Source organism: Labeo rohita, chromosome 19, assembly GCF_022985175.1.
Source record: "Labeo rohita strain BAU-BD-2019 chromosome 19, IGBB_LRoh.1.0, whole genome shotgun sequence".
Taxonomy (NCBI): domain Eukaryota; kingdom Metazoa; phylum Chordata; class Actinopteri; order Cypriniformes; family Cyprinidae; genus Labeo; species Labeo rohita.
In genome coordinates, this window is record NC_066887.1 from 4,109,037 (window position 1) to 4,169,984 (window position 60,948).

A 60,948-nucleotide genomic window follows, 5' to 3' on the forward strand; every position below is an offset into this window, starting at 1 on the left:
ACTGAACCTTACTTCCTGTTTATATACCCGCGGAGATTACTTCCGGGACCTCGTGACCTCACGTGACTCGGTGCGTGTGACAGTACCCCCCCCCCTCCAGGGCCGGCACCAGACGGACCCGGGGCGGAGGATACCCGACGACGGTAGTCCTGGATCAGAGCAGGGTCCAGAATGAACCGTCCGGGAACCCATGACCGCTCCTCCGGGCCGTAGCCCTCCCAGTCTACGAGGTACTGGGTGCCCCGGCCACGGGGTCGCGAATCAAGGATTCTCCGAACGGTGTACGCAGGACCACCGTCCACAATCCGGGGTGGAGGGGGAGCGGGGGCCTGGGGAGACAGAGGGGAGAAAAAAACAGGTCTTAGTTGGGATTGGTGAAATACGGGATGGATCCGGAGAGAGGCAGGCAGCTGGAGCCGGAAGGTGACAGGGTTCAGACGATGGGTGATCTTGAAGGGACCGATAAACCGGGGGGTGAGTTTTCTGGAGTCCGTCTTCAGGTTGATATTTCTGGTGGATAGGTAAACCCTGTCACCCACATGGAACAATCGTCCCGGGGGGGTGTCGGCGGCGGTGCTGCACGACGTAGCGTCGGTTGGCCTTTTGGATGGCAGCACGGGCATGGTTCCAAAGCCGCCGACACCGGCGGACCAACTGTTGGGCAGACGGAACTTCAACCTCCGGCTCCTGATGTTCGAATATGGGAGGTTGAAATCCGTAGCATACCTCGAATGGGCTCAGGCCGGTGGCGGTGGAGGTGTGGAGGTTATTGGAAAGTTCGGCCCAGACGAGGTAGCTAGCCCAGGAGCGCTGATGGTCACTAGCAAAGCATCGGAGGAAGCGCTCCAGTTGTTGGTTGGCCCGCTCCGTCTGGCCGTTAGTTTGAGGATGGAACCCTGAGGATAAGCTGGAGGTGGTGCCGACCAGACGGCAGAAGGCCTGCCAGAACTTTGCCGTGAACTGGGGCCCTCTGTCCGAGACGATGTCCTGGGGGAACCCATGCAGGCGGACTACATGTTCAAGGATTAACTCCGCGGTGGTCTTGGCAGAGGGGAGTCCGGAGAGAGCCACCAGGTGCACAGCCTTGGAGAAACGATCCACGATGGTGAGGATGGTGTTCTTTCCTAAGGACTCGGGAAGTCCAGAGACGAAGTCGAGGGAGATGTGGGTCCAGGGGCGTTTGGGGATGGGGAGGGGCTGCAACTCCCGGTGGAGGGCGCGTTGGGGTTTTAGAGCGGGCACAGGTGTTACAGGCCAGAACGTACTCCTGTACGTCCCTCCGCAGCGTCCTCCACCAAAACACTCGACTGATGAAGTTGATGGTTCTCTGAACTCCCTGATGTCCGCCCAACGTGGAGTCGTGTCCCCACTGGAGCACCTCCTGGCGCAGGTGGTTGGGAACGAAGAGGCATCCAGCGGGTGTCTCAGGTGGCGGAGGCTCTTGGCTGTGACTCTGGCGTACTCTCTCTTCTAACCCCCACCGGATAGGAGCCAGAATGATCTGTGACGGCAGGACAGGCGCGGGATCGGAGGTGGTGGTGTCTTTTTTTGACGGGAGAGAGCATCGGCCTTGGTGTTTTTGGATCCCTGGGGTGTGCCCACCGCGCCTGCCTGGGGTTGAGTTGCTTGGTCTGCCTGATGAGAGTGAGGTTCTGGTGATCGGTCCAGACGGTGAATGGTTCACTGCCGCCCTGGAGCCAGTGACGCCATTCCTCCAGAGCCCACTTGATGGCCAACAGCTCCCGGTCCCCTACCCCGTAGCGCTGTTGAGTGGAATTAAATTTTCTGGAGAAGAAGCTACATGGGTGTAACTTCTCGTCTGACCACGTTGCGAGAGAACGGCTCCTACGCCCACATCGGAGGCGTCCACCTCAACAACGAAGGCCTTTGTGGGGTCGGGATGGGTGAGAATGGGAGCGGTAGTGAACTGGTGACAGAGGGTCTTGAAAGCTTGAATGGCCTCGGGGTGAGATGGAATTCTCCGCGTGATGGCTTAGTGAGAGCAGTAAGAGGTGCTGCAGTTGAGCTGAAGCCCCGGATGAATCGCCGATAGAAATTGGCGAACCCCAAAAAACGCTGTAGCTGTTTGAGCGACGTGGGTAGGGGCCACGAACGCACAGCCTCCAGTTTCTGAGGATCCATGGCCACACCCTGAGCAGAGATGATGAAGCCCAGGAACGTGGTGGAGTGCTGGTGGAAAGCACATTTTTCCAGCTTACAGTACAACTGGTGGGCCAGCAACCTCTGCAGGACTGCTCGGACATGCTGGATATGCTCATCTAAGGTCTTGGAATAGATGAGGATGTCGTCCAGGTAGGCGTAGCACCATCTACCCAGCATGTCCCGGAGAACGTCATTGATGAGGTGCTGGAAAGCGGCTGGACTGTTGCAAAGGCCAAAGGGCATGACGAGGGTCTCGTAGTGACCGGTGGGGGTTATGAATGCCGTCTTCCACTCGTCGCCCTCCCTGATGCGTACCAGATTGTAAGCGCTCCGTAGATCCAACTTCGTAAAGAAGTGGGCACCAGAGAGGGCGTCCAGGGCGGTGTTAGTGAGAGGGAGTGGGTGACGGTTCTTGACCGTGATCTGGTTGAGCCCCCGATAGTCGACGCACGGTCGGAGACCCCCGTCCTTCTTTTTCACGAAGAAGAACCCCGCGGCCGCCGGGGAGCTGGAGGGTCGGATGGTCCCTGCGCGAAGACCCTCCGCTACGTACTCTTCCATGGCGAGTTGTTCTTTAACCGACAAAGAGTACAGGTGGCCGCGGGCGGTACCGCGCCCGGCACGAGGTCAATGGCGAGGTCGTAGGGGCGATGAGGAGGCAGCCGAGCCGCGCTACGCCTGCTAAAAACCTCGGCCAGGTCGCGATACTGGACGGGGATAGCTTCGCGGTCGACGTCGAGGGCCTCGGACTCCCCTGAACATGTCCCAGCCCTGGCCCGGAGACAGAGCTCCTGACAGGTCGCACCCCAATGAATGATCCGGCGTGACGTCCAGGAGATGAGGGGGTCGTGAGTGACGAGCCAGGGATGGCCGAGGATGATGGCTGGTGAGGGAATCTTGGTGACGTAGAACTTGATGATCTCGGAGTGATTGTCAATGATGAGGGTGAGCTCTTGAGTGCGGTGAGTGATGGGACTTAGAGTTAGGGGCGACCGTCAATGGCGGTGACTTTCAGGGGCTGGGATAACGCCTCAGTTACAATCCCCATTTGGGCAGCATAAGCCTGATCGATGAAGTTCCCAGCCGCACCCGAATCAACGAATGCGGTGGTCTCGATCCGTTGGTGGCCCAAGAGGATTGATACCTGCAGCAGCAGCCGGGAAGAGACGGGCTCGGGGTAGGTTTTCGCGAGCTTGGGACCAGATGGGGACCTCCCCCTCCTCACCTGGTCTGCCCGTTTCCCGGACGAAGAGGGCAGATAGCTCGATGGTGGTCCGGGAGGCGCAATAGGCACACAGGCCCTCGCGGTAGCGTCTGGCCCTCTCAGCCGCTGACAGGGAGGTGCGCCCTATTTGCATGGGTTCCCCAGCTCCGATTGAGTGGGCCTCTGAGGCGATCGGTGGAGGTGGCGGAGACGCAGCGACAGCCTGGAAGGTGGATGAGTCAGGAGCCCTTTGGTAGCCGGTGGAACCTGAAAATGAACAGAAGACAGTTTTAGTGTTATGCCTCATCCGCTGATCCACCCGGAGGGCCAGCTGTATCATGCCCTCCAGGGTGTCAGGGAGCTCCCGCACAGCCAGTTCGTCTTTAAGACGGGTGGACAGTCCTTCATAGTAGGCTGTGCGGAGAGCGGAGTTGGACCATGTGGTTTGAACGGAAAGGGTGCGGAATTCGGTGGTGTAACGGCTGACGCTGCGACTCCCTTGCTTGAGGTGGTACAGCCGCGAGTCAACCTCCACCTCGCTCTCAGGATGCTGGAAGGCGGTTCTGAGCTCGGAGGTAAAAGCAGGATATGAATGAGCCACATCTCCGTCGGCCTTCAGAACCGCCGTAGCCCACTCGGCTGCCTGCCCGGTGAGGAGTGAGGTGAGTAGGGCAATCCTGCTGCGATCCGAGGGGTAACGGGAAGGCTGAAACTCAAAAATCAAATTAAGGTTGGTGAGAAAAACATCACATTTGCTTCCGGACCCATCCCACTTGTCCGGAAGTGATAGTTTGGGATGACTGACGGGGGGGTTTTGGCGGACCGGTTCAGCGGGAGGAACCGTAGCAGCGGCCAGGTCATCATGATCCGCCTGCAGGGCGGTGAGATCCGAACGGAGTCCCTCGCACTCCGCACGAAGACCCGCGGTCTCGGCGCGCAGCGCGGTCATCTCCGCCCGGAAATGCACCAGCTCCTGCCGCAGATTCATAATCTCCCCAGCCTGCTGCCGGATCACTTCAACCAACTGCCCCAAATCCGCCGGGACCATCTCGGGACCGGACATTCTGTCACGGAGGCAAGACGAGAAGTGGTCGATCGAGGAGTGGTCCCCATGTAGCGTGACAGAGAACTCAAACGCGGATACACACGAGTGAGCAGGTTGGCCACGCAGTTAGTCTGAGAACGCTCCAGCGAAGGAGTAAAGATTTCCACCAGGAAACCCGCGATCTCATTCACACACAGAAAGGTATATAAACGTCCGCAGAGCGGTACTCACGTGAGTTGATTTGGTGAAGTTGAGGCGACCAACAAAGAGACAAACCATGAACTCAATGTCCGGTGCTGACTGAACCTTACTTCCTGTTTATATACCCGCGGAGATTACTTCCGGGACCTCGTGACCTCACGTGACTCGGTGCGTGTGACAGTAGCACATTAAACTGGTCAATCACACTTACAAACAAATGAGTGTAATGGCAGTGATTTCACAGCCTTCCTGGGTGAGTGTCACAGTGTTTGTTGTATCACTTTTTTTAAGGGACAACTACTAAATGAAACAAAGATGACTAAAGTATTACAAGTTTTACAAGAAAATATTATTTCAGTCTGTCTACTTTCTTGTTTAATTCAAAGCTGGTGTAATTATTTGAGAAATTTACTAGCAATTTTGTGTGAAAATGGAATTTTTTAAAAAAAATATATGAAGAGCTAAAAAACCAACTAAAAGCTAAATCCATCTGATGTCTTTTTTAAAAAATGCATTTTTATCAGGCTCAGATGTATAGGTTTCTATGTAAGTACTGGTACTTCTGATTGGGCTGAGGCTGGTATTTTAGCGAGTTTGAAGAAAAAATATGTGATGGATGTATAATATGTGTCAAGAGCATTCACTCAGTATCATTATCTAATTATTGACCAAGATGGCTTTTAGCTGGTTTTGCATCTGAACTCTTCATATATAGATATATATATACATATTTGTTGTTTTTTAAACTTAATCTTTATGCCAATTTTATAAGTTAAAAGTTACAAAGTCCTAACCTACATGAAAGTCTTCTTAAATAGTATTTTGCAGGCCTTGATCTGTCATGGGAATTTCTAGTAAATTATACAGCAAAGCATGTTCAGAGTAAAACTCATTTGCAAGCCATAATGATGTCAGATTTGACTTCCTTATGAGTTTTCAATGTTTTCAATGATTCAATTTAAATCTAATAATCTCATATGCCCAGTAAAGTCATTGAAATTCATTGTCTGTCGAGTGGGAACTCAAAAGAGATACCAGCTTACCATATGATGCAAATACCTTTTTGCTTAGTTTTGAGGTCTGGTGTATAATGTTTAAACTGTGTAATAAGCATCACTGAAATAAAAGCTGAAGTCTGTTCTTTACTAGACTGTCAGTACTATTTCAGTAAAAACATTTAGGAAGATATAATGTACAGTGAATATAATATAGTTTAATTCAAGAAGTTTATTTTAAAATAATACCTTTAAATTATTGTGTTTACAAGGCTATTAAATATTGATTAGAACTGTATTATGTGAGAGGTGATACCAGAAACAAAACAAAACAAAACAAAACAAAAAAGAACACAGTTATATAGGAAATTAGCTGACTGTGGGAAATTCTACTGAAAAGCCACATTTATATATAAATATTAATAACTAATTTAGCCCTTATTCAAATAATTACTGTTAGTTTCAGTCCAGTCCCTGTAGAATTTGCCCCAGTCAGCCAATTTTCTACATAGCTGTGCTAGTTTCTTGTCTCTGGTATCACTGTCATATTCTTACTTACACTCACACACACACACACACGCATACTGTCAGTGAATGGTGTGTACAAGGAGCAGGACTGGAGAATCAGAGAGTGATTCAAACACAAAATACTTTAATAAACAAACTTAGAAACCAGGAGACAGAGAAAACACACCTTAACATAACAGAGATTGGACAACAAGAGACTAAGGGAATACAAACGAGACTAATGACCTAACACATCTGAAACCAATGAGAACAAATGGCAAGCAGGAAACGGAGACAATGAAGCAGGTAACCAAAAGAAAAGCAAACTAAGAGTCTGTAGATATCAAACTAAAAGTTGAAGAACTGTGACAGTTTGCCCCCTCCCGGGAAGGTGCGTCCCGTGCTGTAATAGTTCTATTGGAGAGGGGGGTGGGCACCCTGGAGGCTGGTGCAGGACGGAGACAAGGAAGGCCTCCAGGGTGGATCAGACAGTTCAGGAGGCCATGGCAGAGCAGACAGTCCTAGGAACCATGGCAGAGAGGTGAGCTCTGGAAGCCATGGTGGAGCAGGGAACTCAGGAGGCTATGGCGAAGCTGCTTCTGTAGCCTTGGCCTCGGCCCGGCCACTGTGACTATGGGCATATGCCCCATTTTTTGGGGGGAATTTAGGGGTTTGCGAGGGCACTCTGGAAGCGCTGGCACTGGAGGAGTGGGCACTGAAGGGCTGGACAGGACCAGTGGAGGCATAGGCATAGGTGATTTGTACATTCTTTTTTTACTGAACCAATATTTTAAGGAGACACTGCCCTCATATATATAAGTTATGTATATATACATATATATATATATATATATATATATATATATATACAATATGTAATATGATCGCATATTTTTCCTTTAAGTAGTACACTTGAAATATAGTGGGTTCAAGTGTTGCAATTACCCCCAAGCACTATTACGCATAATTCACCACTGAACATAACTTAAGGTTTGAGTGAATGGATCTGAGTAACTTAAACACCTCTGACTGGCCATTGTGTTCCAGAAATCAGCAGATATGTCTGTGATTGGCTAAACTACTCAACGCTGCAAAAACACGTTGTAAACAGAAACTTTTGAACATATACAGTCATGGCCAAAAATATCGGCACCCTTACATTTCTGTCAGAAAATGCAATCCTTCTCTCAGAAAATTGCAGTTGCAAATGTTTTGGTACTCACATGTTTATTTTTATTTATTTATTTATTTTTTTTGTTTGTTTGCATTGGAACAACACAAAAAACAGAGAAGAAAAGTCAAATCTGATACAATTCCACACAGAACCCAAAAAAATTATTGGCACCCTTAATTTAATATTTGGTAGCACCCCCCTGTAAATAACTGTAATCAGTCGCTTCCTGTAACCATGAATGAGTTTCTTACACCTCTCTACTGGAATTATGGACCACTCTTCTTTTGCAAAGTGCTTCAGGTCATTCAGATTTGAAGGATGCCTTCTTCCAACTGTTGTTTTGAGATCTCTCCACAGGTGTTCTATGGGATTCAGATCTGGACTCATTGCTGGCCATTTGAGAATTCTCCAGCGCTTTGTTTGTAACCATTTCTGAGTGCTTTTTGAAGTGTGTTTCAGGTCATTGTCCTGCTGGAAGACCCATGACCTTAGGTGGAGATGCAGCTTTTCTGACACTTGCCACTACGTTGCGCCCCAAAATTCTTTGGTAATCATTAGATTGCATGATACCGTTCACACAGTCGAGGCATCCAGAAGCAACAAAGCAACCCCAAACCTCCAACATGTTTGACTTTAGGGACTGTGTTCTTTACTTTGAAGGCCTCATTTCTTTTTCTGTAAACAGTGCCATGCTGTCCTTTACCAAAAAGCTCTACTTTTGTCTCATCTGTCCACAGTATGTTCTCCTAGAAGGATTGTGGTTTTGTCACATAAGTTTTGGCAAACTCCAGTTTTGCTTTTTTATGCCTTTGTGTCAGCAGTGGTGTCCTCCTGGGTCTCCTACCATAGTGTCCCTTTTCATTCAGATGCAAGCTGACACTGTTGTACCCTGTGTCTGCAGATCAGCTTGAATTTGTTTGGAAGTTAATCGGGGTTCTTTATCCACCATTCAAACAATCCTTTGTTGTAATTTTTCATTAATTTTGCTCTTCCGTCAACGTTCAGGGAGGTTAGCTACAGTGCCATGGGCTGTAAACCTCTTGATGATATTGCGCACAGTGGACACACAAACATTAAGATCTCTGGAGATGGACTTGTAGCCTTGATTTTGTCCATGTTTTCCCACATTTTTTTCTCTCAAATCTCAAATCTCTCAAAGTCTTTACACTTCTTTCCATTTTAACCGGTTGCAAGTGTGATTACTATATTGCCCACACCTGTTCCTTGCCAGAGGTGTGTCTAAATGCAAATTACAGGAGCATCACATGCTTGAAAAGCAATTATTTCTTACAATTTTGACAAGGTGCCAATAATTTTGTCCAGTCCATTTTTGAGTTCTGTGCGAAATTTGAATTCAGATGAAATCAATAGCACCCTCAGTTAAAGCTGTAATAATGGCCATTCAATGCAGATTTAGCAAACTACCCAGTGTGCGTTATGGTTTTCGCTCAGTTTCAACATTTTTTTGTGTTAAGCAGTGTAGCATTTTTTGTGTTAAGCAGTGTAGCAATCACAGACATATCTGTTGATTTCTTGAATCAGAGGCATTTAAGTTAAAATCCACTCACTTCTCAAATCGCCAGAGTTTTTGTTGAGGTAATGTTATTGTGTTCTGCAGGAATCATCTCATTATAACAAAGTAGACGCAATGTAAATAAGAGAGATTCAAACTTCATTGGGTAGACAGAGCACCCTCACTAATTTAAGAAGCACCCTCAGTGATTTTGACTGATCACTCCCACCTCCCCCTGCTCCCCTGAATGCTATTTCAGTGGAGTGGGCCCCATACCAGATTGGGATAGTTTTGAATAGCAGTTGGGATGGTTTTATTTCACAGACCTGGCAACACTGCAATGCAGTAAAGCAAATACAAATACCAGACAGGCAAGTAAATAACATTAAAAACTTGATTTTCTTCACAGGTGGTCTTTAATTATACAATTATTTCTGCTGCATGTATTCCAAAAGATGGCAGGTTAAATGAGGTCATCTTTGAGTTTGTAATAGAAACATTGAATATATTAGAGATGACCCCAATTCTCCTGTACACAGTCACGACTCACGACTTTTTTAGCACATCTTATCAGTGAAAGTTTTCAGAAGCTATGGCAACCATATGGTTTGTTGGTTTTTCATGTTGTGTCTGCAGCAGTGCAGTGGATGTTTCCTGCGGTGCCTTTGTGTAGTAAAGATCTGGCTCTTTTGTGTCCTAAAATGTGTTTCCTCTTCTGTTTAGCAGGCATTAATAAGCTAGTGCTCAGGCACCTCATGAAATCTCAGTATTAATGCTGCTCTGCAGTGGCACAACCCCGCAAACATCAGGACACACGTAACTCCACTGCCGACTCTTTGAAGCAGCGATAAGTGTCGCCATGGGCAACGAGACCATGTGTGGCGGCTCTGCACACTGCCTCTCTCTTAAGGGCTACAGACTTCTGAAAATCAACCTTTCTAAACATGTCACTAATTTTTATTTCAGACAGAGCGTCCATTTGTTACACAGTGAGCCTTCGACAATAACCAACCTTCCATTTAGAACTTGTTTTTCCCCCTTCCTTTCTATTTAACACTGGTGTACAGCATGTCTAGTAAATGACAGCTGACTGGATTCATTTTAGTCCTTTGTGCATTAGATTCTTGGAACAACCATTTATTCTTTTCATTTCTCCTGTCTACGGTGTCTTATAAGCTTTCAGTGTGCAAACCACTTCTTGAGTTTAGTTTCTTAGCTTTGTAGGAGACTAGTGCAACTTAGGCTCATTGGAAATATGTGCCTCTATATACTTTTCTGCAAACCTGAAAAAATGTACCTATATGTACGAATCACTGCAGTTTTCAGGTGAAATGAACACTAGAGGCAGTACAACTTTTATTCCTTTTCACACATCACTTTTGCACTTTATTCACAAAATATCACTTTTGCATTTGTTAACACTATTGTTTAGGTTTAGGTTTGGGTTTGGTGTAGGGGATATTTCTAATACGATAGAGCATTAACGTTTAGCGGCATGCCCCAGATTTTTGAATTCTGAACAGCTGCAATACGTATCTCAAGCAGCATAATAAAAAAGCAGCAATACGTGGCTGTACCAACGTAATAAAAATGTGCCATGGTCAAGTATTGAACGTGTGTTTTGGTACCACTCTCTGGACATTTCACTTTGAAACTGCAGTGAAATGTGTAGTAAGGTACGTAATTACGGTGTTGCAGAAATGTATGTAGAGGCATGTATTTCCAATGAGCCTGGGTTGGATTAGTGAATGTTAGAGTCATGGTTTTTCTTTTTCTTTCATTTTTTATTGCAGAAGACTGAGAAAGAAGTGTATTTCAAATATGCACTTCATTCCATACAAAAATCCTAAAGTGGACAGTTTCTGCAAGACCCTAAATGGTCAAAAAGCTCATAAAAGTACACTAAAATTGTCAATATGTGCACTATATTTCAGGTCTTTTGAAGCCAGACAGTTTTTGTGAGGAGATGAGAGTGTGGAAATTGCTAAATCAGTTTGAATACAACCAGTTAGATTATGAAGGGTTGGTAGAAGGATAGTTATGCCATAGTGCATTGCATTATAGGTTTCTTTTGATTGCATACTGGAATATCACTTTTGCAAACCCTTGTGAAAAAAGTGCTTTTGTAGTGTACTTCAAATCTTAAAAGTACGGTTTAAAAAAACTCTACTTGCAGAAAAAATCTAACATTAATGAAATAAAAAAAAGAGAGGGTTCACTTTCATGGCTGTTTCTTAACACACTGAAATGCACTTTTAAAAATAGCATGGGTAACACTTTACAATAAGGTTCATTAGTTAATATTAGCTGACAACATTAGTTAACATGAACTAAGAATGAACAATACTTCTACTGCATTTATTAATTTTAGTTAATGTTAATTTAAGCATTTACTAATGCATTATTCAGATCACAAGTTGTGTTTGTTAACACTGTGAACTAACATGAACCCACAATGAACGGCTATTTTTATTAACCAACATTAACAAAGATTAACACTGTATTAAATGTTTAGCTCATTGTTTGTACATATTGGTTAATACATTAACTAATGTTAACAAATGACACCTTATTGTAAAGTGTTACCAGTACATGTTAATTCCAAATTCTAAAATGAAATAATGTAAAAAATTTAAGTCCATTTTAAAGGGGTCATCAGATGCCCATTTTCCACAAGTTGATATGATTCTTTAGGGTCTTAATGAAAAATCTGTAATATACTTTGGTTAAAAATTCTCAATGGTTGTGTAAAACAACATCCTTTTTACCTTGTCAAAATCAGCTCTGCAAAAATCATCTCATTCTGGTTGAGGTTGCTTTAAATGCAAATAAGCTCTGCTCGCCCCGCCCCTCTCTTCTCTCTGTGGAAAGACGAGATGAAGTTTAGCCGCATTTAGCCGCTAAACTTGCTAACTAGCACTTTATTAGGAAAGGCGATCGCAAAGATTCATAAAAAAATAATTATACTCACTTCTGCTGTAAGTGAAGCTGGATCATGAATGATTTGCACGAATATATGTAGATCGGGAGGCACATTCCCTTCACAAACAAACGTAATCTACTATATCTTCAGCGGCTCAGATGTCGGGAGTAAATGACGACCACTATGTTCATTATTACATCCAGCAACACAACACCTTAATCGCTCAATTTGAGATATTCTTATCTAACTTACATCCCTGCCCCAGCATCAAAACATGGAGGTTGGACTGTTACAGCTGATCTGAAGTAAGACGCTCATGTCAATCAACTATCGTGGGAGCGGCCTCTGTGGGTGTGATGCAACAACGACAGGCATCTGAGAATGGCTCGATTTAAAAAAGGGGATATTATTTTTACAGATTAATTAAAAACCACTGCATGGATTTTTATCATTATAGGGTAGATTTGTACTGCAAACACACATTAATGTTCAAACAACATGTAAAAGTGAACTTAGCATCCGATGACCCCTTTAAATCCAGCTTTACTAATCTTTTGCTGTGCATTTTAACTGTAGTATATAGTTTGATATTACATTTGAGGTTATTTTATTTTTAAATGTGCTAAAATGCAACTTCTTTACAAATGTGTAGTTACAAAGTGTTAATATGTTTTAGTTTATCATAAATTCTTGTCAGTACATTCAGCACTTTAACCATATGTCAGAGACAATATAAGTAAATATGAAAATGTACATAAAGATGGACTTAATCTCTACTTAGGTAGGTAAAATAATCACTGTACAAGTTTAGGTAATTGCATTCTGTATAAATTTAGACTATAAAACATTTTAATTTAATTGCGTTTTTTTTCATTATGCTAAATTGTACTTTCTTTTTCACAAGGGGGATCTATGCTTTTTCATCTTTGTCCTACTGTAAAGACATCCTCATTACAAATCAATGCATTCTTTCATGCAGCATAAACTGTGTAGGTGCTCCAAAGTGTTTTTGCTGACGGATGTGTTACTAGACTCAATTATATAGGCTGAGCTCATGTTTCTTGTTGACAGAGATACAGTGTGACTCACTGTTTCTAGAACATGTTTCTAGACCTATTATTTTTTTCCACAGTAGGCTGGTACATTTTATGAAATGTAGACTAATTCTTAAAACTTTGAAACATTTTTATACTGTTCACAGTTATACATAACACATGCTCTTTGAGAGGTAATGAAGTTCAAAATTGTAACGCCAAGCCAGCAGAGGGAGCCCTCACCCCAGGACTGCCTGCACGCTCCCTCTGCTGCTTCTACTGCTACTTCCTGTTTGGCAGTATTTAAGGACTCACCATGTGCTCACACAGTTGCGAAGTATTGCCAGTTAACCTGCCTTACCAGGCGTTGTATATTACTCTGTTGGATTACCTGTTGCTGTTTTGCTTTGTCTCTGGATTACTGAGTTTACGGATCACCCTTGTTTGGATTGTTTGCCTGTGTGGACTGCTTACAAGGTTTGACCTATTTCTGCCTCTGACCATCGCTCTCTGGATTACCCCCATTGTTACGTTTGATATACTGGACTGTTCTCTCGTTATCTGACCCACTGCCTGCTGGAACTCACTGCTGCTTGGATTACGATTGTGTGTTGTATGCTATTGGACTGCCTTCTGGTTATTGACCCTCTGCCTGTTTATTTGTACGCTGCTTCTGTTAATAAACTTCCGCATATGGTTTCAACTTCCACCTCAGCGTCCTCGTTACAGAATACTTCGCCTCCCCTGAATCCAGCGGAAGTTACAGCATACACAACCAAAATCATGAACCCAGCAGTATCTCGTCTCATCTGCCTTCGTCAAGGCGACAGGGCCATAGAGGAGTATGTTGAGGATTTTTGTGGACTGTGTCATCTAGTAGGTTTTAATGATGTGGCACTAAAAGACCTTTTTCGTTTTGGGTTAAACGAGCCCATTAGTTCAAGTCTGCCAGGGGGGAAAATTTGTTGGTCACTGGAGGAATATATCGATCATGCCTTGCTCTTAAGCGGATCACCATACACTGTTGGGATTGCAGACGAGGGACCCCGCAATCCCGCAGTAACCACCACACCACAGCCTGTTCAAGCCACATCCACCAAGCCAAAGCCTGTTCACGTCATGCCTGTCCAGCCAAAGCCTGCTCACGCCACGCCTGCCGCTCCAGGGCCTGCTCGCCTGCTCACGCCACGCCTGCCGCTCCAGGGCCTGCTCGCCTGCTCACGCCACGCCTGCCGCTCCAGGGCCTGCTCACGCCATGCCTGCCGCTCCAGGGCCTGCTCACGCCACGCCTGCCGCTCCAGGGCCTGCTCACGCCACGCCTGCCGCCCGTCCAGAGTCTGCACCCGTCATGGCCGCCAACCCCAAACCTGTTCACAAGATGGCCGCCAACCCCAAACCTGTTCACAAGATGGCCGCCATTCCAGAGCCAGTCCACAAGATGGCCGCCATCCCCAAACCTGTTCACAAGATGGCTGCCATACCAGAGCCAGTCCACAAGATGGCCGCCGACCCCAAACCTGTTCACAAGATGGCCGCCATCTCAGAGCCACTCCACAAAATAATCGCTGTTTCCAAGCCACGCCTCATGATGGCCCATGTACTGGACTCACCCCTAATGGCTGTATGGGCAGCTAAAATGGCAGCTACCCCTGATCCAGGTCAAGTTGCAGCTGTATCAAGTCAAGTCTCGGCTGTGTTTCCTGAGTCAAGTAAGGTCACAGCTGCCACCCCCGAGCCAAGTAAGATTACAGCTACTGTTCCTGTACCAAGTCAAGCTGCAGAACCAAGTCCAGCTGCAGAACCAAGTCAAGCTACAGTTGCCGCTCCAAGGTCAAAAGCTTCCAAGTCTAGTCGAGTTTCAGGGTCAAGTCAAGTTTCCAAGTTCTATCAGGCTTCCAAGTCAAGTCCAGTTCCAGAGTCCGGCCAAGCAACGGAGTCAAGTCAAGCAACGGAGTCAAGTCAAGCCAAAGCTGCTGTTCTCTGTGAGTCAAGCAAGGACACAGTTGTTCCCCATGAATCAAGCCAAGTCACAGCTGTGTTCCACGAGCCAAGCCAAGATACAGCTGTTATTCCCCATGAGTCAAGCCAAGATACAGCTGTTCTCTACGAGCCATGCCAAGTCACAGCTGTTCCCCACGAGTCAAGCCAAGTCACAGCTGTTCCCCACGAGTTAAGCCAAGTCACAGCTGTGCCCCACGAGTCAAGCCAAGTCACAGCTGTTCCCCACGAGTCAAGCCATGTTGTTCCTGAGTCAAGCCATGTTGTTCCTGAGTCAAGCCATGTTGTTCCTGAGTCAAGTCACGTTACAGTTGACCTTCACAAGCCAAGTCAAGTCACAGCTGGACTGCACAAGCCAGGTCAAGTCACCACCGTTCTTCCCGACTCAAGTCCGGCCACGGCAGGCCTCCCTGAGTCAAGTCCGGCCACGGCAGGCCTCCCTGAGTCAAGTCCGGCCACGGCAGGCCTCCCTGAGTCAAGTCCGGCCACGGCAGGCCTCCCTGAGTCAAGTCCGGCCACGGCAGGCCTCCCTGAGTCAAGGCAAGAGCTATTGTCCTACCAAAACCTCACCAGGTCCCTTTTAACCTTCTCAATCCACCTCACGTATCTACTGACCCAAGCCACGCAGAGCCCACGCTCCCAAGCCACGCAGAGCCCACGCTCCCAAGCCACGCAGCCCAGCTCCCAAGCCACGCAGAGCCTCGCTCCTCCCAAGCCACGCAGAGCCCACGCTCCCAAGCCACGCAGAGCCCACGCTCCCAAGCCACGCAGAGCCCATAACATCCACACCCTCCAGGTCACCAGACATCCCACTATCTACCGTGCTGCTTGTAATGGCCATAGCCATTTTCAGTGTGTGGGCTGCACACTATGTTCCAGAGGCCTCGTCTGTCTACGAAACCGCTCCAGAAGTTTCGTCTGTCCACGAGTCTGCTCCAGGAGCTTCGTCTGCCCACGAGTCTACTCCCGAAGCTTCATCTGTCCACGAGTCTGCTCCAGAAACTTCGTCTGTCCACGAGTCTGCTCCCAAGGCCTCGTCTATCCACGAGTCTATACCAGAAGCCTCTCTTGTCCAAGAGTTTGCGCCAATACCTCCTGAGGTGGCAGCATGCGCTGTAGAACCTCCTAAGGAGGTGGCGTCCAATAATGAACTCACTGCCTCGTCTGTCCACAAGTTTACGACAGAGGCCTCCTCTGTCTATGAGTCTGCGCCAATGCCCCCAGAAGTGGCAGCTCCGGCTGCAGAATCTCCTCAAGGGGCGGCGTTTCCCCACAGACTCTCTGCCTGTCCTGTCACGGCCATGAAGGCCATTTATAATTGCCCTGCCACACCTGCCCAAGCATCTGCACCCATGCCCCCAGAGGTGTCAGCGCAAGCTGTAGATCCTCCTATGGGGGCGGCGTCCTATCATGAACTCTCTGCCCGTCATGTCACAGTCACAAAGGCCTACGATGAACTCTCTGCCTGTCATGTTATAGCCAAGAAGGCCTATTATGAACTCTCTGCCCGCCATGTCGCAATCAAGAAGGCCAAAGAAATCATTCATGTACACACCGCTCTCCCTGTTACGCCTGCTCTGCCTGCTCTACCTGCCTCGCCATAGCTCCTTGCTCTGCCTGCCTCGCCACGGCTCCCTGCTCTGCCTGCTCTGCCTGCCTCGCTATGGCCCCCTGTTCTGTCTGCTCTGCCTGCGTCGCCATGGCTCCCAGCCCTACCTGCTCTGCCTGCCCCACCATGGTTCCCTACTCTGCCATTGCTCCACGGCCCTGGCCCTCCAGTACTTCACGGTCTGCTACTGCTCCACGGCCCAGGACCTCCAGTGTTCCACTGTCCGTCATTGCTCCGCGGCCTAAGCACGTCAGTGTTTCACGGTCTGCTGTCGCTCCACGGCCCAGGCCCTACAGGTTTCCACTGTCTGCCACAGCACCACGGCCCAGGACCTCCAGGGTTCCACTGTCTGCCACAGCTCCATGGCCCAGGTCCTCCAGTGCTTCACTGTCTGCCACTGCTCCATGGTCCAGGTCCTCCAGTGCTTCACTGTCTGTCCCTGCTCCACGATCCAGGCCCACCTGCTTTACATGGACCTGGCCCTCCGTCCCACCCCCTGTTTTGCCTCTGTTCCCCCACCCACCTGGACTGTTGTTGTTTTGAGCGCCAGGAGTCGCTCCTGGGGGGGGGATTCTGTAACGCCAAGCCAGCAGAGGGAGCCCTCACCCCAGGACTGCCTGCACGCTCCCTCTGCTGCTTCTACTGCTACTTCCTGTTTGGCAGTATTTAAGGACTCACCATGTGCTCACACAGTTGCGAAGTATTGCCAGTTAACCTGCCTTACCGAGCGTTGTATATTACTCTGTTGGATTACCTGTTGCTGTTTTGCTTTGTCTCTGGATTACTGAGTTTACGGATCACCCTTGTTTGGATTGTTTGCCTGTGTGGACTGCTTACAAGGTTTGACCTATTTCTGCCTCTGACCATCGCTCTCTGGATTACCCCCATTGTTACGTTTGATATACTGGACTGTTCTCTCGTTATCTGACCCACTGCCTGCTGGAACTCACTGCTGCTTGGATTACGATTGTGTGTTGTATGCTATTGGACTGCCTTCTGGTTATTGACCCTCTGCCTGTTTATTTGTACGCTGCTTCTGTTAATAAACTTCCGCATATGGTTTCAACTTCCGCCTCAGCGTCCTCGTTACAAAAATATGTATAATCTGCTTTAATACCTAACATTAGAGTACAAAAAAGGAGATGAAAAAAAGTAATTGTACAAAGTTTGAAGTAGAAAATGCACTGAAACATGTTGGTCTCCCTTATGTTTCTCTTGAAAATTGTGTAATAAAAAGGTAATTAAACAGTTCTACTGCTTTAAGATGACAACTATACAGCACAGAGTTTTCCTGTAAATGACATGAAAAGATTTTCTGTACATAACATGAATTTTGGTCTGTTCTTTCTCACACAAAGCTATCGTATGGCTTCAGACAATATGGAATAGAGTATAAATGGAGATATATGGAGCACTTTTCTTATGCTTTTTGGAGCTTGTATGGAAAAGAGCAGCATGAGCATTCTGCTAAACATCTCTTTTTGGTTTTCACTGAAGAAATACAAACATATGTGTTTGAAACAACATAAGGGTGAATAAATGATTTCACTTTTCAAATGTATTATTCCAAATTATTTTCAGTTTCTGGTGAACCAGTGATGTGACAATTTATTATAGTTATAAAATGTTAATGATATTATTACAGTATATACTGTACCAATTTTATATTAAATTCACAGGTTCATTGCCATTTAACTTGTCAAGTCTCATATTTTCATTTTCCTAAATTTCTCATTTGTACACTCTAAAAAATGCTGGGTTAAAAACAGCCCAACTTGGGTTACTTGGCAACCCAGCACTGGGTAAATATTGGACAGAACACATGCTGGGTTATTTTGACCCAGCTGGTTTGGTTAAATGTTTTTACCAAACATGCTGGGTTGTTTTATTTAAGTCAACTATTGTTTAAAAATTATTATATTGCTGACTTAAAATGGACTGGAACACACACAATTACTAGAGGCAACAGCAATAATCAAAGATGACCATTTATTTTTAAGCAAGAACACATGGACAAAATACAAGACAAATTGAATTTATTTGGGTGAATACAGCATAGTTTACAGTATTGCATACATTTAAACTAATTTAACAAGCATTTTAGACATAAAATGTAACATTTAAAAATAGCATTTAATTTTAGTGTATTTAACTGTTCTCTGTAATTGCTTATAGCAATGAAATTATCGCTGAAATCTGAACCAGTGAAGGGCTGCTGTTTGCTGTTTGCTGTAAACTTCAGACCGCGGCCACGCATTTCACTCATAGCTGAAAGATGCCGTGACTGACTCCAAAACCTGCCCATAAACAAACAATAGTGTATAAAATCCATGTATTTTATGCAAGGCAAAAGGCATTTCCATCATGCGAAGTTACCGCTGCTGACATCTCGTCCTTGTATATTGTGTTGCATAAAATAATATAATTTACAGCACCGTGGAGACATTATATATGAAAAAAAAATATACACAAACCTTTATTTTGCTAAAGAACTGCACCAAATTGGCGGCACCAAGAACCGCTCTCTCCTGTAGAGGTCTCAAAAGCCAGAGCTCTGACTGTAACTCAGCAGCTGGGTTATTTCGTTAGAGACAGGCTCGACTCAGCATTTAAAAAATAACTTAGTGTTAAAAATGACCCAGCAACTTAGTCACAGAAAAACTCCAATAAAACTCCAATAAAACAATCCAATAAAATGACCCAACGGGCTCAACCCAGCATTTGGGTTAAAAAATAACTCAGAATTTTTTTTAGAGTGTAATAACATTTAGGAGTATCAATGGTTTATCCCATCCGGCAAAAATGTTCTTCTTTAGCGTTATAAAAGATGCTTACAAGGCTATCTTATTGCTGCTATGTTTTCTAACTTCTTGTTGTTTATGTACACTACCAGTCACTTTTCAAGTTTTTGAAAAGTACGTTTTTTAATGTTTTTAAAGTGTTTCTCTCTTCTGCTCACCAAGCCTGTATTTATTTGATCCAAAGTACAGCAAAAACAGTAAAAATGTGAAATATTTTTACTATTTAAAATAACTGTTTTCTATTTGAATATATTTTAAAATGTAAATTATTCCTGTGATTTCAAAGTTGAATTTTAGAATCATTACTCCAGTCACATGATCCTTCAAAAATAATTCTAATGTTCTGATTTGCTGCTCAAAAAAAAAAAAAAAATATTATTATTATTATTAAGTTGCAAACAGCTGAGTAGATTTTTTTCAGGTTTCTTTGATGAGTAGAAAGTTCAGAAGAACAGCATTTATTTGAAATAGAAATCTTTTGTAAATGCTGATCTTTGGATCTTTCCATTTCACAAAGAATCCTGAAAAAAATGTACTCAGCTGTTTTAAATATTGATAATAATTTCTGATTTCTGAAGGATTATGTGACACTGAAGACAGGACTAATGATGCTAAAAATTCAGCTTTGATTACAGGAAAATTTTAAATAGCAAAAATATTTCACAATATTATTGCTTTTGCTGTATTTTGGATCAAACAAATGCAGGCTTGGTGAGCAGAAGAGTATTCTTTAAAAAACTTAAAAAAATACTAGACTGGTAGTATATTTTGTGTCTTATAGTGTTTGCTGTGTAGTGTATTTTATCTTTGGTTCTTGATATATGCTGTTATATTTTTGTATGTTAATTTAACTCTCTTTTTATTTTCATAAATATATTTTAGATGAAGGTTTTACATAAACCCTTGGATTATCTGCCTCTCCCTGCATTGCTTAAGGATTGCATCTTTGTTTTTTATTGTACATATTTTGTGCAAATAAAATGAAATATAGGCTATAGGCCACTGTACATTTATGAATATTTAATGCTTATTGCATACATTTTAGAGTTCATACATTAAATATTAAATGCACATTAATTGTTATTTATGCAGATATATATATATATATATATATATATATATGTATCTTACCTTGCAAATATGGACATATGGACAATGGAACATTGTTACATTAACCACTGGTGGTTTACACATACATTTCTGCGTTATTAGCTCTAGCTAGGATTCTTCCCACACAAATGATCTTGACATTACTTGTGGCGATGTGTGATGAAGGGTCACATGCTTCAGGCTGTTATCATCGCTTCATATTGAAGGTCACAGCAAAGCTTTCAAATAGTGCTTTGTGTACCTCATGCCCTGAAGCAGGAGCGACGTGCAAAAATGATGATGGCTTGACCGTGGTAAGAAACATCAAAGGAAGAGTCCGCAGGGAAAGAACACTCACAGAGACGGCTGCTGCTGCTGCAAATGAAAGGGGAATGTTTACTCTTTTTATTACGTTGACATAACTCACATGATGTCTTCTCCGGAGAACGTTCATCGGAAGCCCAGACACAGAGCGAAGCAGCGTTTCTAGGAAATGTAATCACCTTCTTATTATGGATCATGCTTTATCTGTAGAAGAAGCTGAAAAGTGTATTTAGTAGAGGACATGACTTCACTGTGATAGACATTGGTGTAGTCATGCTCAGCAGGGACCTCAGAAAGAAAGACATATTGACTGCAATACACAATTTCATTAGAGCTTTAAATGAGATTCTGCTCTATTAAGAGAAGCAGCTGCAATTTCATCAAGTTTACCAGAGCGTTGAATTCTCCAAAGTTGAGTTTGAAGGGAAAAACCAATAGAAGAGTTTCAGAACCAGAACATCGAATGGTTGTAATTGGTTTGAAATAAAAAATCCTGACTGCAACGACATCGACGCAATCCAGTGAGTGTCAAATTCCTCCGGCTCCACTCTACACTGCCTCTTTTATCATGAAAGGCTCTTTCTTCTATTATCATGTCATCTCCGAAATGGAAAATGATTATTTAATTCATTTCATGGCTTTATTACTCTACCAGCGGGAGTCTGTGAACCTCATAATGGAATAACCAAGAACGACCTTTCTGTATAATATAAACCGTAGTGTTTTTACAAGTAATGGACAGAGCTAATAATACAGATCTATCTTATTATAATGATGTGAATATGTTCTAGCAAAATCATATTCATGCACTGAACATACAGTATGATATGACTGGTCAAGCTCTGACCCCATTAAGATAATAATTCTCACTTTTAACTAGTTGCTCATTAGCATGCATTATTAGTAGTTATAAAGCACATAATGCCTTATTCTGCATGACCATACTTTAGATTGTTAGTCCTATCCCGTATCTAAACTTAACAACTGCTTTACTAGCAAATTAGAAGTTTTTTGATTAAACCATAGATGTCTATTTAAAAAGCAAAGCATTCACAGATGCTTGAATATGACAAAAGTGTTTGATTTAAAAAGACAGACTAATGTGTTTTTACACACTCCTTTCATGGTTTACAGTGATTTATATCAGCTGATGCTTCATGGACAAGAAGAACATAGATCTTAAATGATTAATGATGTAAGCTGATCTCGAAGGATATATCTAAAGATGAAACTCTAGATGGCGCAGTCCGATAGGTCTAACTCAGTCTGGCATAATGACATCATCATCACATGGCACAGCTGATTGGTTCTTTTTATATCACCAGCCTATGATCTCAACATTCAAATACTTGGCTAGTGCTTGCTGTAGCAGTTGCAGTGCACTTCAGAAATCCTCCACTTTCCCCAGCTCCACCTGTATAGATCTGCTACAGGGTGATTTCATGTATGCTATATATGGGGTTATTTCATAAATGTTATATGTGCAGCAGCAGCAGCATTTTGTGAATGTATTGGCAGTAGCAAGTCTCAGTACTTGCTCTGCTGCAGAAGCAGCAGCATAGCAGATCTATTCTACCAAGACCAAACACATTAAAAGAAAAACTCCACTTCCAGAACCACAATTTACAAATAATGTACTCACCCCTTTGTCATCTAAGATGTTCATGTCTTTCTGTCTTCAGTTGTATAGAAATTATGGTTTTTGAGGAAAGCATTTCAGGATTTTTATCCATATAATGGACTTCATTGCCCTGATTTTGAACTTCCAAAATGTAGTTTAAATGCAGCTACATATGACTCTAAACAATCCCAGCTGAGGAAGAAGGGTCTTATCTAGTGAAACGATCGGTCATTTAAAAAAAAATAAATAAAAATGTGTATACTTTTTAAGCACAAAAGCTTGTGTAGCACAGGCTCTGGGATGCGCGTCCACAATATTATGAATTAGTGATGGGTCATTCTTGAATGATTCTTTCATTTTGAACAAATCTTCAATGTGACTCGGGAAGGTCCCGAGACTCAAAGCTCAGAGTCAGTAAAATTATCCGAACTTCTCATTACTACAACGAATCACGTGTAAGTTCATCGTCTGTGTACTGAATATGGCAAAAAATTCCATCTTATTTTCTCCTACAACTTGAGAGGAGGACATCGCTGTACCTTTTTGTTTGTAAACAGCGTTTACAAACTTACTTGCACTTTCTTAGTCTTTGCGCGTTCACTTTGTAAACACTGGGTCTGTAGTTCCGCCTACATTCTGCATGACCTTTCGACATGATTCAATAGTACGTAGCGTTGTGAACGCGCATCCCAGAACCTGTGCTACACAAGCTTTTGTGCTTAAAAAGTTTTAAAAATGTATTTTTCCGAAAACAATGACCGATTGTTTCGCTAGATAAGACCCTTTTGTTTAGAGCCCTTTGAAGCTGCATTTAAACTACATTTTTGAAGTTCAAAATCAGGGCACCATATCAGTCCATTATATGGAGAAAAATCCTGAAATGCTTCCCTCAAAAAACATAATTTCTTCACGACTGAAGACAGAAAGACATGAACATCTTGGATGACAAAGGGGTGAGTACATTATTTGTGAATTGTTGTTCTGGAAGTGGACTTCTCCTTTAACACTGTCATGTACAATATCATGCTAAACCCTTAGAGAGGTGTCATGATAGAAATATATTTCAAGTCACTAATTTCAGTGATATGTATCAGGTAGAAGTCTATCGGAATTCTATGCATGGCATTTAAAGGGACAGTTTAGTCAAAAATGAAAATTCTGTCATCATTTACTCACCCTCATGAGTTTCTTTATTTTTTCTTCTGTTCAGAGTACTAAATAAACAAATAATGCTGGTAACCAAATAGTTGCCAGTAGTATTTTTTTTTCATACTACAGAAGTTAATGGCAACCTTCAACTGTTTGGTTACCAACATTTTTCAAAATATCTCCTTTTGTGTTTGCAGAAAAAAAAATTCAAACATGTTTGGAACAACATAAGGGTGAGTAAATCGAATACAATAGAATTTGTTAAAGGGAACCCTTAGACTTTTATGGCTTAATATAACATAAATGATGTCTCTTACTGAAATATGTAGTAGAAAACCCATGAAAGATTTACGTTATTTAAAAAAATCCACATTATGTCATTATGGGCTACTGGCTGTACCTCTTGTTATTTTTACAGCAACTCAGTTTGTAAAATAAAATACTGATACAATGACCACAGCCACTGAAAGAGCTTATAGCTGGTAATGGATATAAGCGTAGGCTTAAACCAAATGCCATTTTATTGTTTTTTTTTTTTTCTCCACAAGGAGTCTAAACGCCCCAAATATAGAATGAAATCAAAGGCATCAGGACTAAAGTGGAAAGAACAAAGACTTATTGCTAGGAAAGCAGTGAGGATTTACATTGCTTCTCTTGTTGCCCTTCTACTGAAAAAAAAATTACAACCAAAAGCCATTGACATTGTATCATTATATTTTATTTTCCGAGTTGTGTTGCGGTAAAATTAGCAACAGGTAGCACCAGTAGCTCCCATTTGCAACCATTTGACGTCATCGAAATAATGGCACCCCTATAGTCCAAAATATGTATTAAAACAATGTGGATTTTTAAAATACCATAAATCTTCCATGGGTTTTCTACTACATATTTCAGCAAAAGACATCATTTAAGTTATATTAAGCCATACAAGTCTCAATACCCAGGGTTCCCTTTAAAGAACTATACCTTTAATGTTAAAGGCAAGGGATGTAAATACAGGATATTAATGTCTGAACAAAAATGTCCAATTTCATAATTTACAAAATATCAGTGTGGTCAATCAGTCCTAAAAAAATGAGATAAAGGCTATTTTATTATATCATGATACATGAAAACTTTTGCTTTTAGTAGCAAAACAGAATTACTTTTACTTTTTTAGTATAATATGTATTTATGTATTTATGTATTATTATAAAACATATCCATTTTGTAAACTGATGCATAAAAAGGTTACTTCCATGTAACAATGAAAAAATGACACAAGAAATAGCTTCATTCTAATAGTTTAATTATACATGCAACCAATTACATGAAAATAAGATATTACACAGCATAACACAGAGCATTTATCACAGTGTGAGGAGCAATACTGCTGTTCACTCAGATCAAGATGACTTACCAGCTGTTTCACCCAATACAAAAATGAAAAACGTATTTTTGAAACATTAATGTCTGTATTGAGTGACACTTTGGATGTTTGGGTTTTTATTTATTTATTTATTTATTTTAATTATAGCATTATTTGTCTAATCATTGTCTGTGTATGTGAAACCACTCCAGAGCAAATTATTTTGTGTGGAATGGGATTCAAGCTGTTTTCAGTGAAACAGCAAGGGGTTTAGAGATAGATTGTCATTGATTCTTCATGGAGAGCCAGCAGACCTGAGCAGTTAATGTACCACAGCAAGACCGGGTGGACAGATCAGACAACCTCCAGGTCATTTTTGAAACACAGTGAAGGCACATTCGATGATTACCATCATGAGCCCGTTTAAGGAGGGATGTCATTTCACTTGAGAGACTTGACTGAAATGATCTAAACCACTTAGAGCCAAAGCGAAGAGGGAAAAATCAAGCCGACGAACAGCCAAACTGAGCATATTTAGACAGTTCAAGCAATAGAGACGAAATACTTACACTTTTAAACTCTGACTTCATTAGAAGTGAATACAAGACAAGAATCAACCAGAATACTACAGGAATCCAACTGTAAGTTATATATATATATATATATATATATATAAAATATTTCATAGAATTTACATAGCATAACCAGCCTCGCATATGACATCTAATGTACATTTTGTAGGCTGTTGGATAATAGTTTCTAGAGGAAGACAGGGCTAGTTGTCACAACAGTTATATCTTATTTACTTTAAGTCAAAAGCCGATTAAACTGTTTTCTTTAAACCTCTATAACATTTAGTTTAAAACATTCATACAGTAAATGTCATAATCATAATTTTATCCTCCAAACAAAAATGATGATATTTCTGCTATATCTGTTGGATAAATGAAGTTGTCAAATTTTGTTAAAGGTGACTTTGGATGCAAAATTCACTTTTACATGGTGTTTGCATCCACCCTGCATTAATGATTAAAATCTATTCACTCTCCAAAAAACCTAAACGGTCTCAGTTATCATGTCGTTTTGATTTTCTGAGCAATATGATGACATATTTATCAAGCCCCGCCCACAGCTCCTGACAGACTGTCCTGTATTTGCATATTTCCACCCTCCAGTTGTACATGCCACCAAATACAGAAGATAGGGGCGGGGTGAGCAGAGCTCATTATCATGTAAAGAGACATGCACCAAAACTGGTCGCTGTGAACAGAGCTGTTTTTGACATGGTAAAAAGGGTGATGTTTAACACGACCATTGAGGAATTTTAGCCAAATTTCGTTGCAGACATTTCACAAAGACCCTAAATAATCATACCAACTTGTTCATGTTTCTAATATACTATAATATACACTCTAAGGGAAGAAAGGTACAAAAGCTGTTAGTGACACAGTACCTTTTACCCCTAAAGCATGCATATTAGCAGGTACAGCCCCAGTGACAGCTTATGTACCTTTTTTCAGGCAGAGTATGTAGGAATTTATTATTACATATACCCCCCTGAGAAATATTTACTGTGGAAATTAGTGTGACAACTAGCCCTTGTCTTCTATATATATTAATATAATTGCATTTGGTCAACCAGGTTAAAAAAACAGGTGCATGTAGTCTAGGTTAACGTGGTTTGTAGTCATTACACATTGATTAATCAATGGAAACCTGCATGTAATTTAGTCCTCGTTTTATATCTGGTTATTTGCTAGTCTTCACTGTTAGTGACTGATTGAACACAGCAAAAACAACCAACAAAACACTTGCTTTTACCTCCTATCTGTACATATTTACTTATTCAGTGGCTGTAGACGGTAAGCAGCATAATGACAAACAACAAAAACACAGATTTTCACCCTGAAACTTCATAGCAAAAACATTTTTTTAAAAGCCATAGAAATTAATGTCATTTGAAGGGTCAGTGGTAAATACATCGAATGAGAATAACTGCAGACCCCCATCTTCAAGTACACATTCGTGCTTACTATAATAGTATATAAATTGCCAGCATATCCACAAATGCTTTAATTGTGATGACAAGTCAGCAATACTAATGATATTTTGCTTTTTATTTCAGTAGTTGCACAGTATAATAAGGCAGAGCTTATTTTCTCTGGTATGCTTTTTTTGTATCAATATATAAGTCTGTTTTTTATTTTGTTGCTGCAGCTACATAAATACACGGACATTATTATACAGGCATATGTGGAACATTTCGATTTCATCTATTACAAAACTCCTGATGCCTTTACAGACGGTAGAAAAATTGGTATTGACATGATAGGCCTTGAAACCTTAAGCAGAATTTTTTAATAGCATGACAGTAAACCCATTTTTGCCACAGTTAGTCTGCCTCCATTTTCTTATATAAGTGTACTTCATGTTCTGTCTTGCAATATCTGTATATAAACTGAAGACTGCCGGCATTGAATTTCATCTTGGGACTCAATAGAGTGGTTCACACTTTCTCACTTTCAATGCCAACCACAGAGCGCGTTCAGCAATGTAAATTGCATGCATTATTACAGTATCATCTTACCTATACAATATGACAACAGGCTGTTTTGCATTGTTAATTTGACAAATGATTGCACTTGTTTTTTTCCCACAGGCTTTGATCGACGGCTCCTGCGTATCCCTGGAGACTGTGATGTTAAATCACGTCGTCTGTTGAGGATTAAATTGTTCCATAGTTCTAAGGCCTCCTTAATTCTCCAGCAATATCTACATATATTATCAACGACTGTTTCATTAGGCATTCTGTTGTGCATTGAAGAGTTCTTGATTAATCAGCTTTTTTCAAGTTTCTTGAAAGAGTTTGTATGATAGAAGATAAAAAGCGAGTAGATGGTGTCATCACACAAATCTGATTTTCCTTCTAGATCAAAACAGGGTTGGGACCTTCTTCTCAGACTTCTTAAATTCTTGTGAAATGATAATCCATCTCTCATTTGTTGGGTTTTTAAACTACCTGGACATTCCAAAGACGTTCCTCAGGCTGTAGCAGCAGATGATTTCCTTAAGTGTTTTCCGCATCTCCTGACTCCTGAAAGCGTAAATGAGTGGGTCGATGACTGAGTTGCACATAATGAGGATGAGGTACATGTTGAAATGCGACATGAAGCACATGCAGTAGAGGTTTCTGGGACAGGAGATCATAAGGATGAGGTGGAGAAAGAATGGAGCCCAGCAGACGATGAAGATCCCCAGAAGAATGGTCAGGGTGACGGCTGCCTTCATGCTGGCTCTTTGGTGGATGGAGTTGTAGCCTGGCAGGGCGGCGATGCGTTTGACGTGAGAACGCGCTAGCATGAACATGTGGCTGTAGAGGGAGGCCATGAGCGCGAGCATGATGAAGAACATGGAGACCAAGCACACAATGACAGATGTGTTGTCGGAATAGATAATGAAGACAATTCCACAGCCGGTGCAGAAGGTCCAAATCCCGCCGATGATTAGCGCTGCCCTGCGCACCGTCATGATATTATGATATCGTAAAGCGTAAAAAATCGTGACGTAGCGATCAACGGCTATAGCTAGAAGACTACACATGGATGCCACCACAGAGATGCAGATCATAGAGTCAAAAACATTGTCCATCTGTCTGATGAAATGGTCCTCCACCACCAGCTGGCGGTTGGTGAGTAAGTAGATGACGATGGTCTCCCAAGCATTGGAGACGCTCACCAGCATGTCGGCCACGGCCAGGCTGCAGACGAAGAAGTACATTGGCGAGTGTAGGTTTTTGTTTTTCACTATGGCGCAGATGACCAGGATGTTCTCTAGCAGACTGACGATGCCGAGGATGAGGAACACCTCGGTGGCAATGTTGAGCTGCTCGCATGCTTTGGGCTTGGCGTGGGATGGGGTCTCAGTGGCGTTGAGGAGGTACGAGATGGGACTGGAGTTGACATGGATGGCCCAAAGGGACAGGGTGGCCTCTGAAGCGTTCATCGTGGATGAGGGATTCAGTGGGAATGTTGAAGGCTTTTCTTGGAGTCACTGGGTTGGTGGGTAGGGCATCTTTAACCTGAGTGAAATGAAACAGATAATGTTTAATCTAGGAAGAGTATCATCAAAGGGTATCAAAGGGTTACTCCACTCCAAAATGAAAATGTTGTCATTAATCACTTACCCCCATGTCGTTCCAAACCCGTAAAAGCTTTGTTCATCTTCGGAACACAATTTGAGATATTTTGGATGAAAACCGGGAGGTTTGTGACTGTCCCATTGACTACCAAGTAAATACCACTGTCAAGACCCAGAATATTATGAAAGACATCGTCAAAATAGTCCATCTGCCATCAGTGGTTCAATCTGAATTTTATGGAGCGACGAGAATACTTTTTGTACACAAAATAAGGATTTTATTCAACAATTCGTCTCTATTTTGGGCAGGAATCTGCTGGACACAAACTGCATACGCCGTTCTGTGTCAGCTGCACCACACAGATACGTTTTCTATGTGTATTTATGCTTTGATTTGAATGAAAACAGCATATCCGTGTAATGCAGCTGACACAGAGCGGTGTACGCAATTTGCGTCCAGTGGATACTCTCCAAAATGGCGCTACGCTGACGTAGAGGAGACGAATTGTTGTATGAAATCCTCATTTTTTTTCTTTGGGTACAAAAAGTATTCTTGTTGCTTCATAAAATTCAGATCGAACCACTGATGGCAGATGGACTATTTTGTCGATGTCTTTCATACTTGTCTGGGCCTTGACAGTGGTATTTACTTGGCAGTCAATGGGACAGTCAATGGGATCTTAAAGTCACAAACCTCAAAGCTTTTATGGGTTTTCATCCAAAATAATGACACAATTTTCATTTTGGGGTGGAGTAACCCCTTAAAAATGAAGGTTCTTTATTGGCATTGATGGTTCCATGAAGAATTTTTAACAAATATTTCTAATGCACAAAAGGTTCAGATGATTCAAATGTTCAAATGTTCAAAAAGATTCTTTGGGGAACCAAAAACGGTTTCTCTATGAAATCACAGACCCATGGCAAAAGGCAACACCGATATTAGTCCGGCCCCTCCAATGACTAATTAACACTTAAGAATACAGATCCGTCATTAGTGAATAACTACACAGGAACAAATGACTAATGCACTATTAACATTCTAATAACTACTATTAACTAGTAAGAAACTCTGATTAACGAATCAGTAAGTAATAGTGCTATTAGCTAATCAGTAACTACTATTTTTTCATATCTCCCAGAGAACTACTAAGAACTACTATATACATGCTCATAATTAATGTAAATGATGCAAAATGTATAATTAATTCTAAAGTAAAGATCAATGGTAACCCACTAGTAATGACTCAGGTAATACCAAATACTTCAGAAGGAATTACTAATTATTTAGATCCATATTCTAAAGTGAAGATTAAGATAACTCCTTAGTAATGATTAAAGTAAATGCCACTGTACTAGAATGTTAATAGTGCATTAGTCATTTGTTCCTGTGTAGTTATTCACTAATGACGGATCTGTATTCTAAAGTGTTACCCGTGACATTTACAAACATCAAAAACCTGTGAATGGAAGACCCCATGATAGGTGCTGTTTTTGTTGTGTGTCGCGGGTTTCGTGATAACGGAGATGGGATGTTCACACAATTCACGCAACTGAAAGAGTATGAAAATCTGAATAAATCTCCTATGAGAACTTGTAGTGTTACATATCATCGAGGCTGAGAAAAAAACACAACGCTGCAGACAATAGGTCAAGTTTTTGCTGTTTTCAGTGTTTGTGGAGTAAATATTTTCACATGACTATTTAAATATGCAGCGCACACTTACGTCACTGGTAGTTCCTATAGTACTGTTTTAGACCTTACTCTGCACTAGGAGCTAATTAATGGCTCGTTTCCATCGAGTAGTACGGTTCAGTATGGTTCAGTACAGTACAGTACGGTATGCAATTATTACCATTTCCATTGTTAGAAGTTGTGAATAGTACCTAGCACAGCAAAATGTACCAAAAGAGTGGAGCTAAACTCTCTTCAGAACATTGTCACTTGTGTATGCTACAAGGGGATAAAGTGTCTCCTTCACTCGTTCCGCTATGCTGTTCATGCATGCTAGGCTTATTCACATCTTTGTGCAAACACAAAAAAATAACAGTGTATTTTATGGTTTTGTTTTAACACATACAATAGCCATTTCTCAATATGCGTTCTTGTCTGTTCTTGTGGACTTGTGAAATGTCATTGCCCAAAAACCTGCATAATATCCAAAATATTACTGTTATTGCACCATGAAATATAGTTTACATTATGTATTTATTTTGAACTTTACCGTAGTACAGTGCTGACTTTGTAGTATACGTTTGACTGAATTGTTTGCTTTTGTGTTTATTTCCTCTTATATAAGCCTCTTTTACTTTGTACTTGTACTTTTATAATGGCTATTATTGTTCATTAAAGCTGACATTTAACAAAAAGAGGCAGAGTTGTGCTTTATGTCAAGAAACGGCTATTGTCGCACTTTATCGTCGATCGCTACTTTACCACACCTATCATGTAAGGGCAAGATGGATCAGGGTGTACAGTCCTGAATCGTACCATTCTGTACTGACTCTTACCGCTCAGGGGAAACAAGCCATTAGTTCCTTCAAACTAAGCTCCTAGAACTAAATACATTCCTAGTTCCTGCGGAGCGAACTTCCGACAATAGTTATAGGAACTATGAAAGGCTCCTACTGTGCGAAAGCCTATTATTATATACTTTACTGTACATTTCATGGCAGTTTCAAAGTGCACTAGTGAATGGCACTAAAATGTGCTTTAAATATGTGACCATGTTTTTATTACGTTGGTACAGGCACATATTGCAGCGTTTTTTCTTTATATTTTTATTGCAGCATTATTTTAAGTTGGTTCAGTATTCCTGCGATTCACAAATCCAATGTCTTGGGAGTGTCTCTAAATGGTTAATTCTCTATTGTGTTGTAAAATAAGAAACCTGCTAAACTAAACCCAACATTAAACTTACCCAATAGTGTAATAGTGTAATGTGCAAAAGTGCAAAAGTGTTCTCTGATGCAACCGTGTTATTTTAACTTCCTTATGCATGTGTTTCAGCTGTTTTGTCGAATCATAGTTTCACAGGATTTGTACCAGAGCTCTTCACCTCACAAGCAACGCCATGTTGGGTGAGCCACAGAGCAAAGTTATTGTGTTAAAAAACACAAACAGATTAAGCTGTAGGGGAGATTGGGGTAAGATGAGTCATTTTTTACTTGAGGCAAAAGTACAATGAATGTATCTAAAGTAATTTCAGGATGTTTCCTATCATTTTTAAATTACCAAAATGTATCTGTGACAAAAGAGTAGAAACATGGCTTCTTATAAAAAAGGTGTTTCCATGACTCAGTTTGGTTAAGAGCAAGTTGTTCCAAGTCAGTAGGTAACAAGCACCATCTGACTGAATAATCAAATTTTCTTTTGGAAAAAGTCATAAAATCAACCAACATAAAATCAGCCAAATGAAGTTTAAATTTCAGTCTTTGAACCAACAGTCTTTGAAACAATATGTTGAATACCAAAGTTGAATACTTAAAAACAGACTAAGCAAAGAGTTTGCTGAGAAAAATAAAATAAAAACTGAATTAGATTGAAAGCGTAAATGTCACTGAAGCTAATAAACTTTTTAGTCTATTCTTGGCATGGTAGCATTCTGCAATGTCAAACAGGCCATTGGGGACTACAGGTGGAAATAAATATATGATTAAAATGTGATGAAAAGCATCTTCAGAGATATGCCACTTTGGAAAGAAATTAGCTTACCAATTCAGGCTAATATTTAGCTAAATGATTTTTCTCCTTTTCACAGTCTGGCAGACATGGCTCCAAAATACAAGGTCGCATGGCAGTTAAAGTGCACAGCTGCCAAGATTGGTCAACTTACCCCACTGGCTCAACTTACCCCACTACATGTGATGCTAACATTCAAAAGTATCAGATTTCAAATATTGCAGCAAATTGTTATTTTGAAGTCATAACATAGGCTTTTCTTAGTCAAAACTCAGGCTATGTAAATCATACTTTGTGTGAAAAAGTATAAAAGTTGTTGTTGTTTTACTGCCTGTAGTGTTCATTTCAGTTGGAAAATGCAGGGATACATATACTGTAGGTACATTTTAAAGTGGTCTCTGTGTAAACCCTTTGGAATGTTTATTTTTAAGTGTATATTGGAAAATCTAAGTGGTGCTCACTTATGCAAAGCTTGCATCTTGAATGGTAGGATGTTGTGGTTAACAGGGCATCGCTGTTTGGTTGCTAGGATGTTCTGAGCAGTTACTAGGTGATTGCTTACTTGTTCAAATGAAAAGTATCCACCCTCTGATATAGTAGATATGTCTTGAAATCTTTCATCACTGAAAGCCCATAGGAATTTTATCCTGTTGAACCATCTATCAGGGAAAAACGGTAATCTGATCACAAAATTAATAGCTCACTTTTCCTCAAAAAGCCTCATGATTCGAGGAATCATTTACGTGCGAGGCAAAAAAGGCTACAGATGGAGTTGGAACAGAAACTTCCTATGAATCAGAAGGCTATCAGTGGTATTTTGCTTCTGATGCTTTTATTGTTTAAGATGTGCATTTCAAACGTCTTAATTATCCATCATAATTCATAGGGCACAGAGGAATCATTCACTGTGAAATCTCACTGTTATAATAAAATCCCTTCAATTAAATATGCACAAGTATGATTAACAGAATATATAATTAATATAATTCATCCATCCACCTACGGACAATTATTGTCTCCAATTCAGACAGAGGGAAAACATGCAAAGTCCACACAGAAAGGCCTCAGGCTCAGCTGGGACCTAAACCAGAGACCTTCTGGCTGTGAGGGAAAGGCCACCACAACCACCCACATTCAGATATGTCTCTTTGGCTGGGATTCATCTATTTGATTTGTTTATATTATTATTTTATTTCATTTTATCTTATTATTTTATTTAATTAAATTGTCAAAATGCATACATTTACATAGAGCATTTGAGGTATACGGAAAATTTCACACTAATGACACTAGTTTGGGGTCGTTTTTGAAGTCTCTCATGCTGCAAGTCTAGTTGATCAAACACAGTAATATTGTAAAAAATTATTCTAATTTAAAATGACAGTTTTTTTTGTAATATATTTTAAAATGCAATTTATTCCTGTAATCAAAGCTGAATTTTTAGCATAATTACTCCAGTGTTCAGTCTAACATGATCTTTCGGAAATAATTCTAATATGCTGATTTGCTGCTCAAGAAACAATGATTATCAATGTTAAAAACAGCTGCTTCATTTTTTTTTTTTTTAATGTTTTTTTTTTTTTTTTATTCTTTGCAGAATAGGTAGTCCAAAAGAACGGATTAAAAATGTCTTCAATCACTTTTGATTAATTAATTTAATGCTGCCTAATATATTGATGCCTAATTTTACTGCACATGCTAAATGCATCTAACATACGCATGTACATGTTAGCATTAATGTCCTATAAAGTGTCTTTTTTCTTCCTTTTTCAAATCCTCTCAATTTAATTCACAGAAGTAGTGAAGCTCACCTTAGTATACCTCACTAAAAGAGCATAACGATCACAGAGAATTCAGGATGAAAACCAAATTGCTAACAGAAGCTCCACTGTATGGCGTTTTGAAAAAAAAAAAAAAAAAAAAAAAAGGTGTTATTCTCTAGCTTTCCTGGATGTCGCCCACATCCGGAGGACAAACCTTTGATCACACACAGAGCCAGACTTTACCTAATTACACTTATGAATTCTTCTCCTGCACTAATTCATCGTCTCCCTCTCACTTTAATCTTTGAGATAGCACTTTAAAAGGCTGATAAAAACACGATCACGCCCCAAGGTTCTCCAGCCACCGCACGACATGCAATCTAAGCACTACGCACATCCTCAAAAGCATATGATCATCTGTATCGTGACAGATGGCCAGTGTGGTTTTGAAACAAACCCATTGTTCAGAAAATCATCCCTGCAAGTATGTTACCAGTGAATTACTTTTCCCGTGAAAAAGGAGATTTATTGTGCCTACTGGTGAGCATTGCTCAGGTCTCTGGATAAAGGATCCTCTATTTGAATGTGTGCGTCAGAAGGTTTTTTCTCAATAGTGTTCATCTACTATCTGCTGATAACGCTACAGTAAATGAGTCACTGCAAGGCAGAACAGAGAAACAAGACAGTAAGAAGTACACAGATTCACAGCCAAATCAAAGGACTGTATTGACAGGCTGATGGTGGGAGAGCAGTAAATAATGAGGGCGGGGAGTTGAACGAGTCTAACAGAAACAGAGAAATGACGAAATCTGTTGTGTTACAGTCTTTCCATCCTACTAATGACTTCCTACAGCACCTGAACATTTCAGAATAGTTCAGATTATGAGTGAATGAGCCTTGCATACTGTTCAGGGTTGCCAGGTCTATTGCAACAAAACCTGCCCAATTGCTACTCAAAACTAGCCCAAAATGAGCCCATTCTCATTTTGAGGGGGTCCCCCAGTAAAAATCGGGGGTAAATATCACATTATTGGAGACACTTAAACCCGCGGACATGAAAAACAAACCGTGCCAACAATGTTAAAGAAACCTAATTCCGCGGGTAAAAACGGACTTGGCAACTCTGAATCTGCTAATACTAAATTAACACACCAATTTTTTCGGTATTAACTTAATCTAATTTAAATGTTATTTTAAATTTGTAATTTTTAATTTAAAAAAAAAAAAAAAAAAACAATATGTGACTCTGGACCACAAATCCAGTCATAAGTAGCATGGGTTTATTTGTAGCAATAGCCAACAATAAATTGTATGGGTCAAAAAAAAAAAAAAAAAAGACTTTTCTTTTATGTCAAAAATTATTAAGATTTCATTAAGTAAAGATCATGTTCCATGAGGATATTTTGCAAATTTCCTACCGTAAATATATCAAAACTATTAGTAATATGCATTGCTACACTGACCAAAATTATAAATGGCCTATAAATGGCCAACAGGCCTATTTTTCTTGACAAATTTGACAAATCTGTCTAAATATGTGTTAGTGAGCACTTCTCCTTTGTCGAGATAATCCATCCACCTCACAGATGTGGTATATCAAGATGCTGATTAGACAGCATGATTATTGCACAGGTGTGCCTTAGGCTGGCCACAATAAAAGGCCACTCTAAAATGTGCAGTTTTATCAGACAGCACAATGCCACAGATGTCGCAAGTTTTGAGGGAGCGAGCAGTTGGCATGCTGACTGCAGGAATGTCCACCAGAGCTGTTGCCCATGAATTGAATGTTCATTTCTCTACCATAAGCCGTCTCCAAAGGCGTTTCAGAGAATTTGGCAGTACATCCAACCGGCCTCACAACCGCAGACCACGTGTAACCACACCAGCCAAGGACCTCCAAATCCAACATCTTCACCTCCAAGATCGTCTGAGACCAGCCACCCGGACAGCTGCTGCAACAATCGGTTTGCATAACCAAAGAATTTCTGCACAAACTGTCAGAAACCATCTCAGAGAAGCTCATCTGCATGCTCGTCATCCTCATCGAGGTCTCAACTTTGGAGAGGTGATCTCTTCACAGATGAATCCCAGTTTTCACTGTACAGGGCAGATGGCAGACAGCGTGTATGGAGTCGTGTGGGTGAGCGGTTTGCTGATGTCAACGTTGTGGCCCATCGAGTGGCCCATGGTGGCGGTGAGGTTATGGTATGGTATGCATTTTATTGATGCCATTTTGAATGCACAGAGATACTGTGACGAGATCGTGAGGCCCACTGTTGTGCCATTCATTCACAACCATCACCTCATGTTGCAGCATGATAATGCACAGCCCCATGTTGAAAGGATCTGTACACAATTCCTGAAAACATCCCAGTTCTTGCATGGCCAGCATACTCACCAGACATGTCACCCATTGAGCATGTTTGGGATGCTCTGGATTGGCGTATACAACAGCGTGTTCCAGTTCCTGCCAATATCCAGCAACTTCACACAGCCATTGAGGAGGAGTGGATCAACATTCTACAGGCCACAATCAACAATCTGATCAACTCTATGCAAAGGAGATGTGTTACACTGCGTGAGGCAAATGGTGGTCACACCAGATACTGACTGGTTTTCGGACTCCCCCAATACAGTAAAACGGCACATTTTAGAGTGGTCTTTTATTGTGGCCAGCCTAAGGGACACCTATGCATTAATCATGCTTTCTAATCAGCATCTTGATATGCCACACCTGTGAGGTGGATGTATTATCTTAGCAAAGGAGAAGTGCTCACTAACAGATTTAGACAGATTTGAGAACAATATTTGAGAGAAACAGGCCTTTTGTGTACATAGAAAAAGTCTTAGATCTTTGAGTTCAGCTCATGAAAAATGGGGGCAAAAACAAAAGTAATGCATTTATAATTTTAGTCAGTGTAAGAATTTCATTTGGACAACTTTAAAGGCAATTTTCTCAGTATTTTGATTTTTTTGCACCCTCAGATTCCAGATTTTTAAATCGTTGTATCTCAGTCAAATAGTGTCCTATCCCAACAAACCATACATCAATATTTATTCAGCTTCCAGACGATGTACAAATCTCAGTTTCCAAAAATTGGACATTATGACTGGTTTTGTGGTCCAGGGTCACACATTCCTTTACTTTTTAATGAAAAAGTATTATACAATTAAATATGGTTGAAGTTACTGCTGAATGTCTTTTCCATTGAAACGTGTATGTCATGTATTTAAATATATATGTAGATTATTAAAACAGATATAATTAAAATAAAAGATTATTAAGACAATAATAAAATGTATTTTAAAGCAAAACTTTGACATCATTATAATGTGCACTTTTTAAAAGTGTATTTCAATGTAAGAAGCTGTCAGGAAAGTGTTCCTTGTTAGTGACCTTTTATTTCATTAGTTTTATATGCAAGTACCCTAGTAAAAAATAAAGGCACTAAAATATATTTATTTCATGCTAAGTACAAATACATTTGCATATTATGTACTTAATAAAATTGCAATTGTACTTTTAGTATATTAAACTGGTATATTTGAAGTATGCTACATTGGAACAGCTAATTTTGTACTTTAATTGTGCAGAAGTAGTGCTGAAGTCCAACTAAAGATATACTTAAGTATATTTGATTGTGCTAAAGTGGAACTATTGCAAGTATATCTTAGGTACACTTTAAATAAATATTGCAAAATATGATTTTTGCCATAAAAGAAAAATCAATAATTTTGACCCATACTGTATATTTTTGGCTGTTGCTACAAATAAACCCCAGCGACTTAAGACTTATGTGCTGTAGGCATGAATAATACTTAAAGTCATGTAGCTTGTTAAAAAAAACACTGAAAACTTGTTTACACTGAAAACTGTATGAGGATGCAAACAAAGTAGAGACTGTGGTTAGAGAACAGACTATCAATGTGCAGAACAACGCAATAAATTAAGGAATATGGCGTTATATAACAGTGTCATATTATAACTGTCGAAATATCCTTTAAGTATAAGGTCATTTGCGAAATACACTGCAGTGGTGACTCACACTTGCAGCATCAATAAACTACAGTGAAGTGTGAGAGAGCAGTCTGTTTCATTTTAACGGGTGAGACTATAGCAAACACTTAAATGCACGTTTAACATAATGACTGTGATTTGAACAGGCAAGGCCTGTTCTTGTCAGTTTATCCATTAAGTACACTTGCAGTCTGAGGGAAATTATATTGGTCCTAGAACATGACGTACTTGATGACAGAATACTTAAAAGGTTATCCATTCTCTCAGAAAAAAAGGTACAAAAGCTGTCACTGGGATAATATCTTTTCAAAAAGTACACATTTGTACCTTATTTACCCCTGACGGGTGCACATAAACACATTAAAGGTACATATTAGTACCTAAGTAGTACATCATTGTACCTTTTGACAGTGACAGCTTTTGTATTTTTTTCTGAGGGCGTATGATGCAAATGACATATTTTGAGTTTATTCTATAGTTTGATGGACAACTGATATATTTTCAAAGGAGGCAGAGGTGTGTATAATGATAAGTGGCCAACAACATTACACAAAGAACTGTAAATATATGTCTCTGTGGGAATATTTTCACTGCAAACTTGAACAACAACGTCAGGTAAAATAAATTAAATAAATAAATCCTCACAGGTTCCAGGTGGCAGAAGAGAAAATCTGTGATAGATTCTAGCCTAGTGCTAACACCTTAATATCGAGATTTGACATTTCAAAGGATTTCATGTTTTTTTTCCCCCCTTCCCCAGAAATGTGTCATCAGTAGATAAAAGCAAAGCCTACCCACTTCCATTGGGACTTACTCATACATCCAGTGCTCAAAAATTCATTTTGGTTGGATTTAGTCAAATAAGAAATAAAAATTTAATGTATCATAATTTAATTTAGTGGCTTTCTTAGTCTTTGATGTAAGTGATCTGATATTCTAGAGCTTCAGATAACAGTCATGTTCATAAATTTTACTTTATACTCAAATTTAGCAGAGGGAAAAAATGCAGTTTGTTCAAATTACACCAAAGCCATAGTTGAACATTCTGTCACTACTTCATTTTTGTTACATTCAATTCACTTAAAGGAGAAGTCCACTTCCAAAACAAAGATTCACATATAATGTACTCACCCCCTTGTCATCCAAGATGTTCATGTCTTTCTTTCCTCAGTCGTAAAGAAATGTTTTTTGAGGAAAACATTTAACCATTTTTCTCCATATAATGGACTGATATGGTGCCTCAATTTTGAACTTCCAAAATACAGTTTAAATGCAGCTTCAAACGATCCCAAATGCAGTTGTAAACGATTCCAGCTGAGAAAGAAGGGTCTTATCTAGTGAAACAATCAGTTATTTTCAAAAAAATAATACAATTCATATACTCTTTAATGTCAAACGCTCGTTTTGTCTTACTCTGTTCTATTTCTGTTCCGGTTCATGTCAGTTAGTGTATGTCAAAAAACTCCCATCTCATGTTCTCCCTCAACTTCAAAATCGTCCTGCATCGCTGTTTTACCTTTTTTGTTAAGGGTGTTTGATCTTCTTTGCATGTTCACTTTGCAAAGACTGTGTCGGTACTTCTGCAGTGATGTAGGATGATTTTGAAATGATTTTTTAAGTTAAGGGAGAAAATACGATTGGAGTTTTTCGACATACCCTAACTGTCTTGAGTCAGAATACAAAGAGTTCAGGCAGAGCAAGACAAGACGAGCGTTTGAGATTAAAAAGTATTTAAATTGTATTTTTTTAATGAAAACACTGATTGTTTCGCTAGATCAGACCCTTCTTCCTCAGCTGGGATCATTTACAACCGCATTTGGGATCATTTGAAGCTGCATTTAAACTGCATTTTGGAAGTTCAAACTCGGGGCACCATATCAGTCCATTATATGGAGAAAAATGTTTTCCTCAAAAAACATAATTTCTTTACGACTGAAGAAAGAAAGACATGAACATTTTGGATGACAAGGTAGTGAGTACATTATATGTGAAACTTTGTGGACTTCTCCTTTAAATGAAAGTTAACTTAATTTTGTGTTGTGACTGCATAAATAATTTTTACATAACTACCTGCAGTGGATCTTAAGCATACTTTGCATTGTGTTGAAATTAAGTGTAACTTTTTTGGTTTTCAGTATTAATTTACTTACCCTCATGTCATCCAAGAGAACATGTCTTTCTTTTTTCAGTTACAAAGAAATTAAGGTTTTTGAGGAGAACATTACAGGATTTTTCTCCATAAAGTGGACTTCAGTGGGAATTAATGGGTTGAAGATCCAAATTGCAGTTTCAGTGCAGCTTTAAAGGGTTCTAAACAATCCCAGCTGAGGAATAAGGGTCTAATCTAGCAAAACAATCTGACATTTTCTAAAAAATAAAATAAAATAAAATAAAATTGATGTACTTCTTAACCACAAATGCTCATCTTGCACTAGCTCAGCCTCACGCATTATGTAATCATGTTGGAAAGGTCACACGTGACGTAGGTGGAAGTACCGACCCAGTGTTTACAAAGCAAACGTGCAAAGAAAGTCAAATGCCCTTTCCAAAAAATGTAAAACAGCAGTATCAGATGATTTTGAAGTTGGAGGAGAAAATGAGGTGGAGACAAAAACCCAAACGTTGTTGTTGCGTTGAAGACACGCATCCACATAGATCTAGTAGAAGACGAGAATTTGTCATTTTTTTTTAGAAAATGACAGTTTCGCTGGATAAGACCCTTAGTCCTCAGCTGGGATCATGTAAGGCCATTTGAAGCTGCAGTTTGGACCTTCAACCCTTTGGGCCCCTTTGAAGTCCACTATATGGAGAAAAATCCTTCGATGTTTTTTGCAAAAACCTTAATTTCCTTCAACTGAAGAAAGAAAGACATGGACATCTTGGATGACATAGGGGTGAGTAAATTATCAGGAATGTTTTATTTTGGAAGTGAACTATAATCAATTAATTGTTTTTAACATGCTACAGACCAATTATAGGTTTGTAAACATTTGGGATGCGCATGCATCATAGTTGCAGAAAACCCGGGAGAGACAGCCTTTAGGCTAGAGAATGACACAGATACGGTACAAAATAGTTAGATTTAAAAGCATTATAGATTATATTGATTACATGTCATTTTCAAAATGTTCTTTACATTACAAGAGCTTTTCACTCAGCGATAAGCACTGTTATTCAATGAAAACATCTTGTCATTCTCTCAGAATTAACAAAATCACTAGTTTTGAGGTAAATCAAGTTATAAAGTACGAGTTAGAAGATATAAACTTGCATTTGCGAGAAAAAAAAGCCAGAATTGTAAAATAAAATAAATAAATGCTATGTAAAATGTTAACAGCAAGAGGTTTAAATAATATTTCATGCTGTAACTGTAGGGCTAATCCTGTTTATAATCCTATAAACAGCTTTGATGACAGTATTCTATAAAAATTATTTGCATTCCGATTTTGACATCAAAAGGCACAGTTTTTTTTTTTCATTCCATGGATTTTACCCATTTACCTCCACTTGTTACCAGTGTTTTTCTGTAACCACTAATGCACACGCATGCTGCAAGTGACGTCACTGTGACGTCTACTCCAAATTGGTCTAAAGATGTTTTAGTTTGTTGTATAGACTTTAGCTAATTGAGTGGAAATGTTTTCTTAATTTACGTTCATTGAGAACTATTTTGATTGTGTGTGTCTAATGCCTATGCCATTACATGCTTTTAAGAGTCCTCTAAAACAGATACTGTCAGAGTACATGAATAATTATGAGTGTCAGTGTGGGCAGATGGTGTAGTTACAGCAGCTACAAAGGGGAATAACACAGCCATGCTGACCAACAAAACCCTGACCCCGTAAAAAGAAGAAGCCTAGCACCGCTGGGACATGCTACTATGTTAATAAACTACATCTGATTCAACATATTTGTTGAGTATATTATATGCTCTAACTTAAGTCATTAACGTCAAACTCATACAGCGATTATGGGCAATATTAGCACACATGCCCACTTCAAATGTCCACTGGAAATAGCACCTACCAGTTTTGTGATTTTGGTCTGACTTTTTCTAGTTTTCAAAGAAAATGCTGGGTTTGAAAAAAACATATTTTGCTAGATAACACTATTTTAGTGCTAGAAATAGCTGTCAGGCTGCATTTTTGTACACTTAGAGGGCAACTGCATCTTTTTCACTTTTAAAATAAACGGCTTTCCCTTCTTTTATATATTGATATGTTTTTTTGTTGTTGTTGTTTTAACCCACTGGACAGCTTTGCTCCCACTTGTGGAAAAACAAACTCTAAATTCTTAGATCAATTTACTGATAATAAATATGATTTGTGTTTGTTCAAAAATAGTTTGCTCTTGGGTTTATCTGACGTAGCTCTAAATACAGAGCAGAAATATGTGTCCTTAAGGAGCATTTGCTTCTTTATGTAAAGCCTGTTCGTTTTTTTTACTTCACACTTTATTATGTGTTATTTATTTATTTAAGTGATTAACAATAAGTGTCTGAGAACATTAACTTTGTTTTCCATAATGAAGTTCTTTCTGGCACGTACACGTAAGGTTCTCTGTGTAATTGTTTGTACATTCAGCCAGTTGTTATTGCAAAATAAAGGGGTTTATTTTGTGATGTGAATTTAAATCAGTCTTTAAAAGAGGACATCTTAGAACAATAGGAGGAATTGCCTAATCAACTACACTGTAAAAACAATTTGTTGAGTCAACTTAAAATAATTTGGAACCTGGCTGCCTTAAAATTTTAAGTTCAGTCAACTCAAAAAAAGTTTATTCAACTTCAAATGTTAAATTATACTAAGTGACAACTTAGATATTTGAGTTGAATCAACTTAAAAATTTAAGGCAGCTGGGTTACTTACCCATCTGTTAAGTTTAGCAAACACAAATATCTTCCTTAGTACAACTTAACATTTTATGTTAACCAAACTTATTTTAGTTGACTGAACTTAAATTAAATTGAACTTAATTTTAAGGCAGCAGGGTAACAAATTATTTTAAGCTGACTCAACAAATTGTGTTTTTTTTTTATTTTTTACAGTGTATGTATATCAAACCCAAAATTTAAAACTGTAAAAGAAGTGATCAAGTGTTTCAGGAAAGAAAGAACAAAAGCCACAACGATCCCCATTGAAATGAAATGTTTCCAATATAAATAAAACACTGGCTCGTTGTATCCAATTTGGTCTGTGCACTACATGAAGGTAAAGCATTGAAAAATAAATAAATAAATAAATATTTTCCAGTTTGAGAACCAATTTTAAAAATTTGTAACAAAATAAAAACAATACAAAAATGTGTTGACAGCAAAAGCTTTGTGGTAAAAAATAAAATAGAAAATAAAAACACCACAGAAAAAAAAAACTAAACAGCATCTAATGCGTTTATTTAACGATGGCTTTAAATAAAACATTTCTGCCCTAAATTTTGCTCTGAATCCTCGTGAGAACATAAATATCGCAGACGGTTTCAGGCTCCTCATTAGAAAGTTGTGTTTTGACAGCAGACATACTTTCTATTCACCCCGATGTTCACTCTTTCTCCCCTTGCATGATTCTGACCTATAGTTTGTACTTTACCTGAATTCAGACTCTTCCCACATTAATTCAGCTCCTCAAAAGTTCGGAACAGATTTCATACATTGACACACATACATTCTTCAGCAAGGATCTAATTGGTCCGTTCTGCTCTGTGTAGTGCATGTGAATCACGGAGCCCTCTGGGAGCCCACACAAAGACTGCGATTGATCTGCCAGCATCATGCATTTCTCATTGCAATGAATCAAATTCAGATACAGAATCCTTTTATGATCTCATGGCCTGTTCTCAGGGGTGAGACGTTTCTGGAAATTGTGTTATTTAAGAAAGCTTATAACACACGTTTCCACTATTCATCAACAGCAGCAAACGCATGCTGTCTGCGGTGCGCTGGAGGATGAATCACTGACCTCCACAACACACTAATGCTGATGAAGAAAGATTGTTTTTTTACAAGCCAAACTGTTATGATGTGTGGTTGGACGCAGACTGTGGGTCATTCCTGTTATGGTTGGGATTTGAACTCAGCGTTATTCATTATAACTTTATTAGAATTTGAATGCTTTTTTTGATGTTTTCATATTATCTTTCCTTGGGGAGAAATGTAGTGTTCTTAACTGTAGTTTGCTTCATACCTTAAATGTATATGTATATATGTATATATGTATATGTTATATGTTTGAAAACATTTTTTGTTATGCTGGTTGAAAGTCTGTTCACATCCCAATAGCAGTCACTAAGTTAAGTGGTCTAAATATATTTATATCATCTGTGGAAGGCATAGGACCATAACATGTTCGTCCAATCATATTCCTCAGTCCGAGGGCAAAGATAGGCTGTCCTGTAATTACAAATATATTCAAATATAGGACATACATGTATGATTAAAAATTACATTAAAATCATTTCGGTTTGCTACAAATCCTTGTCAGTATATTCAACAGTACACACTGTAAAAAACTATTTGTTGAGTCAACTTAAAATAATTTGTTACCCGGCTGCCTTAAAATTTTAAGTTCAGTCATCTTGAAATGTTAAGTCTGTCACACCCCTGTGGACTGTTTCTTTGGTTTTTCCCTTTGTGTGCCCTTATTTGGTCTTTCCTGTTCCGTTTTCAATTATTACGTCATTGTTTAATCTTTCACACCTGTCCTCGTCTGATTAGCCTGTGTATTTAAGTTTGGTTCAGTTCCTCGTCTGTTTGTCGGGTCTTAAAGTGTTCTGCGTTATGTTTGCGTGTGGATTCCCTGCGGTTCCTGTTCATTCCTATTCCTAGTGTGGATTATTTAAATAAAAAGTCTATGTTCCTGATCTCCTCGTCCCTACTCCTCATTCCCGCACACGACGCCTGTGACAAAGTCGTACTAAGTGACAACTTAGATATTTGAGTTGATTCAACTTATAATTTTAAGGCAGCTGGGTAGCAAGCCCAGCTTTTAAGTTTTACAAACCAATTTTTTTTTGTTTAGTCAACTCAAATATCTAAGTTGTCTCTTAGTACAACTTAACGTTTCCAGTTGACTAAACTTATTTGAGTTGACTGTACTTAAAACAAGTTAGAACTTAAAATGAAGGCAGCAGGATAATTATTTTACGTTGACTCAACAAATTTAGTTTTTATGTTTTTTACAGTGCACTTATTCACCATATTTCAAAGACAATAGAATGATAAAATTACATATAAAGATGTACTTAAGTCCCATTTAAATGCTATAATTAAGTATGTATATTAAGTCAATAAAACACGCTGTATGTAAACTATAATAAATGTGTAATACTTTTTAACGGGTTACCAACTTCTGTCTTTTTGTCAGAAATGCTTTATAGTGACAATTCATCAAAACCGTAGCTACTGATGTTTGTGCTGTTGTTTTTCCCTCCAAAAAGGTGTCACTTCCTGGAGTGCAAAATGTGAAACTGTTTTTTGTTTTGTTTTGTTTTGTTTTGCTTTGGTTTGGATTGGTTTTTGTTGTTGTTGTTGTTTTGTTTGTTTGTTTAAAATGATGAAAATCCAAAAAATGCTACAATTTGATCACCAAAACAACATCTGTTTTAAATAATTGATTATAAAAATGGGGGGTGGATTTTTTTTTTTCTTTTTTTTATTGTATTATTATAAAGTACTTCTGAATTCTGAACTACTATAAACTAATTTAGAGTATTTTGAAAAACTCCAATCGTATTTTCTCCCTCAACTTCAAAAATCATTTTAAAATCATCCTACATCGCAAAGAAGATCGAACACCCTTAACAAAAAAGGTAAAACAGTGATATAGGATGTTGAGGGAGAACATGAGATGGGAGTTTTTCAACATACCCTAACTGTCATGAACTGGAAAAAAACAGAGTTCAGACAAAGTAAGACAAGACGAGCGTTTGGCATTGAGAAGTATATAAATTGTATTATTTTTATGAAAATAACCGATCGTTTCGCTAGATAAGACCCTTCTTCTTCTGCTGGGATCATTCACAACCGCATTTGGGATTGTTTGAAGCCACATTTAAACTGCATTTTGGAAGTTCAAATTATATCAGTCCATTATATGGAGAAAAATCCTGAAATGTTTTCCTCAAAAAACATAATTTCTTTACACCTGAAGAAAGAAAGACATGAACATCTTGGATGACTAGGGGGTGAGTACATTATCTATACATTTTTGTTCTGGAAGTGGACTTGTCCTTTAAAAAATCAATAACTGATTAATAACTTTGCATTGCCATTAAAGTGAAATTACTGAATCTCTTACTTAAAATCTCTTAAAAATCTTAGTCAGACTTAGAGGTTTTTGTATCTCAAAGTCTTCAAATGTAATATTAATAAATGTAACATTTAATGAATGCTGGTGTCTTTTTTGTATTGCTTTTTCCTATTGTTTTATAAAGCATAAACCACTTGAGGTTTACATTTAAACAATTCTACTAAGGTAAGGGGTTTTCTTAGAGAAAACTAATATGTGTTGCATTTTCTAAAATAATGTTTAAGGGTAAATCCATGCAAATGTCAACCATGAAAAAAATAAAGTTTTTAGCAAAGGGTTTTACTTGACTGATAGCACAGTCAACATTTGGTGGTGAGGTCTCTTTTTTTTAGTGCATGATTTTCCATAGTCTGGTAAGTGCTATTTTCAGGCTTGTCACATACATGCATACTCCTCATAAATAGACAACTCAAAATGAAAATAAAGTAACAATTATATGTTCTGTGAAGAGCCATCGCTTCTCTATTTGTTGGGTATTATTTGTGCATTTTAATTTGTAGAAATCCTACAAAGTATGTAGCCTCTCAAAAACTGTCCTTTTTTGTCACATCCATAATGCATGATTATTTCCCTTTTTAACAAAAAAATTGTGCATAGACTGATATTTTTCTGACGTTCAGACTCTTTCAACAAGGGTTTATTCAAATATAAACAGATGGTTCGGTATATTGGTAACACATACGTTCTCTAAGCATTTATATGTCACATCCATAATGCTGGATTTGCCCTTGGCAGAAACATTTTATGTAATATATTAAGCTGTAGACAGACTGGTAGCATGAATATGTGCTGTAGGAATGATCCACCTTATAATTACATGTAATTCACAAGCACAAAGACGTAAATGAATGTGTGGGAATGATTTTAGCTCGTTGTCACCTTAAATTAACCTTGATGCACATGAGCACACACACCCAATGTGTCATATGAGAAGTTATAATAACCGGTCTGTGCGTCATCTGTTTCAGATCATCGTGGTCACAGAGTTATGAAAGAGCTGAGGTCTCCTCACATTTAGCGGCTCATTTTTGTTGTGTGCTGCTGCCACAAACACTAAGCTCTTTTACAGATCAATGAGGGGACTTTTCGGATGATGCCTCGGAATATTTCACAGTGAATGTATTTATTGTCTGTTGTGTCTTGTTGTTGATAAACATACGCAGAACAGCTTGCTTTCTAAAGAGAGCTTCAAAATGTCCTGGTGTGACACTTCATGAATAAAGCATGTCGGGAACACCTTGTGCTCCACCAGCCTAATGACACTGAGACCTTGCTTCTGAGTGCTGGGATAATGAACTGTCTTGTTTACTCTTCACAATCCTTAACCTCTCAGCTTATGCTCTTCAATTCACATAGAAAATAAAGGCAGATGTATAGAATGGATGAATCGCAGACTCGCACCATGGGGAATCTTTACAACAAGCTTGAAAAATGGTAATCAGGGTACATTTCTATTCAGTGCGATCATTTTAAGGTGTGCTTATGAGTTTTTGATGGAAACTGCAACGAATACACCTCGCACTTGAATTTCAAATAACCTTGCAGGATGAATTTGCATATAGCTGTTTCAATCTATTGTCTAACTAGCTGCGTTTTGCTGGCAAGAGCAAAACATTCAAATGAGCAAGAAACTGTTTTCACTACACTGTTTTCTGAAAACCTCATTTCAAAGTCTACAGATGTGACTGAAGTATGGAAGTAAAGCCATTTTTAATGCAATATTCAATTCAATCAACAAACATTACTGACAATACACTGCTAGCATGCGCTATTAAATAATATATCTTTTTTTAATGAACTAAAAATACATTTTACCTTGTATCACCCTTTTGAAAAAGAACACATTAGCATACTTTTAAAGAGTAATTATTATGGAAAATATATACTTTAAAATAAATGATATACTTGAAAGAATATATACTTAAAGGGGTGATCGGATGCCTATTTTCCACAAGTTGATATGATTCTTTAGGGTCTTAATGAAAAGTACATAACATACTTTGGTTAAAAATTCTCAATGGTTGTGTAAAACGACACCCTTTTTACCTTGTCAAAATCAGCTCTGCAAAAATCATTCCATTCTGAGGGATTGTTCCTTTAAATGCAAATGAGCTCTGCTAACTAGCACGTTATTAGGAAAGGTGATTGCAGAGATTCATAAAAAAAAAACCTTATACTCACTTCTGCTGTAGGTGAAGCTGAATCACGAATGATTTGCGTGAACATAGACGCATTTATGTAGATCAGGAGACGCATTCCCTTCACAAACAAACCTAATCCACTGCATCTTCAGCGGCTCAGATGTCGGGAGTAAATGACGACCACTATGTTTATTATTACATCCAGCAACACCTCAATCAGAGATATTCTTGTCTAACTTACATCCCTGCTCCGGCATCGCAACAATGGAGGCCGGACTGTTACAGCTGATCTGTGGTAAGACGCTCATGTCAATCAACTATCATGGGAGTGACCAGACTGCCAACACACATAATATTTAATTGACTTTTTTTATGTAATGTTGATGAAAGCATACATAGTATTGTTATGATTTTAAACTGCATATTTATTTGTTGTTGTTTTTTTAATCTATTTTTGATTATTTCTTAGGGACACAAAAGGGATAGATTTTGTGGAATGACCCAGTCATAGGTAGATTTGGTTTGCAGTAATTGCAATGAGTTCATACATCTTGACACAATTTTAACAACAACACAGACAGAGGACAGCAAAATAAATCTGATAAAAGTGTTCCAAATTCCCATCACCACTTGCAATATCTGTGACTTGTTCAACTGAGCAACAGCTGCCGGAACAAAGCTGTTTTTATATCTCTCTGTTCTGCACTGTGAGACTACAAAGCTTCGTCCAGAATGAAAAAGAAACTGGAATTCACTGCACAAAGGAGTCGTCCTTTAAGATCGAGCCATTCATCTACTGTAACTGTCTGATATACAGAGACGCTGGACTAAGCTACGACTCCCCAGTCAGCCTACTAAATGATCTAACAAAATATTTTTCTTCTTTAAAGATAGATTTACAAACTGAGACACTAAAGAAAAAGATAAAAATCGATTAAATAATAACACACATGGATAAAGTCATCATGGCTTTGTCAATGTGAAAATGGGAAAGTGCCCATTTTTAGCTTCAGTTTAAGATATTCAAGATATTTAGATATTTACAGGATTTCACACATTCTATGTGTGAAGAAACTGTTGTTGTCAAAAGATTTTACAGTAAATGCATGTGATGCACATTTTGGCCATTTTTCTTACATAACACTGAACAGTGAGTCTTCACATGGCATTTATCAGTGTTGTGATGCAGATCTGTGTTGATTCCCCAAGGCTCATTAAAGCAGGAAGCGTCTGAATCAGACCCATGGATTTAAACCCCACTCCAAATAAATAGCCTTTATCTAGGGCTACATGGATGTTTATTGCTTTTTCTTAAATAAGCTCAGAGGACCTTCTTGACCTTCAGTCAAGCCTAACGTTCCTGCTGTGGTTTATGTCTATGCACCACTGCAGCAGACACACACAGAGAGAGAGAGAGAAAGATGTGGTATGATCTGCACACACACCCACGCAGCTCTGACTCAATCCCACGAACACGCTCTGCAATGCCTGATGCTGGATGCGTCTCAAACCCAGTGATCCACCTACCAGCATTTTGCCATCAGAGGTGCTTACCAAGTCAGTAGATCTCACATTCTCAACATCTATTTATGCCGCCCTTACAAAGACAATACAAAAAGCACATAATACAAATAGACAGACAGACAAACACACACACAAACACAGCTGACTCTCATCGCATCTACTGTATAATGGTTGAGAGTATTCTGTCTATTAGCACTGAAATGACAAATTAGAGATAATTTGGACCATTTGCTTCAATTAATCAATTTTTAAAAAGCCAGTTTAGATGAGGCATTGCTCAATAGCTTTCCCAAATGTCCCTCTGCAGTGTTTCATGTCACTTTTGTACTGAAATCAATATTTAATAAGGAATATTTTTGCATTGGATGTTGCATGTCAGCATTCTTACAGTAGATCAATTTCCAAGCACTTCACAAATTGATTGCACTAAATCATTATCACTGATCAGTATTTTTCCCAGAAGTCCTTAAGTTGCATTATTTTCATAGTGACAAATATAATTGTTTTTAATTGTTACATAGATTTTGTCAAATGTTGTCACTGTGCTGCATCTAACATGTTACTGTCCATCAGTTATTGTCTTGTGAAGTGAAAAGCTGCTTGTTTGTAAGAAACAAATCTATCATTAAGGCGTTTTAACTTCAAATAATCCAACACTTCCTCCAATGAAAACATCCATGTCTTGTTGTCCTCTCACATTAAAATCCACCAACATATTTATTTAGAACTGTTTTAGACTGTTTTTACTTGTAAACAGTGCTTGATCTGTGCAGATTTCTTTCCTAATTCAAACAAGATGACTTTTCACTGGAGAAAACATTATTACAGATTAGAGGACTTGAAGCAACGGTTTGAAGTTTTGTTACAAACATGCAGCTTTTTTGATTAAGATACGCAGATTGCATACAGTTTTGTCACTGTGCTGCATCTGGCATGTCATTATTTCATAAAAACAACCTGAAATAGCATTTATATTTGTTGCTGTTAAGATATTTTAGATTGGATCATATTCTGCACTATTTATGGCTCAAACATGTGACATCACTGTTTTTCTCCCAAACAAGGAATCGATTCTCGATTCGACTCGGTCATTCACTCGCTCATCTCTTTATTCGCTAATTTTGCTAACTGCACGGAGTAGAAAGGTCTGCAAGTGATTAACTCTTATTTAAATGAGTGTACACAACTCACAATATAACCTAGGGGAGAGCGGGGTAAGTTGAGCCAGTGGGTAAATTGACCCACCCCCTGTATCTTGGCAACTGCACACTTTTACTGTCATGTGACCTTGTATTTTTGAATCACACATAATTTCTGCCAGACTGCGAAAAGGAGAAACACATGGGAGGAGTGGAAGGCACCCATTTACTTTAGTTTTTGGCTTGTCAAAGTACAATTTTAGCATAACAGATGTAATGGCTCAAAGCAAATTTATCCAGGTCTAAAAATATTTATGATGCATACAGGTTATTTAGCAACATATAAAACCATGCAAATCATTTAGCTAAAATATTAGACTGAATTGGTAAGCTAGCTAGCTTTTTTTTTTTTTTCCCCAAAATGCCAGCTATGGGGCAAAGTGAGCCAAATGATGTGGGGTAAGTTGAGCCAGCTCTTTAACTTACCCCACCATAAAGCACTGAAGTTAAGTTAAATCTCTGAAGTATAAACTGGAATTTAAAGTGATATTACACAACTGGTTTAGTTTATTTGATATGGACAGTGTACAAGTGCACCAAATCCTTCTCTGAAAACCAAAAGATGCTTTTCACCACATTATAATCATATATATCTTTCCACCAAGAATCTTTTGACTCTGACATTTATTTCTTAATTCTAATTCAGTGTTTGTTTATTTATTTATTTATTTTAATTTTACTTAACAAACTCTCTGTTTAGTCTGTTTTTGGGAAGGCTAAACTTTCGTGTTCAACATACTGTTTCAGAAATGCAAAAAATTAAAGACAAAAAATGAAACTTCTGATTGGTTTTATTTTGTTTAAGTTAGCTTTAAGAAAAGAACTATACCTATTTGTAAAATTATATTTGATTATTAAATTGATTTTTAAAAGAGATAAATCATCTCTAAAATGTCACATTTTGAATCAGGTTCAGTCAGATAGTGAGTTTAAACCTAGATGGTGCATATTACCCACTGTCTCAGGTCAACTTACCCTTGGGGCAAATTGAGCCACAGGAACACTTTATTTATAAGAAGCCATATTTTGAGAAACCTTCGTCCTCGATACATTCAGTTAATTTAAATTGATAGGAAACATCCTGAAATTACTTTAGATGCATTCATTTTCCCTTATCTTGAGGACCACATAAATAAAAGGTGGCTCATCTTACCCCACTCTCCCCTACTGTATAGACTATATTACGACAACACTATGGTTTTACTATAGTAAAAGTGCATGTTTTTGCCGTATTGAGCCTACCATTTGTATAGCCACAGTTGTACTACAAATACCATGATTAAACTATGGTTAGTACAGCAAAACCAGTTTGTGGTTACCATGGTTTAACAATTGTAACCTTGGTTCTTCGTATGTTTTAGTCCAGTATTGACAATTAAGGTCCTTTAATGTTTCAGTCCTTTTTTACATATTATCCATATTATGTACTTAAGTTAGGAAGAAGCAGGGCTAAGTAAGCATGAACTCTGTGAACATCACTCAGGGCGTACACTGTACTGAACAAAAGTGAAGAAAAGCAGAGGAGTGTTGCATATCCTCTCACTCCACTCCCACATTACCACTTCAGCCATATTTTTAAGTGTCAGAAATAGTAAGAGTGCTACTCCGAATTCAGCCACTGAAACAGATCCAGCGATTCACCGTCTCCTCAATCGATAAGACTGAGTCATTTGCGCATGGGACTTTGCTGCTAAGTAGCAGCTTGTTAGGTTTTGAGACATATCCACAATCAACACCCTCAATTTTTAACAACAGTATAACAACAAAAACTGAATTCAGTCTTTGAAAACAGCTTTCAATCTCTGAACATACCGAGTTCAAGAAAACAATCTATTAGCGCCAAAGGATGAGTCACGAACCAAAATATCCGGTTTATAGCTTTACACAACATTATTGCACAAGCAGCAGACACCCATAAAATATGAAAGTTATTTAGTTCAAATATAGCATAAATTTGTCAGATTTTATTTTATCTACATACTAAGTTACCTGTCGGAGAGCAATGCTGGGATGATTGGTTAACTACATAAACTGCACTCAACATAACGTACAGAACCGGCGGTTCCTTTTTATGGGATACATGTAACAATGTATTTTCGGGTCTTCCAGGTTTGAAAAAGTTAGAAATAGCATTTCATGCCGTTAAATGACAGGAAAGTATACCCGTGGTAGATTGAATCTTGATGAATGGACGTTGAATGAGATTTCAGCACTAGTTAGCGGACAGCGCCGAATCAATGAGAGATCTGCATCATTGTCACTTATTCAGTAGATGAATGAATGGACAAAATACAGTCTGATGTGGTAAAGCCGACATGCAGAGTCCACATGGTTAACAAGCTTACTAAACACAGCCATTCAGCATTTCCCAGTGCTCTATTCATGCAAACGATTTGGTGATGCTTTTGCCTTTGACATGGTTGAAACAACGAATGAACAAATAAATATTCTTCATCACGGTGCAAAAAACGAAAACATATATCTGCCAGAATAATGTTGCATAAGTTTCGGTGGGACGTAGCGCACCTCAGACACATTTAGGCACGGCAGAAATGACAAAGCGAAAGTTTAGTAATTGACTCACTTGAATGGAGCAGGAGTGCTGAATCTGTTCACCGCTGAAAATCTCAAAGACCGAGAGTTTATTTCAGTCCAGAGGCGTTTATTCGCGCTGGAGGAGGATGTTTGAAGATCTCCATGAAGAACGGGGCTCCGCTGCATCAGATGCATATATAGGATCGGGAACAGCGACAGCTCCACCTCCAAAGCTTCTGAAGCTTTCAGAGCTTCCTCACACTATACAGGAACCAGGCTGTATTAAACACTGGAATCTGAATCAAGTGTGTTTTCCATATTGTAAAATCAAAATGCTAACGACTTTCCAGAAAAGAGCTGGGTGAAATATTTCTTATTAATTTTCTTTTGAGTCAGATATAATTATATTTTTCTTATTTAAAAATTCATTTTTTTGTCTACGTTTAATATAATAAACTTGTTTTTCTTTCTATACCATTTGTGGCACCAAATGGAAATGCAATAATGACAAGTGAATGATATCAAAATGCGCAATTTTTGCCCAAAATAATAATAATGAAAAGTTTTAATAATAAAATGAGTTTCTTAATTGCATGTTGAATGGTAGAAGACTAAAGAAGATGCAAGCAATTCAGTCATTCAGAGATAAATGTGGATTCAACAAAGAAAAATAATTGAGCTGACATGATAGCTGGCAGAACTTAAAGGGGTCCTCAGATACAAAGTTTACATGTAGTTTGAACATTAATGTGTGTTGGCAGTGTATGTACACATCTATCCTATAATGAAAAAAATCCATGCAGTGGTGTTGCTGGATGTAATAATGAACATAGTGGTCGTCATTTACTCCTGACATCTGAGCTGCTGAAGATGCAGTGGATTACGTTTGTTTGTGAAGGGAATGCACCTCATGAGCTACATATATCCATCTATGTTCACGCGAATCATTTGTGATCCAGCTTCACTTACAGCAGAAGTGAGTATAAGTTTTTTTTTTTTAATAAATCTTTGCATTCGCCTTTACTAATAACGTGCTAGTTAGCAAGTTTAGTGGCTAAACGTGGCTAAATGCGGATAAAGTAAACAGGCTCGTCACTCCACAGAGAGAAGAGAGGTGCAGGGCGAACAGAGCTCATTAACATTTAAAGCAACCTCAACAAGAGCAGGATGATTTTTGCAGAGCTGATTTTGGCAAGGTAAAAAGGGTGTTGTTTTACACAACCATTGAGAATTTACCTGAAAATATACCTGAAAATACCTGAAATACCTGAAAAAAACATCACAATAATCTACTCCAGTAGCAATTAACACTTTGTAAGGCAAAAAGCTGTGTGTTACTAAGAAACAAATCCATTAAGATGTTTTAATTTAAGTTCATAATTCAGAATAATGCTTCTTCCAGTGAAAAAAGTCACTTTTCCTGTTTTCTTCTTACATCAAAATCCACCCACATATTTGTTTACAAATAAAAAAAAAACTGTTGTTTTAGACTGTTTTGGCTTGTAAGGTGGTGGTTAGAGGTGTTTGATCTGTGCATATTTTTCTCCTGATTCATACAAGACGACTTTATTTACAAAATTCCTAAATGAGGAATTTGTTTCTTAGAAACACAGCTTTTTCACTTCTCTAGACATTAATTGCTGGACTGGAGTAATGTGGATTACTTGTGGATTATTGTGATGTTTTTATCAGCTCAGCTATTTGGACTCTCATTCTGTCGGCACCCATTCACTGCAAAGGATCCATTGTTGAGCAAGTGATGTAAAGCTATATTTCTCCAAATTTAGGCTTCATTACTCCCCACAGAAATACATGGGTAACAGTGATTTGTGATTTGAGACGTAGTGTATACAGTCTACAAATATGGCTTATTTATTAGTCTGTCTTATTAATCTCACATCAAACTATGTTATTAGAAAATATTTATATCACCCACATTTCTGATAACATGAGAAAGATAGACACGGGTGATGCTAGTGTCTATTATGAGAATTTATTTTTCCCTGCATTAATTCTTGAAGTTTATTTTAGGATAGGACTATCTGAGGTCATCCAGATGCATCTGATGAGTGACAGCTCAGGATCAACATGTGAGAAAAATGCTTACACTGAACTCATGACTGTTTTTTTTATAAAAGGCGCATTGAGAAGGCAGTATCAGTATCAGTATCAGTATCATCTCTGTTACCACTGCCTGAACAAATTCCAATAAATCCCACATTAACTGTGAAAGACAATTACTGATTACAGAAGCTAAAAAAAAACAAGGGCTGTCTCTTCGATTTAAAAAACACTTACATGCATAACACCAAATGTAAATTGTGATTATGGTTCCCCACAGGCTGTCAGCTAATGAGAAACTTGTGATGGCAGTCACAAGTTCTTTTTAAGTTTTTGTGATGCATAACTCCTTTTAAAGTTAGATTCCTTGTAAAAACATTCCCAAATTAACCACTGTGCCTGTGAAGTAATTCCAAAAATGATTATTCAGAATTTTTGTTAAGGAATAAATGTTTACATAACAAAAATAATAAGATTGCGTTAAATAAGTTTTTATCTGTGACAAATGAGCTATTGGCCGTATATGGATAGGAATGTGTAGATTGCACTCTTTGTATGTTTCAGTATGCAGAAATGTTTTTGATGTTGCCTTTTGATGTTGTCATTATGCTTTTTTCTCCAGCTTTATGGCTCTGTGTTTTTATATGCTGTTACACAGAACATTTTCCCTTCAAATGGCATACTATAAGTCTTTTTTATTATATCTGAAAATAAAGAGGCAAAGTTTATGTCAGTAGCATAGTTCCAAGCTCTTTTGATGCTTTCTAAGGCACTGGTGAAGTTATTTTTAGTGTTCCCTAGGGCGGACAGACAATTTCCTTCATCAATAACCTCCATTTCCTTTGGATTTGATTAATCCCTTCATGTCCAAGAGGAACACAATGTTACACACTACACAAACTACCGCATATGCTCTTCAGATGAGATTACATAGTATATTAATGTATGGTTGAACTTAAAATATAGATTCTGTCGATTCTGTTCTTTTTTCTTTACATGAGTTTTAATAAGTGTAAAAGCAGATTACTGGAAAAAAGGATCAGCTGCCAAGCTATACATGCATACACACACATTAACAATGTAGTAATATTTTATTTATTAAAGCCGAATATGAATCTCATCAAGTTGGTGTTTTTAAGCTTTGTACATTTATCCCAAAATAAAAAGGCAGTAACAATTCAAACAATATATGTTATTTGTGAAATTTTGTTCAGATATTCTTTTTAATAGTTAACTTTTAACTATTTTTGAATTTTTCATCATCAAAGCTTGGTAAATATTGGTCACAGATGCAGATATTTGCTTTAAAACAGAAAAAAACAGATGTTTTCAGGCCATTTTATATCTTATTTTGATGTAAAAAAAAAAAAAAAGTGGTTATATTTAAGTGTATGAGTTTTTTTTTTTTTTTTAATTAGTCTTATAAAATTATATTGTTCATTCAGACTGACTCGCGAACACAGGACATGCACAAACACAAGAGGTGGGATTAATCACATGAACCAATCACAGCCGAACATTACCAGCCATATCCAATAATATCACAACCTTTCACATGACTTATCCTCCATTCATTCTCAATTACCCACCAGTAAACCCACTGCACGCTTTAGGGCTGGGGTGTCAAAGTCAGCCCCTGGAGGGCCACAGCCCTGCAGAGTTTAGCGTCAACCCTAATTAAACACACATGATCCAGCTAAGTCCTGAATGGCTTATTTGAAAACTACATGGTTTATGTGTTGGAGTAGGGTTGGAACTAAACTCTGCAGCGCTGTGGCCCTCCAGGAACTGACTCTGACACCCCTGTTTTAGGGGGTCTGTTAAAACTCAATGAGCTCAGGGGAGGTGAGAGAGACGTTGACTCATGCTGTAATTTTACCTGCTGGTGTCACTGATGAACAATGTTTCTTTTAAAAAAAATAGTGATTTATACATTTTTTAATGGCATATTATGATATATTGTTTTATTTTTGTACTCAAATGTCACTGCTTCCCTTGCCTTCCCAGAGGAAACGCCCCATTTAGTATAGATTCTGAGTAGAGTCACACTTTGGCCTTGTAATAAATCACGCATTATAAATGAGGGAAAAAATAAAACCCATCCTGTTTCTCCACTTACAATATGTTTTGTGCCAAACTCTGCTATAAAAATATTTTGATGTTGAAGGTCAGTTCAAAAATCCCACTAATCATATTATCCGTAGCCAATACTTTTGTACAAATTAGAAACTGATTGCAATAATTTCTTTACAGTACAGACTAAGCTTGACATTTTCCAAACCCCTTGTCCATGTAGGGTTGTGGATGTTTGACACATGCTTAAACAATAAATTATAATGTCATTGCTTTAAATACAATACATTGTGGGGAAAAGACACAGTATACTCAAAAATTCTCATTACAGATACAAGAAAATAATTAAATAAACTAAAGAATTCAGTGCCAAATGAGATCCCTACAAGTCAATCATTGAAAATGTAAACATAAATAAACAAATAAATTGTTGTCACATGTATCCCCAGAATGTGTTTGTGAATTTTCAGCTCAAAATACCCCACATATCATTTATTATATAATTTTGAAAATGCCTATTCTGAGTGGAAGCAGAAACAAGCTGTTTTGTGCGTGTCCCTTTAAATGCAAATGAGCTGCTACTCCCCACCCCCTTTTCCAGAATAGATCTGTGCAAAATCTGTTTGAGTTTGATTATTATATCTATCACACTGATAACATTGGTTTTAAAGCCATATCTATTTAAACTTCTGATATACATTTTTCTGAGAGCACACATCCGAAGCACACACACAGAAAGCTACGGAGCCCCTTAAGGGACATGGTGGTGAAAAAAAATCAGAGTGAGTGGGGAAAAATCAGGGTGGGAGGAAAAATATTTTTCAGATTTTTTGCGGTCTCTCGCAAAACTTTGCGTTCCCTCGAGAAATTTTGCGTTGTCTTGCAAAACCAGTTGAGTTCGGACAAACACTTCCTGTTAACTTTACAGCTTGTAGTGGTTCCTACACTGCACGTTCGCAATTGAGCGACTCATAGAGTTTGATTTTGAACTTGGACTCAAGTAGGCTATTATATAAATACATCAAGGCACGATTTTGGGACATTCTAAAATGTAGAACACTGTAGGACCAAATTCAGTACACACCTTATATACCAGAATAGCTCAGTATATAAACGTAACCCGCTAAATTGCTATAATTTATAATCGAGTATAAAAGGCCGAACTCGGTATACAGTTTGTTATACATTTTAAATGTAGGAAAACAGGTAGGCCCCGAATATGAACAGAAAGCTCTAAATTGCATGTTAAGCCTTTTCCTCCCATAAAGAAAACGCAGCTTTATGAAGACGTTGATTAAAAAAGACCAAATATGGAATTATTACTAATATATTCTATGTACCTTAGCTTAATATAAGAAGACAGTGATATAAAAGCCAACATTTTATGTTTTATTAAAAATAGGCAATTAATGAAGTAATCCATTAAACCAGTGGTTCTCAAACGTTCCAGTAGGTGGCGGCATGTCTTAATGAGCAAGGCGTCGCGTCATTCATTCATTCATTCATTCAATAACTAAGCAAATGGTTGTAGTTATGAATGGGTTATTAATCACGGACTCTCCGAAAGGTTCAAAGCTGCAGATTAATTCAGAAACGAAACACCGCTGTTGCTTAGAGACACGCCAGTTCTGTTGCGGATTTCGTTGGAACTATTATTATTTCGTTAAATATAACAAACATCATGTGTTTAAAATGTAGGCTACATTTAAAATGTCACTTAATATTACCCTTTTTGTTGAACTGCTATGTAAAATAAATGTTGCATTTGCAGTCGTTTGGATATTGCATTCTCCTATTTTAAACATGAAAAACAATAACTCGCACAGGGTATTTTTCCTGCATGGAAGACAGTTTTTATATTTTTATATATATATATATATATATATATATTTTTTTTTTTTTTTTTTTTTTTTTTTACAGTTTTTATATTTCAGCTATCTGATCGCGCCGGCGCCTCGCAGCCTGTTCATTATTAAAATAATACACAGAATCACCCAAACAGATACGAAGTTACACTAGTCAGTTTAAATATTCTGTATTAGTCTGTGTCCTACAGCGTGAGCACCGGTCCAATCCACTGCGGCACATTTTTGTTCACTATGATTTTTTCATGTCGATATTGGAACGTACAAAGCCCGGTTAATTTAATGGTTTAGCTGCAAATACATTGTTAATATGGAAACATTTGGATTTGTGCTGAAGGAGAGCGATACGTGAGCCCATACTTTCAGTTTCGCTTTAAATTAATTCTTTTAGTTTATTTATAGCTAAATAAGCTTATACCTATTATTATATACTGCATTATATTATATTTATTCATTAAAAATGAATAAGTTATAGTTTTTTGGTTTTGGTTTTTGGTCTGTTCTGAATACGGTTAAATTTAAAGGATTTGCTGTGGAGTGCGGGGAACTAAAATAGCCTAGGCCATGTGTGTTCATAATGTTGGTAATATAACATGCTGTAGGCCTGCTGGTGGTATTATTTCTGAATAAAATGGGACTAATAGGCTACGTGACTTATTTGTTTTATTTTTCCTTTCAAAAACTTATTTTATTTTATTTTTTAAACAAGCAGCAAACAAATTAACCATGGTTACTATACTTAAACCATTGTAACTACAAATACCGTCTTAATTCGTCCATTATCTTCCCTTAAGCGTTTTCTGTATCCTAAAGGTTTTCTGTGGGGAGAAAAGACATTAGCAAGTTGCATTTATGACTGCTTTATTGAGAGTAATGCTAAGGGTATTTATATTAAAATTTTTATTAGTATAAATAGCATTTATTAATACCGAATTGGGCCTCCGCTGTCACT

At 38.8% G+C, this 60,948-nt stretch overlaps 1 protein-coding gene across 1 annotated transcript; it reads right to left on the reverse strand.

The window, feature by feature from the left end:
- Positions 1–24,627: 24,627 nt before the first annotated feature.
- Positions 24,628–54,215, reverse strand: mc5ra (melanocortin 5a receptor). Its single transcript, XM_051137678.1, has 2 exons — positions 54,047–54,215; positions 24,628–28,776 (listed from the first exon to the last, which is right to left on the reverse strand). The coding sequence occupies exon 2, from the start codon at positions 28,698–28,700 to the stop codon at positions 27,714–27,716; it is 987 nt and encodes a 328-aa protein (XP_050993635.1). The 5' UTR covers positions 28,701–28,776; positions 54,047–54,215; the 3' UTR covers positions 24,628–27,713.
- Positions 54,216–60,948: the final 6,733 nt, after the last annotated feature.

What these genes read in the sequence shown, in the direction of transcription:
- mc5ra (XM_051137678.1), bottom strand. Translation starts at nt 28,700, where the DNA reads ATGAACGCTTCAGAGGCCACCCTGTCCCTTTGGGCCATCCATGTCAAC.